Source organism: Phascolarctos cinereus, unplaced genomic scaffold (assembly GCF_003287225.1).
Source record: "Phascolarctos cinereus isolate Bilbo 61053 unplaced genomic scaffold, phaCin_HiC Scaffold_726;HRSCAF=1367, whole genome shotgun sequence".
Taxonomy (NCBI): domain Eukaryota; kingdom Metazoa; phylum Chordata; class Mammalia; order Diprotodontia; family Phascolarctidae; genus Phascolarctos; species Phascolarctos cinereus.
Window position 1 is genome coordinate 422,554,991 of NW_027556098.1, and position 70,595 is coordinate 422,625,585.

Below are 70,595 nucleotides of genomic sequence, written 5' to 3' on the forward strand. Positions count from 1 at the left end.
TCTGAGTCATGTGGATTTGTTAATGGAGACAATTCAGGACCTGGTTATCACAGAAGAGTTACCCTGAAGGAGCCAGGACTTAATGATCAATGAAGGTTATGCAAAGGGACAGGAGGCATTGTGTAACACAGCGCCGCAGGCTGCAAACATTATTCAGTCATGTTTGACTCTTCCTGACCCCATATCCTGGAGTAGTTTGCCATTTCCTTCTCCAGATGAGGAACTGAGGTAAACAGGGTTAAGTGACTTGCCCGGGGTCACACAGCTAGTAAGTGCCTGAGGCCAGGTTCGAACTCAGGTCCTTCTGACTCCAGGCCTGGTGCTCTACCCACATTTAGCACCTGTAAAACACCCTGTGGCCCGAATGAATCAGTCAATATTTATTAAGTGTCTACTACATGCCAGACACTGTGTGAGGTTTTGAGGATGCAGGTACAAAGAACGAAAAATGCCTCCTCACAAGGTACTCACATGCTAATGAGGAGACAAGGATGTGTATGTATAGAATGTGCATGTAAAAATATGTATTCCACATAACTACACACACACACACACAACATAAATGCAAAGTAACAAAACCCACGTACGTGCAAAGTTAAACACAAGGCAGAGGGAAAAGCTGCCTCAGCAGAAGGAGCTTGCTCATGTAGGGGTTGCCGATGTCAGTGGCCAGAGGCCCAGGGACTCTCCTTAGAGCTTTTGCTTGTAGGTAGCTGCAAGTGATGGGGTTGTCTCTCTCCCAGCAGGATGGAAGGACTCCCAGCGCTTCCACTTCCGCAGTGCCTCGTATACAGGAGGCACTTAATAAATGCTTGCTGAATCCTACTGCCTGTGGGACTTCTCCCACTGTCCTGTTCATCCTCCCCGACACCTAATTTCTTTAGCTCTACTGAGGACCCCAATCCCTTCATCTCTCACCACCCCCTCATTCCTCTCCCATCCTCTCATCTCCCTCCATCCCTTCTGCTTAATCAGCTTCCTCTGTCTCTGCTGCTCTCTTCTGAAATTTCCCTCTGTCCCCTCATCTCCCTCCAGCCTCTCTCTTGGCACCTCCCTCTGTCTTCCCCACTAGTAATCCTGCTTACCCCCTGCTTACAAACTTTCAGGGGATGAGCACGGTGCCTGGCCGTAAGAGGCACTTAATACATCTTCATGGTGCCCCCTCTGTTTGCTATGTAAGGCTCTCCGGATCTGTTTAAGCTGATTTCCCATTTGTTGTTGTTTTTAGGTATATCTGACTCTTCACGACCCCATTTGGAGTTTTCTTGGCAGAGATCCTGGAGTAGTTTGCCATTTCCTTCTCCAGCTCATTTTGTGGATAAGGAAACCGAGGGAAACAGGGCGAGGTGACTTGTCCAGGGTCATACAGCTAGTATGTGTCTGAGGCCGGATTTGAACTCAGGAAGTGAGGTCTTACTGACTCCAGGCCTGGTGCTGTCTCCACTGTGCCACCTAGCTGTTCTATTGATTTCTCATTACTCAGTATCTTTATCCACTTTCCATTCCAACCAAGCAGACTCACTGCTCCCATCCACAAAATTTACCTCCCACCTGAATGGCTTTGCAAAGGTGGTCCGCCATGCCTAGAATGGACTCCCTTCTCCCCATTATTGTTTGGAATCTCTGCTCTGCAAAATGTCCTTTGTTAGTGGGCAGCTAGGTGGCACCAGAGTGCACAGAGTGCCAGGGCCTGGAGTCTGGAAGACTTCTCTTCCTGAGTTCAAATGTCTCCTCTGATCCTTTCTAGCTGTGTGACCCAAGGCAGGTCACTTCACCCCGTTTGCCTCAGTTTCTCCATCTATAAAATAAGCTGGAGAAGGAAATGACATACCACTCCAGCACCTCTACAAAGAAAACCGCATGAAGAGTTGGGCACAACTGAACGGACAGCTAGTTGTTAGGGTTCTCATCTCCCAAAATTGCTTTGCGCATTCTGCCTATTTTAAAAAAGAATTCTTTCTGTGTGTTCATCAGCTTTTGCCCAGCAGGATGAGGGCAAGGACCGATTCGTCCCTATCCCTGTATCTTCACTCCTAGACCAGCCTGCCCCATGGTGAGCACTTTGTAAAAACTTCTTGGGTTTGAGGGAATTAAAAGTTTTCTTCATTCAAGTTTCTTCTGCCTCTTGCCGTCCCTGCAGACCAGGGCTCCTCTCCCCAGCTGAGGTCTGCTTTGCCAGCTGGGCCTTGGGACCTGGGACTGTGGGGAGCAGCTCCTGTGGCCTGGGGGTGGTTCCCAGAAGACCAATTAAAATGGCTTCCTCTACTGAGCAACACTGTGGGAAGCCCAGCTGGGGCTTGGTCATCCTTGGGCCACCAGGCAGCTGTGGACGAGGCCGCTTTGGACTGGGCTGATCCTTCCCAATCTGCGAGCTGCTCTCTCTCTCCTGCCCTCCAGCCTCCCTCCCCACCTCCCCTGGACACTCCACAGAACACAGCTCCTCAGAGGACACACTTGGAAGAGGAAGGGGTTACAGGGTGACCTTGAAGGTCCCATCTAGCTCCAAAGTCGAGATTCTAAATAGGTCACGGGCCCAAACCCGCACAGCCACAAAAGCATCCCCAGAGACAGAAGAGCTCAGAACGATGGGTAGAAGTCCCAGGGTGGCCAATGCCAATCAGAGCCACCCCAAGGCAGGCGTATGGGCTGACCAGGAAACAGTGGCCTCCCCCCCACAGGCCAGGAGAGAGGGACCACTTTTTTGTCGTGCTGTGTTGTAGAAGGGACCCTTTGGGGGAACGGACAGCACTGGATGGCTGCTGAGGTCTCTTTCAACTCGGAAATTGGAATTCTCTGGTTCAGAGACCAACCCATAGTCACAAATGACCATCAATAACATCTGAGCATACCATGCTCCAGACGCTGTGCTAGGCACTCGTAGTACGTAGCCCTGTCCTCAAGGAGCCTACCTTCTCTTGAGGAAAACAATACACACACATATTTATGTACAAAATATATGTAGAATTTTCCTAAAGCTCAGGCCTGACCATGTCACTCCCCTACTCATTAAACTTCTGTGGTTCCCTATTGCCCTGGGATCAAATGTAAGCTCCCCTGTCTGGCACTGAAAGCCCTTCACAGCCTGGTTCCTTCCTATCTGTCTAGGCTTCATTACACGTTACTGCCCTTTACTTGTTCTGTTCAGGGGATGTTGGTAAATGATGAACAACCAATTCTCTGGAAAAACAAAACATACCAGGACACAATTTTAAGTTTCATCTGCACCATTAATATTTTCTCCATCACTTTTTAAAGCATAGACAACCCAGGAAACAATAGGTCCAGCCCTGATTTCTGAGGTAGCAATCAGCTCTTTGGAGCTGGTCTGAGCTGCACATCTCTGCTGGTGGTAGAATCAAGCCAGTTTTCTGACCATATAGTCAACATTCCATTACCCATTTCCATGCTCTTGCATTGGCTGTGCCTTATCCCTGGAATGCCCTCCCTCCTCATTTTTACTTCTTAGAATCTCCAGTTTCATTCAAGACACACGCAGTTCAAGCCCCAGCTTCTCCACCAAGTTTCTCCTGAGCCCCAGAGCAGCTAGTGGGGTTTCCCTCTCAAGTGACCTTCTATCTTGTTTTTCTATTTAATATACCTGCATATGTACATCTTGTTGCCTCCAATAGAACATAAGCTCCTTGTGGATGGGAGGGTTCATTTTTGTCTTTGTATCACCAGGCCACATAATGCTTGCTCCATATTAGCTTCTCCATCACCACCACCACCACCACCACCACCATCATCATCATCATCACCATCACCATCATCATCACCATCACCATCACCATCACCATCACCATAACCATCACCATCATCATCATCATCATCATCACCATCATCATTACCATCATCATCAATGGGCCTCCCTTCCCTGCTCTGAATGTCTTCCTCGTGTGATGACTAAGTAGACCTCCTCTTGTTAAATGTTGACTATACGGGCCTCATTTCATTCCAGTTGTGAATCTGAGGTACTCAAATGGCCTGCTTCGCCCTGGACTGTGACAGATGGTGACAGTAGATGGAGGGAGGGGAAGGATGCAAGAGATATCAGGGAGATGAAATTGATAGAGCCTGATAGCTCCCTTATGCAAAACTGATTGGATCAGAGGCAAGGTTATGGAGCTGGGAGACTGGATGAGTGATGGTACCTCAGACAGAACTGTCCAGTCAAAGCAAGGGCAGGTTAAGGAAAAGCTGGAGAGGGCCTATAAAAAGCATGGCACGTGGGATCAGAAGTCCAGGGCTTGAGCCACTAGAATGTCATATGTCCCAGCTCTTATTGGAGCAGGATTCACCTTCTCCAAAATTGCCAGGGAGGGCTCATCCACCTTCTACCCTGAAGCCCCCAAGGAAGGGGAATTCATTGTCTCCTGAGATGAAGTGTTTTAATTCTGGGATCACAGACTTGTAGGAGGCCTCATAAGTCATCTGTCTAACAAGTATCTGAAACAGGAATCAAGTGAACAAGGCTTTATTGAACGCCAGGCACCATGGTAAGCATAGCATCTACATATCCCTGATAAGTGGTTTTCTGTCTTCTACACAAAGACCTATATGGACAGGGAACTCATTACCTTTCAAGGTAGCTTTCTTGTAATGAAGTTTTTAGGAATTGGAGCCCTCAGTATCCAAAACTATCTGAACAGTCTAGGTTAAGGGGCAAAACATTGAGAGTTGGAAGGGACCTCAAATTGGATCATTAGTTTGATAGAGATTTGAACCCAGGAACTATCACTCCATCACTAATGGGGATAAATGTAAAGGCCTAAACTTAGGTTCAAACAATCAACTGTACAAGTAGAGACAGGTGAAAATGTGGCTGGAAAAGAATGTCAGGGATTTGCAGTTTAAGTGGACTGCAAACTCAGTGCAAGTCAACAGTGTGATGTGAAGCCAAAAACTGCTAATGGACCTTTCAGCGTTCCATAGGGCACTGTGGCACCCAGGAGGGGAAGGGTCACACTCCTTCCATTCCCGTGCTCCTATCTGAGCTTTGTGCTCAAGTCTAGGAGCCGCAGTTTAGGAAGGATATGGATAAACTGGTGGATGTCCTGGGAAGGGTCTCAAGGATGGCAGGTGGGCTGGAGAGCAGGTCCTGTGAGGCTGAGATAAGTAGGGGCCTTTGGTCTAGAGGAGACTTAGAGAAGACTTAGGAGAGACATGGTGGCTATCTCCAAGTATTTGAGTCTGCCATGCTGAAGAGGGATTGGGCTTGCTCTGCTGGGCCCCAGAGAGCAGATGGGGTGTGAAATGAAGGAGAAGGGCCTAAGGGAAAGGCTGACCCCATTCCAAAGGCAGGAGAAATGGAGGGAAGCTCCAGGCCACCCAGAGGTTTGCAGACTCCCCCCACCACTGACATTCTGTGCCATCCCGCAGTCTCTTCAGACTCTGACTTCCTAAGTCACTTCTTAACAGATCTTCCCACCTTCTGTCTTTCACTCTCTGGTCCATCCAGCTTAGACCACTCTACTGGTCTCAGCCACACTCAGTTTGGACCCCACCTCTCCCTGCTCCTTAGGAATCTTTGCTCATTTTCTACCCTCTACCAAGAAAAGTCCCAATCGTCTCCCTGGCACTCAAGAGTTCTGCAATCTAGCAGTTCCCCCACCTACACCTTTTCTCCCCCCACAAGATGGACAATTCTTGGCAAAATATTGGAAATTGAGGAATTGGAAATATCGTCAATTGGGGAATGGCTGAACAAGTTGTGGTATCTGAACGTAATGGAATACTATTGTTCCATAAGAAATGATGAGCAGGCAGATTTCAGAAAAACCTGGAAAGTCTTGTATAAACTGATACAAAGTGAAATGAACCAGGAGAACATCGTACACAGTAGCAGCAACATTGTGTGATGATCAGCTATGAATGACTTAGCTCTTCTCAGCAACACAATGATCCAGGACAAGTACAAGGGACTCATGAAAGAAATTGCTATCCACATCCAGATAAGGAACTGGTGGACTCAATGAAGATTGAAGCATGCTTTTTTCACTTTTTTTTGTGTGTGTGATGTTTTCCCCCTTTTGATTTATTTCTTCTTTCACAACTGTGGCTAATATGGAAATGTGTTTTACATGATTGCACATATATAACCCATGTCAAACTGCCTACCATTTTAGGAAGAGGGAAAAGGAGGGGAGGGAAAGGAGAGAGAAAATTTGAACTCAAAATCTTGTAAAAATGAATGCTAAAAATTGTCATGACATGTAATTGCAAAAAAAAAAATACTATTTAAAAATAAAATTTAAAAAAAGGAAGACAAGCCTATCAAATCAACACACCCTGTGTCTGCCCCAGTGACCTTCCTTGTCCCTGAGTCTCTATCTGTTGATATCATGCCCTGCTTTCAGGTCACAGCTCAATGACACCTCCTCCAAGAAGCCTCTCTGATCACCAGTCACCACCTAAACCCCAGGTTGAAATGATTCCTCCTTCTCAAGCCTATATCTAGCATGAGTTTGCTCCTATTTTATGCACTTCTGTAAGATGACTTATGGTAGATATCTATTGCTATCAGAGCCCCTCAGTAGGTAGACTAGGAGCTCCATGGAGAGAAGGACTGTGTCTTTTTTATCTTTCCCAGGACCAAGGAGAGGGCCTGGCATATACTTGGTGTTTAATGTTTGTTGAAAAGTAGGTGCCTGTTGGTTTTGAAAGGGTATAAGTCTTGGTACACAAATTTAACAAACATTATTGTGCTATAAAAATGGATTTGAAGAAACAGAGGAAGATTTAGATTTGCTGATGCACAGTGACCTTAATAGAAATGGAATAATAACCACCACCAAATCAAAAAGGAATGTCTGAGCTTGTCTTGGAAGAGATCTGGGAATACTCCTCTCCCTTCTGTGCACAGGTGAGGTCCTAGAAGGAGAACATTGCAAATCCTGTTGGACTTAACCTATGGGTTGGATAATTTTCCTGCTTTCCTCCCCCCTCTTCTTTCTTTTTAATTCTTTGTTATAAGGGCTGGCTCTTTAGGTGAGTGGGGGAGGGAAATATTAGGAAATAAAGGTACTGTAAAAAAGGTTGATGAAATTTTAAAAAAGAAAAATGTATTAAATTCAGAATCCCAGAATTTGTGAATTGGAAGGAAACTTGGTGGAAGGATTTGGAGTCAGTGGACCTGGTCCAAATCTCACCCCTTCCATTTACTAGTTGTATGACCTTAGACAAGTCACTTAACTTGTAAGGGTCTATTTTGTGTAAGGGACTTGGATTCTATGGCTTCTAAGATCTCTCCCAGCTCTAAATCGATGGTCCATCTGGCCAAATCTGTGCATCAAAGGAATTCCCACCATAACCTTCCTGAGGAGCTGTTGTCTGGCATGTTTGAAGACCACCAAGAAAGGAGAGCCCAGCAGCCCCTGAGGCAGCCCCTTCACCTTTGGGCAGCTCTCATTGGGAGCAAACTTTTCCCGATGTCAAGCCTGAATTGATATATGAATCAGTTTTGAGAAAAAGACAGTGTGCTGATTATCCACAGATATCTATCTATATGGCAATAGGCAGAGTGCAGTGTGGGCAACTGGAGTCTCAAGAGCTGTGGGTTTGAATTCTGCCTCTTCTTCCTAGATGTGTGACCTTAGGCAGGTCACTTCCTTTCCCTAAGCCTCATTCTCCTCATTTGTAAAATGGGGAGGCATTTGCATACTTGATGCAGTCTAGTGAGACTCTCCCTTTTCTCCAAGAATGGGGATGAGTGCATGGGTGATGACATATAGACTGAGTGATGAATCGGGAGGACTCGCCTGGAATGGACCCCCTATCAGTCAACCTTCAAGGCCCTGCTCAAATCCCCCCTTCTTCAGATGGCCTCCCCCGTCCCCCCAACTTCTATTGCCATCACCTTTCAGATCGCCATCCCCCTACTCTGTATACATCTCATCTGTGCCTAGTTATTTACATGTAATCTCCCACATTAGAATAGGAGCACCCTGAGGGCAGGGACTCTTCTAGCTAGCTACTTTGTATCTCCAGTGTCTAGCTAGCTCAGTGTCTGGCACATAGCAGGCTTAATACATGCTGGTTGACTGACTTGTCCCAGCCTGCCGGGGCATCCTCATCTACTTTCTTTGCTACAGGCATAGTTACAGCAGGGGCTGGCTCCTTTACTTGCTTCAGAGTATAAAACCCTCTGTGAGAGGGAGGGGAGACCCTAACCTCCTAACCTGTGCTGTGAAGCATCCCAAATCAGAACATGGACAGAGACCCAGGGGACCCCTGGCCTTGCTGTATCCTGGAGAAGGTTACATTCAGTGTGATTTGAGCTGGGTCTCTTTCTTAAGGCAGACATGGGCTATTAACCATGATCTACCCCATAGGGTGGCAGTCAGGGAAACATTTTGTAAATCATTAAGCAACAGCTAAATGTGAGTGTAACTGGAAGCAGCAAAGTTAGGCCTCCCTTCTCTCACTTGCACAATGTCTTTACGATCCCGTGGCAGCTCAGATAGTCATTCTCTTCTCTTCCTCTGCTCTTCACCTTTCTCAGGTCACAGCCCTCTTTGGAAACTGCTCTGGTGAAGCCTCAGAACCGTTTTTCTAAATCTGTTTTGAAATGCACAAAATAAAATACATGGGATTGCAATTACATTAGAGGAAAGCAATTACATTAAAATAAGGATGTATTATTTTTCCTGCACAAATTCACAGACTCCCTGAAATCTATCTACAGACCTCACATTAAGAACTCCTGGTCTAAAATCTAAAATATGAATTTCTTGGGGAAAAGTGAATTCACCATTCAGGTTTGTTTGTTTGTTTGTTTGTTTGTTTGTTTGTTTGTTTGTTTCTTTCTTTCTTTTAGAGGAGAACAGATGTTTATTTCTCAGTCATATAAAAAACAGCATCATGGGCTGCCATGGTCAGTAGGTTCTCCGTCCTTAGAGGAGATGACTGGGGGTCATTCGAGCAGACTGGCCAAGTGTACTCTGCTGGCCCAGCAGCAGAGAAGCCAACGCCACTTCTAGATCTCTGGAGTGGGTCCATCCCCAAAGCAGCCATAACTACTGATCCCCAAGCCTACTGACATGTGAGCGCAGGGCACGGTTGACGAAAATACCAGGGTCTTCCTAGAGCAGGCCATGTCTTCAGTCAGAATGGAGAGGAAGACGTAGAAAGCAGGAGTGCACATGGCCTGTTGATAACGTAACAGCACCGGCTCCCAGAGCACCATGGCCTGCAAGGCTCTCTTCTGCTGAGGAGTTTCTCATGCATACTTCAAAATCACACAAGGTATCAAATACAGAGGTGTATACTCAGCTGTTTACCACCACCATGGGGAGGCCCTGGGTGGAATCCCAGGGCTTCAGGGGCTAACTGGATGCTGCTGGATAGTATAATTAACTGGGATGACACTGGGCTCATCAAATTAAACCCCAGAATATCATGGGGCCTCCTCAGTGAAACCCCCAGTGACTGCCACAGTGACAGGCCTAACAATTTCCACAGGAAAACCCAAATGGAACCCCAAATGCCTACAGTTTGGACTGTGCCAGGCAGTTCAATGGGTGGTCCACTGGGCTGGTCCATCAGTACACATATGTGGTACAGATGCTGCAGACAGACAACGAGCTGAGCCCAGGACTGAACAGAAGGAAGAGGGTTGGCTGGATGGCATTTGGGAAGTTATGGTGCGCTCTCAATGAGCTTGGCTGCGACCCTGCCTTGGAGACCCATCTCTTAAACACCATTGTTTTCCTGGTGATGAAGAATCAAAATCGCAGGCATCCCAAAGGATGGAGACACATACGATAGGAGGGACGACTGATGGACGAGAAGCGGCAGAAGTCAGAGGAGGGGCCGGTTCAGTGGGCGATGGCTGCTTTGGGAATCAGAGGACCTGGGTTTGAATCCAGGATCTGCTACTTCCTGCTGGAGTGACCACAGGGCAGTCCTGGCTAGGCCTGTGCTTATAACCCTCCCCCGTTGGTGGGAAGGAGCTGCTGGTGTAGACTTTAAGGACTTAAGGTCCCCTGTGAAGGAGTGTCAGGGGTTTCTATCACAGACAGGCAGGATGGGGGGCTTGGAGGGACCTCAGCGGCCATCTCATCGAAGGAGCCTCCCAAAGTGAGAGGCCTGTCTCTAACACATGCCAATATTAGGGGGTCAGTGGTTCATTGCCACAGATGGGAACCCCTCCGCATCCTAGCAGCTAGGGCTTCATGCCTCGTAGAGGCCGGCCCTCTGACGCTAGGCCTATCTTTGTTGGCCAGCAAGGCAGGGCTCTGACAGCAAGCCATCGGCTAACGGCAGGATTGGGCAGACAGCCCAGCCACCTGCAAGTCACGGTGTGGGCCGCTGCGTGGCCTTCTCTTCCAAAGACCCAGGCCAGGGGCTCACCTGGCTGGAGAGCCTTTGGGGATCTAAGGCCACTCCTACCAGGGCTCCTTGGCACCTGGGAGCTGTGTGGCTTCTGTCTACAAAAAGTCCTCTTTTATCAAATTTAGCCAGGCAAACCCTTAAGGACCCACTGCATGCCCGGCCTTAGGGCTAAACCCCTCCCTCAAAGAGCTTTTAGTCCAATGGGGGTGGAGCTTAGGGGCCACACCCAGAGAACGATCCCACTCCAGTCAGAGCCTGGCAGAATGTGAGCCCCCGCAGGGCAAGGCCACTTCACTTTTGTCTCTATCCCCGGTACCCCGGGCAGTGGTTGGCATACAACTGCACAATAACGCCTGCTGCTGCTTCCTTGGGTTAAGCTTTGCAGAATCCTTTCATCACACTGGCCCTGTGATAGATAAAGGCAGGTCTTCCGGTCGCCAGTACCACTTGGCGGGATCTCTGGGGGCACACGAGACTGCTGCACGTCACCGATGATGACGCCCTCATTGAGCACGTGGTGGAATGTAGGGGGCGCAAAGCCCAGCACCAATGTGTGACTGACCCTCGGCAAGGCTCTGCACCTGACTCAGTCTCAGTTTACCCATCTGCCACATGGGGAGAACAAGCCAGCCCCTGATGAGCGCACAGGGCTATGTGCACTGATAGCAGACTCATCTTCTGGATCTGCAGTAGCCAGCAGGCTGTGGCTCCACATTCACAAGGGCCCATCTCCACTGCCCAAAATGTGGATTTTTTGCCTCGAATGATACGCAGATCGCACCTCTCTCCTGAGGGGAAAGAAAAGGCAGGTCAGTGACTGCGGGCGTGCTGCTCCCTCCCCTCCGGGGGTCCTCTCTGCCTCCCAGGCCACGTGGAGGGCTAGGAGGTGAACCCCAGAGGGGAGGGGTCCAGATCTATCTCGGGTGTGGGCTGCTCTCTCTACTGTCTCCCCCAGGGCTCACAAGTGTCAGAGGCAGGCTTTGAACGGAGCCTTCCTGCGGCCAGGGTCTCTGCGCTGCCCTACCCTACCTCTCTCATGTGGGGCTCAGGAAAGTTTTGGGAAGCCAGCAGGGAGGCGAGGAGGTCCACTGGGCTGGACTGGAGCCCAGCACCGTGCAGGCGACGCCCATAAACATCTGCTCATGACAAAGGCTCATCTTTTAGCAAGTGGGGCTGCTGGTCCTCCACGGACCAGGAGAGGCTGAATCCCAGCTCCCTTTAGCTTCCACACCTTCTGACACCCTCAGAGGCCCCCAGTCCACACAGCCCTCCCTGAAGCAGATGCCCTCTCTACTACGGTCACCATGCATGGAATCTGGGCCTCTGCTTGGATAGCTCCAGTGACAGGGAGCTCACTACTTAGGCAACTGTTTTCACTGTTAGACTGTTCTAATTGTCAGGAAGCTCTCGTTAAATTGGGCCAAACTTGGCCTTCCTGTCACTTTCCAATGGTTCTATTCTTTGGGACCAAAGAGGGAAAATCTAATCTTTATTCCACACTACATCTCTGTAGACACTAGAAAGTAGCAATCAGCCCGCCCGCTGCAGGTCTTCTTCAGGCTGAAACCTCCCTGCCCCATGAGAGGAAGGACAGGGAGGTCCTTTGCCCACGTGCTAATCAAGGACTTTCTTAAAAATGGGGCATCTAGCAGTAAACAAGGCATTCCAGAGGGGCCTGGCTGGGGCAGAGGACTGTGGGGCTATCACCTCCCTGAGAGTGGCCAGACGGCTTCCCTTAGCATAGCGTCAGATTGCATTGGCACTCTAGGTAGTCATATCACACACTGTAGATTTATATTGAGCTGGTGGTCCACTAACACCTCCAGATCTCTGTCATGTGACCTGCCTTCCTGTTTCTCCTCCCCATGCCCCACTCGGAGCCTGGGCAGTCAATTAGAACAACCCCATTTGTCACTCTTCCCTTTTCAATGCCATCTTTTTGGCTCAATGTTCTAGCCCGTGGAGAGCTTCTTGGATCCCAGCTCCACCACCCAACACAAATGCTCCTCCTTCTCACTTCATCAAGAAAACAGGAAGCATTTGAAAAAGAATTCAATCTAGGTGACTGGTAAGCTGGTTACTCCCAACCAAACTCTGGGGGTTTTTTCTTCTGGTCTTTTACCATTGGAGGCCGGGTGGCAGCACCATCACTCACCTGGTCCTGCAGAGGGATTCTTCCCCCAGCCCCACCCTGAACCAGAGGGCCTCCAGTGCTCCCCTTTTTTACACCTGGGTCAATGACACAAGGCAGCATGGACCAGTAGGAAGCCAGGCCCACTTCACTTACCAGCTCAGTAACCTTGGGCACGTGACCTTCCCTTGCTGGGCCTCAGTTTCCCCATCTGTAAAATGAAGGTTCTGACTCGGTTTTTTCTAAGATGCCCTTCAGGCTCCACAGTCTACTTCTCCTTATAGACAGGCCTGCTTTGGCTCATGAAGCCCTAATTCATCGGCAACCACAGCATGAATCTTTGGACCACAACCCAGGAAACTGCTCCTGCTCTTGAACAATCTTGAACAATTACATCTCTGCCCATTGCTCACATACTACCTTACCTCTGGCTTTCTAGGGGGAAAACACAGTGGGCTGGCCAGGACTCTGGGGCTCTACTTCTGGCCATGGGCTCAGTATGGCTTCTCAAGGGCCCGAATTTCCCTACGATAAACTGGGAGATTTCATAGTCTCTACAGAACCTTCAGGACTTTCTGCTTTCTTGGACTGAAGTCTCCACTTGTTAACTTCACTTTGGAGATTTGGTGTTGTGGAAAAAGTGCTGGAGCTATGGGGAAGAGGGAGGGAAGAAGGAAGGGAGGGAGGGAGGAAGGGAAGGAGGGAAGAAGAAAAAAGGAAGGGAGGGAGGGAGGAAGGGAGGGAGAAAGGGAAGGAGGGAGGAGAGGAAGGGGGGAGGAGGGAAGAAAGAGAGGGAGGGAGAGAAGAAGCATTTATTAAATACCTACTGTTTTCCAGGCACTTGCTAAGTGCTTTACAAATATTTTCTCTCTGTCTCTCTCTCTCTCTCTTTTTTTCTTTTTGGTGAAGCAATTGGGTTTAAGTGACTTAAGTGCCCGAGGGTCACAAGCATCAAGTGTCTGAGGCTGGATTTGAACTCAGATCCTCCTGATTAAGTGACTTGCCCACAGTCATACAGCTAGCAAGTGTCTGAGGCTGCCTTTGAACTCAGGACTTCATGACTTGGGGCCCAACTCTATGCCTTTGACACCTAGCTGCCTTTCTGTGGGGGTTGTGAAGTGTGGGGCAAATTCAGGATCTGACACTTTCTTCTTTTGTGACTTGGAGCAAGTCCTGACTTCTCTGTGCATCAATTTCCTCATCTGTAAAATGGGGATGAAAATGTTTCCTCTGTCCCTCCCGGAGTTGTAACCCTTCAAGCACTATGGAAATGAGTTCTTATTCCTGGTACACTTCAGTGGTACTTCATAAGCATGGTAATAAGATGAGACCACCTGTGTAACTGCCATCTGTGTCCAGTTTTAAGGGACACAGTGTGTTTTACAGACCTTCTGTCCTTTGAACTTTACAAGCACCCTGTGAGTTAGGTGTTAGAGGCATTATCACCCCATTTTGTAGATGAGGAGGCTGAGGTCCCAGTTCCGGGTTACACAGTCCTTTGTCTTTCTTTGTATTTCCTAATCCCTGTGTCAGAATGGAAGCTCCTCCGGGGCAGGGATTGTTTCATTTTGGTCCTTGTGACTACAACAGCCTAGCTCAGTGCCTCTCACATGGCAGGTGTTTAACAAATGTTTGTTGAATTGAATTGAATAGTACATGTTGGAAGTAGGATTTGAATCCAGGTCTTGATTAGAACTCCAAGTCTCTATTCACTAAGTCATGGGTTTCTCCTGGTTGAAGCCCCTAGCCCAATGCACTATAGACCTTCGACAAATGGAAATGAATGAATGGACAATATCCCTGCATTGTAGTTATCACAGAATTAACGAGGGAGCAGAAAGGGATCTTGGCCATCACCTCATCTTAATTTTACAACTGAAGAAAGCAAGGTACCAAGAAGGGGAGGGACTAACCTGAGATCCCAAAGGCTTGCTTGGTATTCATCTAGTTTGTCTCCCATTTTGCAGACAAAGGGATTGAGGTGTGAGGCAGCTGACTGATTGGACAGCAGATGGGGACCAGAAGACTCTTGGCTCCTGCTCAGCTCACAGCTCTTCTGGCTCTATGACAGTGCTAGGCTTTCTCTCCAGAATGGGTCCGCTGGTGCCGAATGAGGGTAGAGAACTGACTGAAGGCCTTCCCACATTCGTTGCATTCATACGGCTTCTCTCCAGTGTGGATGATCTGATGTTGAGTAAGGGTTGAGCGTAGACGGAAGGCTTTCCCACACTCTCGACATTCATAGGGCTTCTCTCCAGTGTGGATTCTCTGGTGCTGAGTAAGATAAGTGCTACGGCTGAAAGCCTTCCCACATTCATTACACTTATAAGGCTTCTCTCCAGTGTGAATGAACTGGTGTTCAATGAGGGTGGAGCTATGACTGAAGGCCTTCCCACACGCAGTGCATTCATAGGGTTTCTCTCTGGTGTGAGTCCTTTGGTGGCGAGTGAGGTGGGAGCTGCGGCTGAAGGCTTCTCCGCACACATTACACTCATAGGGCTTCTCCCCAGTGTGGATTATCTGATGTTGAATGAGGGTGGAGCTATGACTGAAGGCCTTCCCACACTCGGTGCACTCATAGGGCCTTTCTCTGGTGTGAGTCCTTTGGTGGCGAGTGAGGTGGGCGCTTCGGCTGAAGGCTTCCCCACAAATGCCACACTCATATGGTTTCTCTCCCGTATGAATGATCTGGTGTTGGGCAATGGCTGATCGGTGGCTGAAGGTTTTCCCACATTGCCCACATTCGTAGGGCTTCTCCCCGATGTGGATTTTCTGATGTTGACTAAGGTATGCACTCCGGCTGAAGGCTTTCCCACACTCAGCACACTCATAAGGTTTCTCTCCCGTGTGAATGATCTGATGTTGGGTGATGGCAGATGGGTGGCTAAAGGTTTTCCCACACTGCCCACATTCGTAGGGCTTCTCCCTGATGTGAACTCTCTGATGCTGGGCGAGGTATGTGCTCCGGCCAAAGGCTTTCCCACAGGCACCACATTCATAGGGCTTCTCTCCAATATGAATTCGCTGGTGTTCGGTCAGGTAGGCGCTCCGGCTGAAGGCTTTGCCACAATCTTCACACTTGTAAGGTTTCTCTCCAGTGTGGGTTGTCTGGTGCTGGAGAAGGGATGAGCTGTGACTGAAAAGTTTCCCACATTCACTACACTCATAGGGTCTGTTTCCCGTATGGATTCTCTGGTGTCGAATAAGGTTGGAGCGGTGACCGAAGGCCTTCCCACACTCGGTGCATTCGTGGGGTTTCTCTGCAGCATGGATTACTTGATGTTTGATGAAGTCTGAAATCTGCCTGAAGCTTTTTGCACATGTCTCACATTGATGGGGTCTCTCTCCTGAGGAGTCTGTGTTGAGAGGCGAACCAAGGTCTGAGCTCAGATTTAAGCTCCTTCCAAATTCATTGTATTGTGGACCTTTCTCCCCCTTAGGGGCTTTTTTTGGATTGACTGTTAATTGTCTGAAACCTTTTCTCTCCCAGGAAACAGATCCCTCCTGAGTTTGACCTAACAGGTCTCCCTTCTGACTTTGTAATGTGGTATAGATGTCCTCACACTTGGTGTCCCAGAGGACATGGCTTGCTGGACTTCCCAAGATGACTTCCTGGGATTCGTATTCAGAAAAGTTGGGCTTTGGAGAAGATGCATTTGCCTCCATGTTAGTCTTCTGAGCTGAATGAGAATGAAAAGAGAAATATCACAAAAATATCTCTTAGAGGAACGGGGTTATCGAGCTAGCTCTGTCACTAACAATCTGTGGATGGTCCTCTCTGAATGACCTCTGAAACCCCTGCCAGCCTAATCTTCTCTGGGTCTTGGCACAATGATTAGAAAGACAGTGCCTGTGGGAAGGGATGAGGTTTGAGAGCTGCATTCAAACAGGGTCTCAGGAAGGTGGGGGTGGGGGGTGAATGAGAAGCCCATGGAAGAGACACACCGGAGGAAATGGCTGGAAGGGCCCTTCAGGGGTCATTCGGTCCAGCCCCGATTTTACCCAGAGGGACGCCAAGGAGTGCAATGGGGAGACAGTCGCCAAGCAGACTGATGATACCCTAGCGACTCTTTCACTTGTCTTTGGACTGCTGGTTCTTAGCACAGGGCTTTATGGATTGGGCCAATGAATGCCTGTCAGTTGTGATGGACTTGTCCCGACTCACGTGCTAGCCTATTCTTAATTTTCAAGGTGATAGTTCTTTGCAAAGTGGCTCCTGGCCCTCAGGGAAATGTCTACCCAAATTCTGCCTTTTAACAGCTTCCTACACACTTTGCACAGCTCCTAATGTTCAGTCTTATCTCAGGCTACTACTCCTCTAAATGTAATACGGGCTCCAGTCAAACAGGGTGACTTGTCATCACCAGTATATACCCTGTGTACACCTCCATGACTTTATTTTACATGCTCGCTCTGCCTGGAATCCCCTCCTTTGGTGTAATGGAAGGATGCCCTATTCAGTGGCAGGAAGGACCTGGATTCAAGTCCTGCCTTTGACACTTACTAGCTATGTGACCTTGGCCAAGTCACTTCTTTCTAGCTCCTCACCAGAAGATTGGTTCACACCCATTAGCTGTATGACTAAAGAAGGTGCTTCCCTTCTCTATGAATCAAGGAAGAAGGGTGTTGGAAGCAAGTCAGAAATTAAGGAATCACTGAGCACCTGAGCACCTGGACTAAAACTTGCCCCTCCAGAGCCCTTCAGCACTTCTTAAACGGTGGGTTGTGACCCCAGGGGCTTTCGCTGCAAACACGTCAGAGCTGGGAGGGGCTCTAGGTATGGAATGGCAAAGCTGGGAAGGGCCCTAGCCTATGGAACATAAACCATCAGTGCTTCAGGGGACCTGAGAACAGAGCACAGAACAGCAGGGCAGAGACGCCCTCAGACGCAGGACACGATGTCGGGCAGGGAAGGACCTCGAAACAAAGAAGGTCCCAGATAAAGGGCTCCTTGGACCACAGAGACCCACCAACAGAAGTCACATGTCCAAGCTGGATGTGTCCTTGGGGAAGGAGAGGGAACATGCATTAATAGAGCACCTACTGTGTGCCCAGCCCCGGGCTAAGCACTCTGCAAATGTGATCACATTTGATCCTCACAACCCTGGGAGGGAGGTGCTACGTTTAACCCCATTTTACAGATGAGGAAACTGAGGCAGACAGTGGTGATAACCCGGCAGTGTCTGAGGCCAGATTTGGTTCTAGGTCTTCCAGACTCCAGGCCCTGCGCTCGGGAGCCAAGCAGAAGGAGCTGGGTGCTCTCCCACAGGCGGGCACTGCAAAGCTGAAGGCAGCCGTCTTCTCCCTTAATTTCCTAGCTCCTCAATCACATGAGCCAGAAGCCCTCTGCCATCTTGGTGGCCTCTGTCTGGGCACTGACCTCTCACCCACGTCCCTCCTAGAACAGGGAGCCTAGATCTGAGCTCCCTCATCCTCCCATAGTCTGGATGGGGTACAGAACAACGCCCTCTTCATGTGGCCTAATGACCCTTCTCACCACTGTATCTTCTGGCTCAAGCCAAATTTCTGGGTCATTCAAACCCCAGATATTTTTCACATGAAGGGCCGCTGCTGGCCAAGCCTCTCTGATTTTATACACACAAAGCTGATTTTTTGAACCCAATATGAGATTTACCAGCATATCTCTGAAATGTCAGGGGAACAGGTTTGGCCCCCTGCTGAGGTCATCATTGCACAGGTAGTTCCCTGCCCAGCTCTGTGTCACTGGCAAATCCGCAAAGCCCTTCAGTGGGGCCTCCTAGACCCTTAGGACCCTCCACCAGTCTCCTCTGTGGGCTGGGCCTGAGTCTGGGGAACTGTACATGTCCATGGTAGATGGAATGAGACCATGGAGGGGGCACTCTGCCCAGCCTTGCCCTGACCTCCAGTAGGTCTGTGCCCTAGGAAGGAAGGAGGGGAAGTCAATCTGGTGTGAAAGGCTCTGAGGAAGCCACACCTATTCTTCCTGATCATGGCACTTCCTTTTCTCAAGGGTCAGGGTCACCAAGGATCCCTCTAATAATACACTGCAGAAATTCCCCAGGAATCAAAGTCAAGCTCGCTGGCCTAGAGATGACAAACGGCATCTCCCCTTCCCTTTTAGGGGGGTGTCTGTGGTCACTTTCCAAACCTTTCAGCTCTTTCTGCCAGAGGCTCAGCTCCCATCCAAGAGAACCAGGACTGCAAGGGCCTAGTGAACCCAACTCTCTGGGGGTGGCCACAGGCCGCCTGAGAGCCTTTGAGGCCTGGATCCTCTTTGGCAATGCTGGGGGGGGGGCTCTGTCATGGAGAGGAAGGGAGGTGAGGTGCTTGTTGGAGTCCTCAGCACTCCTGGCCAATGACTCTGACCCAATCGAGTAGATTAACCAGTGTTCATTGCCCCTGGTTCCATGGAGGGATGGAAGGGGATATAGCCCCATGAGGAGGCGGGATTACAGGAGGCACAATATCCATGTGCTACAGAATGACCAGGCTGGGATGGCCCATAGCGGGCATCTCATGTCCTGCTTCACGCAGCGCAGGCAGCCCCCTTGGCAGGGTCATGGAAGCCGCTACCTTCTGAGGCATGTGCTCTGTGGTGGGATGGCTTTGGTGGAAGTGTGTGCCTTGGGATGGCCCCCCACCCACTGCTCTGGGCTGGGCCCTCTGGGGCTTCATCCAATGAAAGACTCCCCCAGACAGTGAACAGATCCCTCCCTGCATCCTCCCTCCTCAGGGCTCACTGACCCTAGGACCCTCAGGTGGCAGGCAGACCTCCTGGTTCCTGGTCCCTGGCCATGGTGGGGGCCATCCTCTGCTGCTTCAGCTGGGGAAAGTCCCTCCTCAAGGCGGCCCCTGATTCTCTCTGTGCCAGAGGCAACAGCTGTAAAATGAAGGGAGAGGAAAGGCTAGGGAGGGGAGGGAGGAGGGTGGGGCCGAGCCCTCCCCTGGAGACCCTGTCCTGGAAAAATGGGAGGTGGGATAGGTGAGGTGCATTCTGGGATCTCCCAGCTCTCCCTCCATGCAGGGATCTCTAAGCACCTCCCAGCTCTCTGTCCATCCAGGGATCTCTAAGCACCTCCCAGCTTTCTCTCCATCCACGGATCTCTAAGCACCTCCCAGCTTTCTCTCCATCCACGGATCTCTAAGCACCTCCCAGCTCTCTCTCCATCCAGGGATCTCTAAGCACCTCCCATCCTCCCTCGGGGCTCAGGGTGAAGCGCTCAGGGCTCTCCGAGCTTGGCCCCCCTGGGCGACCCTCGGAAGATCGACCCTCAGAAGATCGCTCACCTGCTCTGTGCCCGGGTCCGAAGGCGGTCAGTCAGGCCGCTGGCCTCACCAGGTGACCCTGGGCATGTCTCTAACACTCTCTGGGACTCAGTTTCCCAACCTGTCAAAAGGGCCGGGGTAGTGGCTGCGGGAGGGAGTGTGGGGGGGTGGATCACAGGGATCTCTAAGCGCCCTCCCTGCAGGGGGCTGAAGTTCTAACGGGGAGGGGGCTGAGTGGGGCTGGCCGAGGGAGGTGGATCAGTGGGTGACGTCACAGACCACGCCTTCACCCTTTAGGAGGGTCATGTCATCTTCTGATTGGTTGATTTCGGGGGCGCGGGGACAAGAGGGCAGCGCGAGGGGAGGGCCTAAAGCAGATCCTCACCTGTGATTGGTTCTTCTCCGGCCGACTCAGAGCGTGAGGAGCACGCAGAATTGCCACTGCGCTTGCGCCTCCGGCCCACTCCTCCTCCCCTTCTCGGGAAAGCGTTTGCCAACCGGGGAGTTAAGCACTTAGCGTCTCCTTCTCCAGGACAACCGTGGGAAGGCCTGGAGAAGTCCGTCTCCATGGCAACAACGGGAGCCCCAGCCTTCCCTCATTCACCGCGCGTGTCTGTGGATTGGTCCAGGTCTGATCGTGGGCCCTTAAGGAGCTGTCTCCATGGCAACCACTGAGGACGCGCTGGCTGCAGCCAATGAGGAGCTGCGGCAACCAGCGGCGCCCCGTCTCCCCGACCCACGTGGAGGCGCCTCTCCAAAGCCCACTCCCCTTTCCGGGCCTTAGTTTCCCTGTGTGTCAAACGAAGGCGTGGCCTTGGCGACCCCGGAGCTATATCCCTGGGCCTTGTGTGCCTTCCCTCGGAAGGTCGGGCATTGGGCAGTGCGTGAGTCCGGGGCCTGCGCCTGGAACTTCGTGTGCGCTGCGGGGTCTTACTGAATAGGACCAGAGAGTCTGGCTTGGAGCGTCAGCCTTGACCGCCCAGTGTCTCCCCTGGGGCTCGGGACAGCCCTGGGGGCCCCACCCTGTGGCAACACCAAGCCCTTTCCTGTCATTGTGCTCATCCCAGGGCACCTAGTGCCACACACAGTAGGCGCTTAATAAATGTCTGCTCTGCTGGGTGTCTGGTAGAGTCTGCACTGGGGGAGGGGTGAAACCCCAGGCCAGGGGAAGGAGTACAGCTGGCCAGGAGGACAGCGAGCTAAGGAAGGTGGGGAGGAGGAGAAAGAGGAGGAGGGAGGGCAGGGTGGCTTCTGGGAAGGCCCAAGGCTCTTGGCAAAGGCCCCTGTCCAACACCAGCATTTCTCTGGGGCTGCTGGATGGCAGTGACCCTCTCCTTGGAGGAGAGATGACCATTGCCCAGGGCAGAGGGGAGGCTGAGGTATCACCCAAGGAACTGCGTGGATGGGCAGCCATGGATGGGGTGTTTGGACCTCCCAAATCAAAGTCACAGAGGTATTTGATTATTTGGACAGGGGCAGGAGATGTGTGCAATAATATGACTTCATTGGGTCCTCACAACGACCCTGGGAGGGAGGTGCTCCTGTCAACCCCATTCTGCAGATGAGGAAACTGAGACAGGTGAGGTGAGTTGTCTAAGGTCATACAACTGGGAAGTGCCTGAAGCTAGATTTGAACTCAAGCCCTGCGCTCTTTCCAGGCTGCTAGCTTCCTTTTAAGGCATTTTACAGGAATTGGAGAACGATTTTAGTGCAAGGTGTTCCAAAAGTTTTTAAGCTATTAAGGCTTAAAACTGCATCAGAATTTTTGGAACACTATTTTAGATGATTACTACTGAGATCTGTAACAAGGTGTTGCTGGTCATCCTCGGTTTTCAAAGAGAACCAAAGACACCATGCCAGAGGATTTCAGGCAGCCTTCGAAAACATCCTCGACGTTCCGGAGGGCCGCCCAAAATCCTTGGCTGTGCAGGTCTGGGCTGAGGGTCCTCATGCTCTTGAGGGGGCGAACTCTTGACTGGCTGCAGGTCATTCTCCTTTTACCTTGGATAGTATGCGGTCCTGATAAACTCCCCGGACCCAGGCTCCACCTAACTTTGTGTTCACCTGACTCTTACATCCTGTGTTCTACGTATCCTACCTCTGCTATGTGCCCTTCTGGGCTCCATTTTATATATGAGGAAACTGAGGCAAACAGGATGAAGTGACTTGCTTGCCCAGAGTCACGCAGCTAGAAAGTGTCTGAGGCCAGATTTGAACTCATGAAGAGAGTCTTCCTGACTCCAGGCCTGGCACAACACCATTCTTACTACTCGAGGTGTTAATGAGACTCTAATGAGCTCTAGAGCTGGAAGGAGCCTCAGAAGCCCTCTAGTTCTACCACCTCATTTTTCAAATGAGGAAACTGAGGCACAGAGAACGGAAGTGATTGGCCTGAGGTCACACACCCAGTAAGCTGGGATTCAAATTCAGATGTACAACTGAGTACAACACACTGTATCACAGATACCGTGTTTCCCAGAAGCGAGTGGTTTGGGAGACAAGGACGAAGAATTTCACTACCAGTAGGAGTGGAGAATGGGACGTTCTTCAGAAGAAGGATCTGAAGAGACCAAGGGGAAAACAGCTGTGTCAGAAAGTTGGACAATGGAGAATGCCACAGAAGGAATGGGGGTGGCGATGAGCTACGGTATGAGCTAAAGAACAAATTTGAGACTCTTCTTGAGAGGAGGGAGTGGATGCTCTGAGATCCGTTCCCTTCCAGTCTCCCAAGCCTTGTTAAAATGGATTATGATCCACTTCTGGTAATTTAAGTGGGCACAAACGAAGCCACCAGAAACAAGTTAGAAAGCACCGCCAAATCTTGTTCAAGAAACTGAATGGAGACAGTGGGGCACAGGTAGTGTTTCCGTCACAGCTGCCCTCTGAAGGCAAGAAATAGAGGAAAGTAGGTTAGGAAAGGGAACAGATATGAAGACAGTGACTGAGAAAGGAATTCAGATTTCTGGACCAGGGCTTAAAACGCAGAATGACAGGTTCCCGGCCAAGAGAGTATGTGCCAATGACCTGCTCATTGATTCTAAAAAGAATTGAACTGAAAAGGAAGAGCAAAGGAGAAAACTGTCATCTATGTATAGCCACTAAAATCTATGTATATCTAATAAATGATACAATTGAGAGAAACAATAAATAATCAAGTTGATAGCAGTTGACATACCTAGAGATTCACAGTAAACAAAAATCCAAAAAAATGAACCAATAGTAAAACCCATGGCCACAAATAAGCAATAAGTATGGTTAAGTACGCTGTTGATACCTGACCGCAAAGATCTCAATGGAGCTTGGTGGGATGACACTCATACTTGGAATGTGGCTCTTTATGGGTAAGCCTTATTCAAAGGAAACAATAGATAACTGGGGGAGGGGGGGATTGTGTATTGAAAAGGACCAAATGAAATCCCATGTAAAACATTAAGGGCTGGCTATTATTCATGTGAGGAAACCCAGGAATTAGAGGGGGAAAAGTGATGGAGATTCTGGATGAAAATCAAAAAGGGGCAAACAAGTGATTTAGTCATCAGAATATACTACAGACTCCGGACAGAAGGAGGACATCCCTGAGAACTTTGGGAAACATCACAAACCTGGCAGAGAAGAATAACATAGTAGAGACAGGGGACTACAATTATTGGGATATCTGCCAGAGTTCTTTCTCTGCCCAATGCAGAGTAGCTAATGACTCACCCCAACAATTTCACTCTTCAGAAGATGGAGGAACCTACAAGGGGAAATTCTATTCTGGATCCGAATTCTCATAAAGCGGAACCATACTGGACTGCCTGGGGGTGGAAATGTCAGGAACCTTCAGAAGAAGTGATTGTGTCTTCCATAAATTTGTGATAGAGATGAAGGTGGGGCATACCATGAGTCACACTCCCAAGACTTGTAGAGATTAGATTTAAAGGGCTCAAAGGAGAGAGAGAGAGAGAGAGAGAGAGAGAGAGAGAGAGAGAGAGAGAGAGAGAGAGAGAGAGAGAGAGAGAGAGAGAGATTGGATCTGGTGCATTAAAATTCCATTGGGGAAGTCGGCCCAGGAGGGATGGGAAACTCAAAAATGAAATTATGAAGATAGAAAGAAACGGTTGTGAAGATGAATAAAAGCTGTTTTCTGAAGACGGCCACTTGGGTTTTAAATTTATGAGCTTGCGTGTATAGAAGAAAGAAGGGCAACATCAAGGAAAAGGCGGCAAAGTCCAGGAAGAATCGTGCCAGCAACGCTAAAGCTCAGAATGAGCAGAGGCTGGTAAGAGAAGCTGAGGACAGCCAAAAGAGGATACTGAAGGGTGCGGGGACAGAGGAATATCGAACAAGGGATAGAACTGCTGCTTGATGAAGACGGGAAGATAACTGACGACAGAGAGAAGGCTGACACTTTTTTATGCGTTTTTTCTGCTAGAAACAACAGTCTTTGGCCTGGAATGGACAGAACAACAGTGGCTAATGGGGTTGACACCAGGATGAGGAAAGAGATAATGAGAGGGCACCTACCTGCCCTTCATGAATTCAAGTCACTTGATCCAGGTGCCTGGAGGACTGGAATTCCTGGGTTCAAATCCCAGCTCTGTCAATTACCAGCTGTGTGACTTGGAGTAATTCAGGTTTTTTTTCCTTACCTGTAAAATAATTGGACTAGATGGCCACTAAAATCCCATCCAGATCTAAAGCTATGATTCCATGTGGTTGCCAAGTCACTGTAACTGATAGCTGAAAGATTATGGAGAATGGAAGAGGTACAAGCTACATGGGTCAAGTGAGTAGAGCACTAGATCTGGAATCAGGAAGACCTGAGTTCAAATCCAACCTCAGTACTACCTGTGTGATTCTGGGCAAGTCACTTAACCTCTCTCTGTCTCATCTGTAAAAACGAGGGCAGTAATAGTGTTGCATTTTCATGGTGTGTTGTGGGTTTGTTGTGGTTTGTTGTCTTCTAAGTTTGTGTTTTGCTCTTCCCTGTCACCATAGCAACCTTCTATGGGCAGGTTCCTTTTTTGTTCTTTGTTCATTTTCCAGCACATTTCTTGCCTTTCAACTTTTTAATGTTATAGTTGAGCTCTGTTCCTGGGCAGAGGAGGCGCTGTTCCAAGCTTCAGGTTTTTTTGTGCAGCTGTTTTCAGAGCTAGTTTGGGGCAGTGGGGGGAATGTCTTTAAGTTTCCAGTTCTTCCAAGGTGATAGGACTTAAGGAGATGTGTGTTTACTACTCTCCTGGCATGTGCTCTGGTCTGGGAATGACCACAAGCACTCTTTTCCTCCCGGAACTATGACCAGGGTCTGCTGCTCCAGAAGTCATTCCGCAGTGTTATTTAAAGTTGTTTGGAGGGGAATTTGGGAGAGCACAGACAAGCTAGAATTGAAAGGGAACTCAGCTGGTCCAGCCCTTCACTAGTGATGATGACAGGCAAGGCCCTGTCCCTTTCCAAGTCTCAGTTTCCTCCTTCATGAAATGATGAGGGTTTGGACTAGAGCACCTATGTGGAACTATCAGAACTTGGGCAAATTGCCACCTTTTTCTGGGTCTCAGTTTTTTCACCTGTAAAATGGAATGAATTGGATTCAATGACCTCTAAGGTTCCTTCCATTTCTAACATCTACAGCTAAGAGACCTTAAAGCCTGTATCACAAAAGGTCCCTGGGGGGAAAAGGAGCTGCTTTTATAACTCTCTGTAGTTGGCTAGGCCCTGAGAAGGGAAAGATTGGAAGCCAGCTAGCACAAGATCAAGGTTAGCCCTTGCACTGGGTCCTGTCCCCTTCTGCAGGGTGGGAGTTGATAGGAAAGGACAGCTCTGATCTAGCCTTAGACACATCTACCAGGACCCAACTACATCACCCAATACTCTGACCCCTTAGCAGCCCTAAATGAGGCACTTTCCCTCTCTGGGTCTGTTTCCTTCTCTGAAAAATGAGGAAGAACATTAAAAAATATACACAGAAGAGCAAGTTCAGGAGGTGAGACGAACAGGGCAGCGTTGTTGCTACCACGTTAAGCTGAATATACTTTAAAAATCCCATATTATAAGTAACAGAAGTTCATGCTTTAATTACAATCCTCTTTTTGTCCTTTATATTTTGAAATGTTCATTTTTTTATATTTAGAATATTTTGTTGCTATCATTCAGTCATTTTCAGTCATGACTGATTCTTTGTGACCCATTTGGGGTTTTCTTGGCAAAGATACTAGAGCAGTTTACCATTTCCTTCTTCAGGTCAGTTTTACAGATGAGGAAACTGAGGCCAACAGAGTGAAGTGATTTGCCCAGGGTCACATAGCTAGTAAGTGTCTGAGCCTGGATTTGAACTCAGGGAGATGAGTCTTCCTAACCCTAACCGTACATTTGTGCCCAGCACTCTATGCTGCCACCTTGTGGTCCATTATATTCACACATACACACACATATATTTTATATACACACATATATTCCTACACATGTATATGTATATGTATATATATATATATATATATTTAATAGATATTTAAATATATAAATACATACATATACACACATATACATACGTGTGTGTGTGTGTGTGTGTGTGTGTGTGTGTGTGTGTGTGTAGATTGAAAATGGGGTTGGGAGCTGTACACTACACAGGTCCCATCTGGCTTTGGCATTCCATGTTCTACTGCCCCTGCTCCGACATATTATGGCTTTTGGTCCTGGTCACGTGTGGTGATGGTCAGTCTGGGAGTCAGTCCCAACACGTCTTTGTGTCTGACTCCAGAAGGTAGGGATGGTGAGTTTATTTGGGTTACCGGGAGATGAAGGGCGCTCTTGTCTCTTCTGTTCCTTTAGGGCTCCACTGTTCCCCCCAGCTCCTTCTCCTGACAGAAAGGAGAGGCTTGGGGGCTTCTTGTTTTACCTCACACTGAGCACTAAGCACTGCCATCTTCACGACCCAGGGACACGGAACACGAACCCTCAGAACCTTGAACACCTTAGAACACAGCATGAGTGTTAGAAGAGACTACAGCAGACAACGTGCAGTGTTTGAACTTCATGAGACCTTGGAGTACAGAACAAAGAATGTCAGAGCTGGAAGAGGCCAGCGACCAAAACTGTTAACGGGTATCTCTGCAGCACTTGGAAGCATGCCAAGAGTTTTACAGACATTATCATTTCAGGTAGGTGTTACAGCACTGGACTTCTTTTATCGATGAGGAAACTGAAGCTCATGGTAGCTGGAAGGGATCACGCAGTATGAGCCTCTCATTTTACAGGAGGTGAATTGACTTTCCCAAGGTTACATATGTAGAAATCATTGGAGCTGAGACTCGAACCCAGGCCCTCTGATTCATCATGTTCTTTACGCTGTGCCCAGTCTAGCTCCTCACACAGTTAATGTCAGAGGAGGGATGTGAACGCAGGTTTTCCTGATCCCAGACCGGTGTTCTGGCCATCATGCCCTGCTCTCTCCCAACATGGACGACAGAGTCTCAGGGCCAGAGGTGGCCTCAGCAAAGAGAACGCAGACTGTCAGACTCTTGTAGGTCAGAGCTCAAAAGAATCTGAGCGTGTAGAATGTTAGCAGCCATCTAGATCCAGCACTGTCGCTTGACAAGTCAAGAAACAGGGCCACAAGCTTGCCTGAGATCACCCGGCCACGGTGCCAGAGCCCAGAGGACAGTCAAGGAGGACGCCTCCTTGAGTTATGCTGTCATCCTAACTTCGGCCAAGTCATGTAAAGGTGAGAGATAGGAGCACCTGGGATCCCTGAGTGATGATCTTGAGCTGTTGCCGAACACAAAAAACCATAGACAGCATTCTCCTGGGGAGGCCAGTGAGCTGTGAATCATCAAACCCCACAATCTCTGAAGGGTCCAAGGAGCAGAGTAAGGGATGTCATCCAGGTTGGAAACAGAGGTGGGCAAGTCACCACTTGAGAGTGAGGCTGAAGACAGATAGACCATCTCTGCTGGTACCCGAGCGTTTGGGCGAGAGTGAGGCTGACGATAGATAGACCACCTCTGCTGGTCCCCAAGAGTGTTTGGGAGGACTATAGAGTGAGGCTGACCACAGATAGACCACCTCTGCTGGTCCCCAAGAGTGTTTGGGCAAGAGTGAGGCTGACGATAGATAGACCACCTCTGCTGGTCCCCAAGAGTGTTTGGAAAGACTATAGAGTGAGGCTGACGACAAATAGACCACCTGTACTGGTCCCCAAGAGTGTTTGGAAAGACTATAGAGTGAGGCTGACGACAAATAGACCACCTCTACTGGTCCCCAAGAGTGTTTGGAAAGACTATAGAGTGAGGCTGACGACAAATAGACCACCTCTACTGGTCCCCAAGAGTGTTTGGGAGGACCTGAGAGTGAGGCTGACGATAGATAGAACACCTCTACTGGTCCCCAAGAGTGTTTGGGAGGACCCGAGAGTGAGGCTGACGATAGATAGACCACCTCTGCTGGTCCCCAAGAGTGTTTGGGCAAGAGTGAGGCTGACGATAGATAGACCACCTCTGCTGGTCCCCAAGAGTGTTTGGAAAGACTATAGAGTGAGGCTGACGACAAATAGACCACCTCTACTGGTCCCCAAGAGTGTTTGGAAAGACTATAGAGTGAGGCTGACGACAAATAGACCACCTCTACTGGTCCCCAAGAGTGTTTGGGAGGACCCGAGAGTGAGGCTGACGATAGATAGAACACCTCTACTGGTCCCCAAGAGTGTTTGGGAGGACCTGAGAGTGAGGCTGACGATAGATAGACACCTCTGCTGGTCCCCAAGAGCGTTTGGGCAAGAGTGAGGCTGACGATAGATAGACCACCTCTGCTGGTCCCCAAGAGTGTTTGGGTGAGAGTGAGGCTGACGACAAATAGACCACCTCTACTGGTACCCAAGAGTGTTTGGGAGGACCCGAGAGTGAGGCTGACGATAGATAGACCACCTCTGCTGGTCCCCAAGAGTATTTGGGAAGACAGACAGGAGAAAGACAGGATATGAAGAGGTCGGTATGCTGTAACCTGCACTAACAGAGGGAATGGACCCACATGGGAGAGAACATGGATCGATTGAAAGAAGATGCAAACAGAAAGACTGATGCAAGGTTGCAATAACTTCTTAGATTCTGCAGTATTCCAAAATGTCTGATGCTCAAAAGAAGGCTACAAGAACACTTACACTTACATAGTTCTTTATGGTTATAAAGCACTTTACACACATTGTCTTGCTTAAGCCTTGTAATAACCTTGTGAGGTAGGTAGTATAAGCATTATCATTATCCTTATTTGACAAATGAGGAAACTGAGGCTCACCGTGGGAGTAAGGGAATTGTTCAAAGTCATAAAGCTAGCAAAAATATTAATAGCTAACATTTATATAGCGCCTATGTGCCAGACACGGCTAAAAGCTTTATTATTTATTATTATAATATTTATTATTTCATTTTATCCTCATAATTTCTCTGGGAGCTAGGTGCTTATTATTATCCATCTTTTTTAACAGATGAGGAAACTGAGGTAAATAAGGTTAGGTGACTTGCTGAGGGCCCCACAGCTAATATCTGAGGCCAGATCTGAACCCAGATCTTCCTGATTCCAGACCTGGCACTCTATTCACTGTGCCATCTAGCTGCCCCTGATAAGTGGAGGAGCCAGAATCCAACCTTAGGCTGTCTGAGAAGCAACATGGCAGTGCATAAAGAGCACTGGGGTGAGACTGAAGACCCAGGTTCTAGTTCTAGCTTTGCCACCCACTAGCTGTGTGACCCTAAGCAAATTTCTTTCCGTCTCTGAGCCTCAGTTTCTCCCTCTCTCTAAGGTCTTTCCCAGCTCTGACCTCCTATGTCACGCCTTTGTCTTTTCCACTGGATGCACAATTTGGTTGGTGTGGGTGGAACTTCCCCTGGTACAGATTCTGAGCCCTCTAGGCCTCAGCAAACAATAATACATAATTTGCTAGAGCTGAAAAAACCCTCATCACTCCAGCCAGCTTAGTGACAATGCTCTTTGAGTGTTTTGAGACTTCAGTCCCCCAGTGACAGACATGCAGTTCACTGCTAGATGACTCATGTTCCAAACCTGCCAGAGCTCCTGGGCCAAAGTCTGAGGACCAAGGGTCACCTCCATGTCTCAGTGAGGCATCAAGGCATCTGTGACCTCATGACATAAGACTGGGCAAAGACACAAACAAGGCTTGTACAACAACAAAAAGAACAATGCATGAAACCATTTGTAGAAGATGCAACCGTAAGGCTGCCAAAGATACAAATTCCACTGGTAGTGGCTCCACTACCCACCACTCCAATGTGAATCTCTAAATACAAATGGCTTCCCAAGTGCAGGAGACAACATAGCCAAAGAGGAAGCTTGCTTCTTACATGGTGTGTGGTTGTGAAGGAATAACCTGGAAAATACGGCCAGAGGGAACATGGCTCAGAGGCTGAGTGCTGGGTTTGGAGTCTGGAGGCCTGGGTTAGAATCTCAGCTCTGCCGCTTACTACTTGTAAGACCTTGGGCAAATCACTTGGCCTCTGTAAGATGAGGGGTAGGGACCAGATGACCTCTTAGGGCCCTTCTGGCTCTAAATTTTATAAACCTATGAAAGAAAAGGAGAAAAGTCACTGGAATGTAGGAGTCAATCCAGGACCTTAAGTGGCCAACATGGATTCCAGAATCCCAAAGCTGAAGGGCCTTCATAGGTCATCTTGTCTAACCTATACCTATCAGGAATCTCCCCTTGGGGCAGCTAGATGACACAGTAGATAGAGCACCAGCCCTGGAGTCAGGAAGACCTGAGTTCAAATCTAGCCTCAGATACTTACTAGCTGTGTGATCCTGGGCAAATCACTTAACCCCAACTGCCTTTAAAAAAAAAAGGAATCCCCCTGGAAACAAACTAAAGGGTCTTCCCGCTTTTTGCTTGAGGACTTTCAGTGGGGAAGGGGATTATGATTCCTAGAGGCAGTCTATTCCATTTTTGTCTAGCCCTAACCTCTAGGGTGGTGGTGGGAGGATATCTGGAGATTTGGACAGGGATGGAAACATCTTTGTGTGGGGAGGTGGATTCTGGCATTCAAGTGAGTCACAAGAGTGCAAATGTGAATGAGTTAAGTGTTGTAGTCAAAAACAACTTTGGGGTGGCATTTCAGATGCAGAGAAGGCCCGCTGGCTGCCAAGGGCATGACAAATGATGTATTTTAATGGCCAAGGAGCCATCATCCACCATGGTCGGTAAGGCAAGCATGGGAACAGTCCACCAAGAGGAGGAACAATAACAGCACCGAAAAAATGGCAGTGAGGAATGTCTAAGCTCAACAATTTATGAAAAGAAAACTCCCCTCCCCTGACATGACACAAACCAGGAAAACACTGGGAAAGGATTTTTTTAAAGAAAGGAAGACACAAGAAGAGAAGGGTGCACAAGACAGCAAAGAGGAATTCAAGTACTGGAGATGCAAATGAAGAAGAGGAGTGCAGGCTGGACTCCCCCTGTCACAGACATCTGGGCGGGCGTGCCATTGAGAGCCTCGTGGGCAATCTGCTTCACTAGAATTTCACTTTCTGGTAGAGATAAAACCAAACACTAGGTGCTGGAAAGCTCATTCACTGCTGGTTCTAATGTAGATAGAGCATATTCATTAGTTCTAAAAGGTTCATTTTCCACAATGCTCTCAATGGGCTCAATAAATCATTTTCTACTTTGGGTCTGAAAAAGCTTAGGAGCATGAGCTACTCAGATCACAGATGAGCAGCCTCTCCCCTCAGTCCAAAGAAAGCGATTTTTTGCCTCTATGTGGCAGCAAATGGACTGACATGGAGGCAGTGAAGCTGGATGGAGGGTTGGGGCAGGAACCTTTTTCTCTTATGATATCCCTGGTAACAAACTGGTGCAGAGACAGAGGAGATTTGGAGGGGAGGGGATTTATCAAAGGGAATGGTCAGAAATGAATTTTCCCTAAATTCATTCCATGGGTTACTCTCCAGGATGGGATCTCTGATGTCTGGAGAGATTTTCTTTCTAGTTCACTGTGCAATAGAGGTTAATTATATGGAGAGGTTTTTTCAAACACTCCTAAGGTCCTTATCTAATGTTTAGTCTGGTGTGCATTCTAGCTGAAGACCTTCCCACACTCATTACATTCATAGGAGGTCTCCGGCATGAATTTTCTGATGTTGAAGGAGATGGGAAATCTGGGTATAGGCCTTTCCACATTCATTACATTCATAGGGTTTCTCCCCAGTATGAATTCTCTGATGCTGAATAAGGTGTATACTCTGGCTGAAGGTTTTCCCACAGTCATCACATTCATAAGGTTTCTCTCCAGTATGAATCCTCTGATGTTGATTAAGAGATGAGCTGTGGCTAAAAGATTTTCCACATTCATTACATTTATAGGGTTTTTCTCCAGTATGAATCTTCTGATGTTCATTAAGGTGTGTGCTCCGGCTGAAGGCCTTCCCACATTCACCACACCGGTAAGGTTTCTCTCCAGTGTGAATTCTCTTGTGCTGAATTAGATGTGAAACCTGAGTGTAACGCTTCCCACAGTCCTTGCATACGTAGGGCTTCTCTCCAGTGTGAATTCTCAAATGTCGTGTAAGGGATGAGTTCTGGCTAAAAGTCTTCCCACATTCATTACACTTATAGGGTTTCTCTCCAGTGTGAACTGTCAGATGTTGAGTGAAGGACGAAGTGTGGCTGAAGGCCTTCCCACACTCATTACAGATATAGGGCTTTTCTCCCATGTGAACGGTTTGATGGCGCATAAGATGTGAAATCTGGGTGTAGGCCTTCCCACACTCATTGCACCCGTAGGGTTTCTCACCGGTGTGAATCCGCTGGTGTTGAGTGAGCGAGGAGCTGTGGCTGAAGGCCTTGCCACAGTCACCGCATTCATAGGGCTTCTCTCCAGTGTGAACTCGCTGGTGCTGAGTGAGGGACGAGCTATGGCTGAAGGTTTTCCCACATTCGTTACATTTATATGGTTTTTCTCCAGTATGAATTGCCTGATGTTGAGTAAGGGACGCAGTATGAAAAAAGGCTTTCCCACATTCATTACATTTATAGGGTCTCTCTCCAGTATGAATTTTTCTATGTCGTGCAACGTGTGAAACCTGGGTATAGGCTTTCCCACACTCTTTACATTTAAAGGGCTTTTCTCCAGTATGACATCGCTGGTGCTTAATAAGGGATGAGCTCTGGGTGAAGGCCTTCCCACACTCTTTGCATGAATAGGGTTTCTCTCCAGTGTGAATTCGCTGATGCTCAGTAAGGGATGAGCTCTGGCTGAAGGTTTTCCCACATATATTACATGCGTAAGGTTTCTCTCCAGTATGAATTATATGATGCTGAATAAAGTAGGAACTATTACTGAAGGCTTTACCGCAGTCATTGCATTTGTAGGGTTTCTCTCCAGTGTGAATTCTCTGGTGTATAATAAGGTCCGATTGATAAAGAAAGGTCCTTTCACACTCAGTACACTTAAAAGGTCTTTTCTCTCCACTGGTTCTCTGAAGCTTAACTGTGCCTGAATTTTGCTGGAAGCTCCCCCTGTTGTCATGATTGAGGGATGTCTCCTCTGATGGGGCTTCTCTCTGTGTTGTGGCAAGGCTTCTCAGGCCCAGATGTCTAATGAATGTGTTACATGTGTAGCCTCTCTCCCCAGAGGGCATTTCTTTGTGGATGGCGGGCGCTGGTGTCACAGGTGGGTCCTGGTTATCCTGCCGTGGGGCTCCTTGGCCCTTGTGCTCTGATGCGTCTCTCAGGCTGAAGTACAACGAGTCATCTCTCCCGAGACCTTCAAGTCTTTCTTCCCGAGAGGATGGTTTTTCAGAGACACCCTGGTAAGGCACTGAATTCAGAGTCTCAGGCTTGGGGCACCCACCTGAAAAAACATTGAAAAAAGAAACGATTCCTATTCCTTGTGCAAGGGGAAGATTTGATTCAGCCAATGGGCATTAGGTGCCAGGGATGTGCAGGGCCTTGTGTTCAGGGTTGGGCATCTGGATGTGACACAGCCCACAGAGCCTGCTCTCAGTTGGTTCAGAGTCAGAGAGAAGACAAATAACCATTAAACCAGCGTGCCGAATAAGGGTGAGGGGAGTGAGGGGAGCCAGTCACTGAGCTGAGGAGGAGGGGCTCAGGTGAACAGCCTCTGGTAAAGGAGACACTTGAATTGGGCTTCGACAGGAAGAGGTGTTGGGGCACACGCATCACAGGCGATGGAGCAGATAGGAAACTCTCTTTCACTTCTTTTCTGTCTCTCCCATCTACCTGCCCATCCCTTCTGCCTACAAACACGCCCATGGTTCTGCTATCCTGAAGAAACCCTCCCTTGATCCTTCCATCCCTGCTAACCCTTCTGCCCTTTGGTGCTAACTCCCCCAGAAGGCCGCCTACAGTCAGGGCCTCCACTTTCTCTCCTCTCACTCTCTCCTTCACCCCTTACGGCCTGTGTCCAACCTCATCATTCCACCCAAACTGTTCCATCCAAAGTTACCGATGGTCTCTTTGCTGCCCCGTCAGTCCTCATTCTCCTCGGCCTCTCTGCAGCCTTGGACACCGTTGGTCACTCTCCGCCCTCAAGGAGCTCACAACTGATACCTCCCTTCTGCTCTGCTCACCTGGACAGAGGCCATGCGGATCTTCTTCCAACAGCCACGACTCTCTGCTTTGCTCCAACTGGGAGATTAGCTTTGGTTTGGCACTTTGGCACTCGGCTCCTAGAGAGGGACAGTGGATGTGGCCGAGTATTTTGGTGGGGGGGGGGAGGCGGGGTGTCTACTAATGGAATCCTGAGCTCCTTAGTCTTGGGGAAAGGGAGATGCAGCCCGTGGTGTGAAGAGCCCTGAAGGGAGGAGATCATGCGGGGCTGGGAAGGGGAGCGGACACTGCCAGGATCTGGGTCCAAGGAAGAGGCTCTGATTTGGGATCCCCACCACTCTGAGGCCCCAGATGAAGGCTTCCTCACCCAGGGAGACCAGGTTCCTGTAGTTCTCCAGCATCACCTCCCTGTAGAGCTCCCTCTAGCAGGGCCGAGGTGTCCCCACTCCTCGAGGGTGAAGTCCACAGACACATCCTTGAATGTCACTGTCTCCTGAAACACCAAGCAGGCAGTGGGCACATCTCATCACCTCCACCAGCTCTCGGAGGCAGGGGGAGGAAGAGGGGGAAGAAGTGTGAGACCATGTCCTCCCTCCCCCCCAGCATGGGCTGTGGTGCCTCATACCAAGCAGGGCCTCCAGAAGCATTTACTTGAGGGATGAATTCCCTGATCCCCCAAGGGGCCCTAGCCACAGGCCAGATCAGAGCTGGAGCTGGAGGAGACCTCAGAGGCCATCAAGGCCAGATGGGCAGACGGAGGCCATGGGGCACTAAGTGACCCGCCCCAGGCCACACATGAAGCTGACCTCAGAGCCAGCTCTGGGAGCGGCCCAACCCAGGCTTCGCCCTGCCCTCCTTGCCTGACCAAGCCCCACTCAGATCCCTCAGTCCTCCGTGCTCTCCTCTGCACAAAAGCCACAGCATCCCCTGCAACGCCTGCCTCTGCCCACAGGCTCTGCTGCTGGCACTGCCATGCTTCCAGGCCTTCGGGCTCCAGACCTTGGAAGCCCTGAGCCCCTCCCGCCCCGCCCCTGCCAATTGGTCACTAGGTCCCCTAATTCTGCCTTCCTGATCTCCACTCCATCGCCATAGCAATCAGCCAATCAGCAAGCAATGACTAGGCATTGCTAAGCCTCAAAAGTGACTCCGTCCCTGCTGCTGGGGGAGAGGACCAGGGGCGAGAGGAGATGGAAGGCATGGGTGGGTGGAGAATAGGAAGGAGGCCAGTTTGGATGGACCGCAGTGTCCCAAGAGGAGCCGACCTTCAGCCCTGTCTGCCAATCTAGGGGACTGTAGCAGTCCCTAAGGGGTGCTGGGGGCCCTGCGTGCACAGAGCCCTGGGCCTGGAGGCGGGAAGACTCATCCTCCTAAATCAAATCCAGCCTCAGACAGGTACTAACTGTGTGACCCTGGGCAAGTCACTTAGCCCTGTTTGCCTCAGTTTCCTCATCTGTAAAATGAGCTGCAGAAGGAAATGGTAAACCACTCCAGTATCTCTGCCAAGAAAGCCCCAGATGGGGTCACGGAGAGTTAGACGTGACTGAAAATGCCTGAGCAACAGCAGACAACCTCGTAACCAACTCCCCCAGACCCTCTCCTGATCTCCTCTGGATACGCCGCCCAAATCATCTTTCTAACATTCTGCTCTGACCACATCCCTCCCTCCCTCAGAGAGCTTCAGGGGCTTCCCTGAGTGCACAGGGGAACACTCCTGATCCTGGCCATCTGGCCCCTTCTGCCTCACCAACCTTATCTCCCAGCACTCCCCTATCCACACACAGACACACAAAGACACAAACACATACACAAACACACAGACACAGAAAGACACAAACACACACATAAACACACAGACACACACATACAGACACATGCACAGACACAGACCACACACACAGACACAGAAATATACACACACACACACACACACACACACACACACACACACACACACACCATCTGTCTAGTTACAGGCCTTCCTGCCCTCACTGTCAGGCTCAGGTTCCGCCTCTTCCAGGAAGCCCTCCCTGAAGAAGCATTATTCCCATCTTACAGATTAGGTCACCAGGGCCCAGGCTCATGAGGTAACTTGCCCACTGGTTGCCAAATCACCTTGTTAGGTGCAGTGGGACAAAGTCATGTCTTTTTCAGACAAATGCCGATCCCATCTTGTACTTGGCGAGTTGGGCTTTTTGGTATCCAGAGGTAAGACTGTGCATTTATCCCTCTATGATCCCAGTCAGTGCTTTGGCCTGTCAAGATCTCAGGGGATCCCAGCTCTGTCCTGCCACGTCTGGGCTCCTCTTCCCAGCCCTGGCCACCCGTAGATGTGTACATGTGCTTCGGTCATGGCCACTGACACAAGTGTTCAGTGGTCCAAGCCCAAGGAAAGCTCTGTCCGCAGTAGCCGTGGGCCCCGAGTGACCACTGTCACAGCCTGGCCATTGCATCGGTTCTGAGTAACAGCACTCCTCTCACACTTCCTCCTCCAGTCCACAATTCAACTGGTCCAGGGCCTGCTCTGTGCCCAGCCCTTGAGACACACAGGAATGTGTCTAGCGGCACAGGTCCGGCCTTTGGGGAGACCAGGAGAGACTCTAAGCGTCCAATGCCGTGCTCCAATCTAGAATCTCCCTCCCGCGTTCCCTGAGACCTGCCTTGTCAGCGTGCCCCAAAGGCCATTGCTGCATCTCACACTGTCTGTGGTGCCTCTCTGCGATCACTGACCTTTTCTTTAAGAGTCTGTTGGAGAACTTTGCCAGGAATCAGAAGCTGAGCTAGCCTTTGCAGGGTCCACTCTCCTGTTTCAGGGATGTGCCCTTCTCTGGTCCTGCAGCACCTCTCTTATCCTCACAGGTTTCCAGTATTCCAGGAAGCCATCCCAGCTGCCAGTTCCTTGCACATCCACCTGGGCCAGGTGACCGGAGCCCATCCAGGACAATGATCTTACTGCATCCCCACTTGTCTTCAGCAGTCAGCATTTCTCTCCTGACCTTCCTAACCCAAAAACGATTCTCCTTGGAAGAAAACAAGAGGTCTGCCTTTCATCCATTCTCGGTCTTCCCATCCTAACCCTAATCTGTTCCTCAAGGTTGCTCAAAACAAAACCAGACCAACCCCCTTCTTCTCATTCTCATCACTACCCATCCTCCGCCCACTCTGACTCAATGCTAGTGTGTCCTTGTTCTCCGGGGCTGCTCCGTGTGCAGGCGTGCTGACCATCCTGTGGGGTGATGCGTTTACACCCGTCTTCTTGGTCATTACTGACACCTCGCTCCCTCCATCCTCGGGCCCTGAACGTGCTCTCCTCCCTTTCCAACCTTGACTTGGCAAACCAATTCAGCTCTACGATTCTCTGCCCTTGAATCCATCGCTGCCCCATCCAAAGGGGTTGGGGCTGCGGCCAGTTCCTAAGAGCTGAGTGTTAAATGCTCAGTGTCAGCATTCACACCAGGGCTCAATTTATTGTTTTGTGGACTGTCTGTCCCAGAGAGGTGGTTGTTAAATATTTACCGACGTACTCCCAAGCTTATCCTAACATGACAAATCCCAACCCCAAACTGCTCCTGCTCCTCTCCTGAAGTGCTCCTGAATGCAGCAGGAGGGGGGCACGGTACTGCTGACCGTCTATCTCACCAGCTGGGTCCTCACAGCTGCCCTTTGGTCTCACTGCATCGATTTCTCTCCCATCTGTCTCCGTGGCGGCTCCAAACCTCTCAAGTCTCTCATGCCACCTCTCAGCCCTTCCTTGAGAATCCCCTTTTCTTTTCTCATCTCATGTGCCCTGACACGATTCCCCATGACCCCCTCCTTTACTCATCTCTGATGAAGAGGTAGCCAAGGCCAGCTCCTCAGCAGGCTGGCTCCCTTGGTCCCATTCCTCCCGCCTTCTCCAGCAGACTGTCCCCGTCACTGGCCCCTGGCCCTCCTCGGGCTCCTTGTCTGCTGCCTCCAAGAACACCTGCGTCGCCATGATCCCTAAGCACCCTCACCGCAGCCTTCGCCCACTGGTGACTGACCCAGCTCCCTGAGAAGGCTGTTGACGGTCGGTGCCTCTGCTTCCTCTTTCAAGCACTTCTCCACGCTTGATGATCTGGCTCGGACCTCTCCAAAGTTACCATTGCTTCCTCATCCTTCCGACCCTCCCTGTGGCCTCTGATGCCACTGATGGCCTCCTCCTCCTGAATGCTCTCTCCTCTCTGGGCTTTTAATACTGCCTTCTCCTGGTTCTCCTCCTGCCTGCTGGACCACTCCTGGTCTCCTTTGCTGAATCTTCATCCTTGCCACACACACTCACTGCAAGCATTCTTTCTTTTTTTCCCCTACTAAAACCTCCTTTATTTAGTGTAAGAAAATTCACAGACATCAAGGCAGATGTAGCTCAGGGATTACCTTCTCCCCCTCTTCTGTTGCCCTTTACGACTCATAACCAGTAAGAGGAGGAAGCCACGACAGAGCGCCCCAGCCCCTCTTGATTCCAGTGCCTTCTCTCTGTTCATTATCTCCTACTTCCCCACAAATAGCTTGGTTTGTATGTATTTATTCTGCATTGCGTGTCTTCTCCATCCCTCCCCATTAGATTGTGAGCTCCTTGAGGGTAGGGACTGTCTTTGGCCCCCTTTTGGGTCCCCAGCACTCAGCACAGTGCCTGGCACGTGGTATGTGCTTAAAATTTTTTACTGAATTGAAATGAAATTGGATCTCATCAGCTCCCATGGATTCAATTATGATCCCTGTGCAGATGACCCGCAGAGCCATGTATCAGCTCTAGTGCCTCTCCTGAGCAACAATCGTGCACCTACAGCTGCCTATCGGGATCTTCAAATTTGGTGTCCCACAGGTATCTCAAACTCAACATGCCCCAAACAGAATTCTTTACCCTTATTGCCAAATTCCTCCTCTTCTTCCCTATCACTGTAGAGGGCACTGCCATCCTCCCAGTCCCTCAGGCTCCCACCCCAGGGGTCATCCTGGACTCCTCACTCACTCTGAACCCCCACTCCCATTTCCAATATGGTGCCCAGGCCTGTCAATTTCCCCTTTGCATGATCTCTTGTCAATTTCACCTCTGCACCATCTCTGTAATTTGCCCCCTCCTCCCCTCTGACTCTGCCCCTGCCCTGGTGCAGGCCCTCATTGCACCTAGACTATTGCAATAGCTTGCGGGGGGGAGAGGAAGGGGGGGAAGCTGTTTGCCTCCAGTCTCTCTCCACTCCAATCCAGTCTGCACTCAGGGGACCAAACGATCTTCCTGAAGCTTAGGTCCAGCCACAATAGGTCCTCTTTGAGACCAACCAACCAGCCAGCCTGTTCAGGTTTCCTGTTTCCTCAGCTGTCCAACCTGAAGCCCTCTGTTTGGCCTTCAGATCTCTTCACAGTCTGGCCCCCTCCTCTCTTTCCAGTTTTCTTACATTCTGCTATTGATCTACTTTCTACTCTTCATCCACGATGCTTCAGCTCCATCTCTGTGCCCTTGCACTGCCTGTCCCCCATGTCGAGACCCCTCTTCACTTCCACCTCTCGAGAGTGCCTGGGACACTTCAATGTGCAGCTCAAGGGCACCTTCTGTAGAGGCCTTCCCAGCACCGCTGGCCGCCAGAGCCTCCCCCTGAAGGCTACCTTATGTCTACTTTGTATCTGTTCTTTCTATATATAATCACATATTTATTTATAACCAAATTATCTACCTAATATATATTATATATAGCATATACATTATATGTGTGTATATGTATATATGTATGTGTGTGTGTGTGTGTGTGTGTGTGTGTGTGCAAAGGGAGAGAGAGAGAAGAGAGAAAGAGAGAGAGAGAAGAGAGAGCAGGGAGAGGGAGAGAGAGAGATAACTCGATCAGAAGCTCCTGGAGGGACTGGGTTTTTTTCCTTTTCTATACTCCCCAGAGCTTAGCACCATACCTGTACACATTAAGTGCTTAATATATGCTTGCTGATTAATTAATAACTTTCCTTTTCCTCCTCCTAGGAATCAGGCTTCTTCCCCTTTCTTCAAGGTCAATGGAGAGTCCCTGATATTCTTTAGCAAGGGAGTAGCATAGCATGCTTTTTAAAAGTGTCAATTTTGTGGCAGAACGGAGGATGAATTCCCATGGAGCATCTCAGGCCACGGGATCTTAGATATTCTTTCTGTGGACCCCTTGAAATCTTTTCTCCCCAGATCTGTAAGATTGTGTGTGTGTGTACACATGTGTGTATGTGCTAAAAACAACAAAAAGAGGCTTTGTTTAGCTCTAGTGGAAGAACAGGTTGAGGAGAAGTAAGGTAGAGGGAGAGATGGGAAGAGGAATTTCTGAGCTAGGAATCCCTGAGAAGCTTGAGGACAACGAGATCGAAGGCCTGACATCCCTACAGTTTCACTAGGGTGAACTGAATCGAAGGCACAGAAACATGCAGACTCACACAGCCATCTCAAAAAACAACTGCCGCCCCCATCCCTACCATGCAGCTCTGGCCTCCCAAGAACGTGGGGAGGGGGTCAGTGTATGAGGAGGTAACACGGGCCCCAGGGGTCCTGGTGACTGGCCCAGGGCCAGAGCCAAGTTTCCCACCCAGAACCCCCAGCTATCGGCACAGAGAACTGGGGCCAAGTCACCCAACATTGGTAGTCCTGGTAAAGTGTGAGCTGCCCAAGGGCAGGGACTGGCTCACTTGTCTTTTTCCCTCCGCAGTACCTAGAACAGCGCATGGCACAGAGGAGGTATTATGCCTGCTGACTGAGACACAGATATAGTCAGAACGACAGAAAGAGTGAGGCGATGGCTTCATCAGGGACCCTCAGGGGCATCTCGCCTCTTTTCCAGTCTCTATCTGCATACCTAGCAGTGACGGGGAGCTTACTACCTATCAAAGGAACCCATTTCATTTCTGGACTGTTCTGAGTATGAGGAGGTTCTGAGAATACTAGACTCTCGGAGCCGAAGTGACCTCCAAAGACATTTCTGCCTGAGCTGTGCCATCCCTGCCAAAGGGCCATCTAGTTCCTGCCCAGGCACCTGTAGTGACAGCAAGGCCCCCCACTCCTGCTCCAAAGGCTTTCCCAGGCTAGCCCACGGCTGCCTCAGAGCTGTGAGGGCCCAGGCTGTCTCAGCCAGCCCCATACAGACACAGGCATGGAAGGAACTCCTGAGAGAGGGTGCAGGGACACACAGAGAGAGTCACACAAAGGGAGAGGGGGCTGGTCACTGCGACAGATCTGTCACTGAATGGTCACTGACAAGAGGCTGCGGTCCCAAAGACAGGAGAGAGGCCAGGAGAGCCACAGGGAGGTCACCCTGCTGCTTCCTCGGAGGGCCGAGCCTCCACAGAGCCCGGGCTCGCCTCCCTGGATGGGATGCTGGCAGAAGGTGTCCGGGAGAGAGAGGCTGAGGGGTGGTCTGCAAAAAGATGTGAGAACCCAACTTACCTGGGCCCTGGCTGGAAGGAGTCTGGCAGCCATTCCATGCTCCTCTGGGGGCAGAGGGCAGTCTGGAGATGGAGGAGCTGGGGAAAGACACGGCCAGCCATTAGGAAGGCTGGCCTGGCCTTCTGGCCACCAGCTCCCTTTCACAGAGCTGGACATGATGGGCAGCCTGCCCCTGGGCACCCGGGCTTTGGGCCAGCTCCCTCCATGGAATTAATGGCACATGGGCAGCCACCCAACAGAAGGTATCACTGGTTAAAACAGATGGCCCTGGAGAGCCAGTGAGTCACAGAGGGAGGGACAGGCTAGGCGAGATGACCAAAGAGATGGCTTCTCCGATCCCCTATGGGCAGAGGGCAGCCAGAACTCTGCCCAGCCTGTCTGTCTCCTAAGCACCAGTGCCCAGCTGCCATCTTTACCTGGTGATCTCAGAGATCTCTCAAACTCAACGTATTAACCTCCCCCCATTAGTTTTCTCCAGGAAAGTCAGTGAATGCAGTGACCAGAGGGAAACCAGCTTCAAGCCCCTCCTGACACCCACTGGCTCTGGGACCTCAGGAGAATATTCAACCTCGTGGCCAGCAGACCTTTTGTTGCACTGCTGGAGGGAGTTTCATCACCTGGGAGTTCCCTGAACTACAAAAATTCTGGGTCCAGTCCCATCCTTAGCCCCATCTTCTCCCACAAGTCCAGCCCTCTTTCTAACTCTGGGGTGGAGAACCTGCAGCTTCAAGGCCACATGTGGCCCTCTAGGTCCTCACGTGCGGCCCTCTGAGTTAAACTTCACAGAACAAATCCTTTCATTGCACTTCTCTGGGAGAATGGAGGCTCCCTGAGGGCAGGGACCGCCTCCCTTTTGTCTGTCCCCAGCAGGGCCTGGAACAGTGCTGGCACAGAGGAGGTGCGAGGGAAGGCTTGCTGGCGTAGACACGGGGCTGGTCAGAGCAACAGAAAGAGTGCGGGGCAGCCCTGTACTGAGCCGGGCCTTGGAGGAGGCTGGCCCTGAGCCGGGCTGTCAGCAGGGCTTCCTGATTGACGGACTGAGGGGCCTCAGATGCCAGCTGGTCAACGTGCCTCAACTTCCTGAGGAGGAAGCGATGCCCAGAGAGGCTACATGACCTGCCCACGCCAGGCCAGACCGGCAGGGAGAGCTGAGGCTGGGCTTGGATCATCTGAGATCTGATGTGGGACTTCTCATCTGCCCTGCCCAGGCAGAGATGTGGTACAGAGACCACTAAGAGGCAGAGACAGAGCCACGAAGACAGAGAGAGAATAACAGGCACACAGACCCCCGCAGACACCGCTGCCTCCCAGCCCTGGAAAGAGAAAAAGCCCAGGCAGATGGTCTCTGAGACAGAGGGAATCAGCCATGTGAAGAGACACATACAGAGATGGAAAGAGGGAATCAGGGAAAGCTCATCGGAGAGGAGAGGAGAGACAGAGAGAGAAGCAAAGAGAGAGAGATGCAGAGAGAGAGAAAGGGAAAGAGAGGGAGGGAGGGAGAAGAGAGAGAGACAGAGACAGAGAGAGACAAGGAGGAGAGGAAAGAGGGAGAAGGGAGGGGGAGAGAAAGGGCTAGCAAGCAAACAGAGCTGGTCTCTCAGAGGATGAGTCAGAGACAGAGAGAATGAAGAGAAACACAGAGATGGTCACTAAAGAGAGCTGGCCTCAGAGACAGAGACAGGGAGGGCCATTAGATCATCCAGTCCATTTCTCATCCTTTGTACTTTTTTACAGAAGAGGAAACGTGAGGCCCAGAGGAGAGGGAACCTACCCAAGGTTGCGCAATGAAGCAAGGGTAGAGCCCGGCTCTCTTTCCTCAACATCCAGGGGGCCTCTGATGCAGACGTGATGGTTGGAGAACCATCCTCAGATCCTGTAGAGAAAGGAGCCAGATGGAAGACATGGCAGGTTATGGCAGGGTGTGTGTGCGTGTGCGTGTGTGAGCCCCTAAGCCCTCCACCCCTGGGTCCAGGAGTCCTCCCTTCCCCTACACCGCACCTCCAGCTGCCGGCCACTCATACTTACCCTTGTCCCCTAGAACCTGGACTCCACATTCCTCTGGGGTCACACTCCCTCCCTTGATGCTCTCCAGTTCTCCTGCAGTGTGGCCACTTTTAAGGCAGGGACGCTGGGGTCCACAGAGGGCAAGTGACTTCCCCAAGGTCACATGGTGAGTCAGGGGGAGAGCCCAGGTCCCCCACCTGCTGGCCCAGGGCTCTCTCCTCTCCATCTGGGGATCCAGAGTCATCGGCAGAGAGCTGATGCAGAACAGAGCTGGAGAGGGAAGACGAGAAGATGGAAGAGGGTGGGTGGGTCCACCTCTTGGCTTCCTCAGCCAGCCATACGTTGGCACCATGGAGCATACCTGAGTGTATCCCGGACTTGGGACTGGACAAGAGGCTGCCCAGCCTGGGCATGAGGGCCTCTGGTGAGGAGAATCAATCAAACAGCCACTATCTGTCGAGCCCCCATGTGGGCCTGTGCCAACAGGCCGGCAAAGGAAGCCCTGAGCTCCTGAGGCTCGGGATGGAGGCCAGCTGCACCCCAAACCTAGAACCTCAGAGCTTCAGGGGGCCCCCAAGTCCGGCCCTTCCAGCCTCCAGGGGAGAGGAGGAGGCTCGCTTCCTAGGCAGCCACCTTCAAATGGGATGCGAGGAACGGCCATGAGGAATGACCATGAGGAACGGCCATGAGGAACAACCACAAGGAATGGCCACAAGGAATGGCTGAATGACCATCAGGAATGGCCACGCTTGCTAACAGGCCGAGCGCTCAGGGAGAGCCCAGAGGGCGGCAAAGTGCTTTTCAAACATGACTTCATTGATCCTGGTCCATAGGTGCTATTATTATCCCCATTTTATAGATGAGGAAACTAAGGCAAACAGCGGGAAAGAGATTCGCCCAGGGCCATACAACCAACAAGTGTCCAAGGTCTTCTTATTTCCCTGTCTAGTCCTCCAGCTGCTGGGCCACCAGCTGCCTTTGCCTTAATATCTGAGTAGCTCAACTGATCTTCACAATGGCCCCAGAAGGGAGATGCAATTATTAGCCTCCTTGGACAGATACAGAAACTGAGGCTCAGGGAGATGAGGGACTTTCCAAGGGTCACACAGCTTGGAAGCGTCTGAGGCTGGATTGCACTACAAGTCCCAAGTCCTTTCCCACAATAGCACACTACCTTGAAAAGAGGTCATCCCATTCGTGTGAGAGCAGGGCGGTGTGGTGGACAGACCATTGAGCTTGGAGTCGGGAACAGTGGGGTTCAAATCCCCATGGGTCTCAAAAGCTCTGTGACACTGGACAAGTCACCTCACTGCTGTTTGCCTCAGTTTCCTCATCTGTAAAATGGGGGGGTGGACTTGCCGGCTCCTACGTTTCAAACCCAGACTTCTAATGATCAGGGAACCCCTAGCCCTCCTCACGTGCCCACTCCATCTGAGGACATATCCCCCTTACAGCCAAATCCTCAGTTAGACATTTGGAGAGAAAAGGACCAGCCGGGGCCCCTCCCTTCAGGTGACCTGACTGAAAATTCGCCTTCTCTGGGCCCCGGCCTCGGCCAGCCCTGCCTCCGCCCCACAAAAGCAGTGTTGGGAGCGGGCCCTCCCTGCTTGAGGCTACTGTCTGCCGCATCTCCCGAGGCCCAGCAGACCAGGCTGTCAACAGCAGAGGGCTGGCAGTCTGGCCAGACCTGTTCTGGAGGCTGCTGCTGTGTGGGCTCCCGAGGCTTCCACCCTGATCTTCCAGGGCAGGAAGCCGCCCCCCTGCCTGGCCAGGCAGCCACTCGCACTTGAGTCCGGCTGTCTTCCATGGTTACTCCTCTCAGTTGTCCTGTCTTGACCTCCCCAGGTGGGCCTGGTGGCTCTGGTACAGGCTCTGGGGCCCTAGGGAGGAGGTATAGCTTGGGTCACAGAAGAAGCCTGGCTCTGGAGATTCCAAACTCCACTGTCCAAAGTGTGGGCTGGCCCACGCGATGTTCTAAGGGCCCTCCCGGCTCTTGGGCCTATGATGGACCCAGGGAGGGCCCCAGCTGCTCCTCAGGGCTGACCTCTGGAGACCCAGAGCCAGCTCCTGCACCCTCCTCAAGGCTGCCTTGGGAAGAGGCAGGAAGGACAGTGGGAGGCCAAGAAACAGAAAATGTCTTCTCCGTACGACAGAGTAGGGAGAGTGGAAGGGGCCAGGGTGGGCAGGCCCTGGAGAGGGGCCCTCCTTTTGACCTTCTCAGCAGGGCTCCAGCCAGGCAGGGACAGGCCCTGATTATCCAGCATGGCTTTCCTTGTGTCTCAGCCTCGGTATCCCTCCCATTTCTACAGATGTCAAGCACCTTCCTCACCACAACCATGTGAGGTTGGTGGCTTAGAGATTACACACCCATTCTACAGATGAGGAAGGTCGCTGTCAGCTGCTGACTGAACTGCTGTTTGCATTTCCATGTACTTGGGAAACACATCTACGGAATCATAGGTCCTGAGAACTGGATGGAGCCTCAGAGACCACCGAGTCCACATTCCTGATTTGGAAGATGGGGAAACTGAGGCACGGAGCCCAGAAATGCCTTGCTCAAGTTCTCACGTGAGGCCAGGCTCTCCTCCCTGTCACTAACCTCGGACACAGATAGACCCAAACCTTCTTACCCACATGTTCACACACACCCTAGACCACGGACTGAGAACTGCAAAGAGCTAGTCCAAACCCCTCAAGGCACAGAGAAGCAAATTGAGTCCCAGAGAGGGGTCCCCAGGGGTTGATCAGTGGCAGGGTCGGAATTCGCACCCGAGTCCTCCGGTTCCAGGGCGAGCGCTGTGTGCCCCGCCCCACCTGCCTGGCGCTGGAGCCCCTGAGAAAGTTCTTTCAAGGAATGGCTTAAACTGACTAGGAGGTAACTGACAGGATGGTCAGTTTCACAGACAGCACCAGGATGGGGGTGGGGGAGAAAGGGGGCGCGTCTCACTTCGCCCCGCCCCCGCAAAGGGGGCGGGCCCTGCCCGGCTCCTGTCTCCCTCCCTAGCCCAGAGGCCCCTTGGCCCCTTGGCCCCGCCCCTCCCCACCTCCGCCCAATCCCCGCCCCCTGGGCCCGGCCTCCTTTGCTCCCATCCCCCGCCCCCTGAAGTCCCCCTCCCCCCGGCTCTCCTCGGCCTCTCTCTCTCCCCTACATCCCCTCCCCCTGAGATCCCCCGGGGACGACTCACCCCCCCGGCCGCGCTCGCGGCGTCCGGAACGGGACAAAGGCCGCTTCCTTCCTTCGCTCCCTCCCTCCCTCTGGGCCCGGGCCGGGTTCCCACTACGCCTGCGCTCGCCGAGCACTCGGACTCCGCTACCCAGAAGCCTTCGCGGCGCCTCCACGGTTCTCCAAGGGATGATGAGGTCGTTATGGATTGTGGGAAATGGAGTCCAGCGGGCTCCAACTGGGCCAAGGGGCGGGAAGGGGGAGAGAAGGAGGGAGGAACGTGGGCAGGGGGGAGGAGCTGGAGATGCGCAGGCGCTTTGACAGTCCCATCAGGACTTGGGGAAAGGTGAAGCCCGGAGTGCGTGTGACGTCATAGGCTGGCTCCTAGACCTGGAGAGGAATGAGGAGGGAAAGGAAGGGTCAACACACACTAATTAAGCCCCCACTGTATACCGGGCACTGTGCTGAGGGGAGGGGAGCCCTAGTCCTTGAGCTAGCACGCGGCTGCCTTTTTGAGGAGTGCAATTGAATGTCTGTGTGTGTGTAAGTGGCTCTGAGCCTTTTCTGCGTGTTTGCGCGTTGCGTGTGTCTGCCGCTGCCTCCCGTTATCTCGTCACGTTTGTGCGTCTTGCTTGTGCGTCCTTGCCTTTCTGTGTCTGTAATTCATTGTCTCTTACGGCGTTCCGTGAGAGGCCTGAGACCCCTTGGGAGGGGCTGCGCACTCCGGCGGGTCGCTGAGCTCTCCGAGTGCTCAGGCTCCCTCGGGTGAGCCTTGCTCCTGGTAACTTTTCAGCGCTCAGCCAATCGGCAGCCTCTGTGGCAAGCAAGAGGGGGGCGAGGTGGAGGAAGAGGGGCTGGCCGGGGCCCCCGGGGGGGATCTGCCCTCAGCCGCAGGGCAGGGGGCACAGCCCGCGGCTTTGTTCGCTGTCCGAGGGCCGGGTCCGTCCCTGCCGTGTCAGGGAACTTTGGGGCTCTTCCAGTGCTGGGTGACAGCTTTGTAACTGGCTTTGGAGCGGGAGGATTGATGACAGCTGCCACTGAGTTCGGACCTGGAGGACTGACTGATACGGCTTAGCCTGGGCTGCATTTCCACCTTCGCGGGGGGTTGTTCTTTCCTGATTGGGGGGGGCACGAGGACCCCTAGATTGGAGGGCCTTTGCAACTGGTGAGACCAGGAAAGCCCTCCAAGGTTCCACCAGCAAGCAGAGCCCAGTCCAGTCCTTGTGATGACCGGAGCTGAGTAAGATGCGGGGCCAGCACACTCCGAGAGCAGCCCGCTGGATGAGCCCAGGGGTGGGTTAAACTGGAAGGAGCCAGGAGCCACTCACCTCTCGGCTACACGACACCCAGAAGTGAGCTAGGTGGGCACTCTGAGAAAGGAGAGCAGGATTCCTAAGGTCGGGAAATGTGCCCTTCCTCCCTGTGGGCTTAGATGGGGAGTGTTCTGAGCCCACTATCCTCAGAGGGGAGAATGTGCTGCTGGACTTCTTAGTAATTAGTCTTTCCTAAAAGCTGTTGATTTCGACTGGCTAATTGCTATCGAGTGAGATTCGTGAGTGAGAACTGGAGACTCTGGGGGTCACTCTGTTGTTATTCACTCCTGTCCCACTCTTTGTGACCCGTTTGGGGTTTCCTCGGCAGAGAGATACTGGAATGGTTTGCCATTTCCTCTTCCAGTTCATTTTACAGATGAGGAAACTAAGGCAAGCTGGACTCAGTGACTTGCCCAGGACCACGCAGCTAGGAAGTGTCAAGTGTTTGGTCTGGGTCCGGATTTGAACTCAAGTCCTCGTGACTTCAGGGCCGGTGCTCTATCCACTGGGCCACCTAGCTGCCCCCACTTCTCTATTTTGTAATAAATTATAATCTATACTTTTCCCCCCTCCCCATTTGAAAAAAAAGAAAAGAAAAACAAATTTCTTGTAATGAATATGCCATAGTCAAGCAAAACAAATCCCCTCAATGGCTCTAAATGCTAAAATATATGTCTCATTCTGCCCCCAAAGTCCATCAACTCTATCGTTCGTGGATGGTGTGCTTCATCGTCAGTCCTCTGGAATCATTGATAGTCTTCGTATTGTTCCTAACAGGTTTCAAAGCTGTTTTACAATGTTGTTTTTGTATAAATTGTCTTCCTAGATCATTTCATTCATCAGTTTATAAAAGTCTTCCAAACTTTTCATTTTTAAACTGAGGTTATAAATTGTTCTTCTGGATCCGCTCACTTCACGCTGTATCAGTTCATGCAGATTTTTCCATGTCTTTTTGAAATAATCTTTTTCCTCATTTTTTTAATAGCCCATATTTTTTTAATTATGCATCACATTCATAGACAACTTCTCCAGCCTTTCCTCAGTTGATGGATGTCCCTTTAGTCTCTGGTATTTTTGTCACCACAAAAATAGCTGACAGACAACTTTTTATACGCGTGGGTCCTTCTTTCTTTCATCTCTTTTGGGTTTACGAATCAGTAGCATAGTTGGGTCAAAGGGCATGTACCGTTTAATGACTCTTTGCATACAATTCCTAATTGCTCTCTAGAATGACTGTACCCACTCTTAGGTCCACTAATGATATACCAATGTGCCTGTTTTCCCACAGCCTGTCCAATAATTATCATTTTCCATTTTTTTCCATTTTCCATTTAGCACAGTATCTGGCACCATATCTAAAACTAGCAGGTCAACATTTACTTAATCAATGTTTATTGAATTGAGTTGCCACTCACAGTGGAATCTCAAAATTGCTTTAATTTGCAATTCTCTCACTAGTAGTGATTTGGAACATCTTTTCATATAACTATAAATAGCTTCTAGGATTTCTTCCCTTGAGAAATGTCTGTTCATACCTTTAGATGACTTGTCAGGTGGGGAATGGCTCTTTTTCTTATAGATTTGGATCAGTTCTTTATATATCTTGGAGATAGGACCTTTATCAGTGAAACTCGCTGCAAAGATTTTTGCCCAGTTCATTGTTTCCCTTTTAATATTAGCTTTATTTGATTTTTTTGTGAAAAAACTTTTGAATTTTATGTAAATAAAATTATCCATTTTGTCTCCTACGAACCTTTCTATTCCTTGTTTTGGTGATCAACTTGTCTCCTATCTATAGATCTGGTTGGTAATTTTTTCTGTGTTCCTCTCATTTTTATGATGTATATCATTTTATATTTAAAGGACATACCCATCAAGTGTGTGTGTACATACATACATATGTACATAAACAGATATATGTGTATATATGTACACACATACTTATAAGTTAAGTATATGTATATATATAAAGTATATGTATATATATATGTACACACATACTCATATAGAAAATAAGCATAAAGTATGAGTAGAGATCTAACTTATTCCATACTGCTGTCCAGTTTTCCCAAGGATTATTTTTTTTATTAAATAGTGAATCCTTATCCCAATTTCTGGGGTCTTTGTGTTTATTAAATACTAGGGAAAATGTATATGAACTTATGGAGAATGGAGTAAACAGAACCAAGAGGACAGTCTATACAATAAAAACATTTTAAAAAATCTTTGAAAGACTTAAGGACTCAGCTGGATGTAATGAGCAGCCACAATTTCAGAGGACTAGTGATGCATCATGCCGCCTACTTCTGGACAGAGAGAAGATGGATTCACACTACAGAATAAAACTTATATTTTTTGGCATGGCTAGTGTGGGATTTTTTTTTTTGCTTGACTGCATATTTGTTACAAAGATTTTATTTTGTTTAATTTTCCTTTTTTTCCAGTTGTGGGGGGGGGAGGATGAGAGATAGTAGAAGATTGGTGGGGAGGGGGTTCCTTCCTCCTGTCTCCTTCCCCACCAAATGAGAAGGAAGGTTTGAAGGAATTAAAAAAAAAAACAAAACAGGACAGCTTTGAAACTGACATGTTGAATTTGTCATGTATGTAGATATTTTAAAACAATTACTTAGTATTTTATTTTTCCACATTTACATGTAAAAACAATTTTTAACATTTGTTTTTAAAACTTTCAGTTCTAAATTCTCTCCCTTCCTCCCTCTCCACCCCCTCCCATTGAGAAGGCAAGTAATTTGATATAGGTTATACATGTGTAGTCATGCAAAACATACCCATAACAGCCATGTTGTGAAAGAAAACATAGACCAAAAAACTCAAGAAAAATAAAGTTTAAAAAGTCTGTTTCAATCTGTATTCAGACTCCATCAGTTCTTTCTCTGGGGGTGGATGGCATTTTTCATTATAAGTCCTTCAGAGTTGTCTTGGATCACTGTGTTGCTGAGAAGAGCTAAGTCATTAACAGCTGATCATCTTGAATTTGTCACATATTTAAAGGAAAATAGGCTTTACATAGAGATTCACAGTTTCACTAAGGTCCTGTTTTATAACATGGATGGAAATATTTATTTCATTTGACATTTGTTGTAAGAATAAAGAAAAATGGAAGGAATTCAAGTCACTGACCCAGATGAACTTTCCAATGTGATTACTGAGCCATTGGCAGTGATAACTAACGTCATTGAAAACCAGAGAGATGCCACGAGGTCGGAGAAGGGCAAATGTCCTGGTTTCAAAGAGGCTAAGGACTCTGGGCCAGTGAGCTTGGCTTTGATTCCTGGGCAAACGTATCTTCACTCCACCTTAGCTGCTCCAGGACCATTTATTCTTGAGGTCTCACCACCCACCATGATGACTCTTGCCTCACTGCTCATGGCTGATCAGAGCCTTTCCTACTCCCCTGTCTGTCTCAGTGGATTCTTCCCCCTCACCATAGCCTTCCCCAACCCCTTCCTCTTCTCCAATTCCATTACCTTTGCTCTGCCTCACTTTTCTCTGGTAACAAAGCCATCTATCATCAGCCATGTCTGCATTCTGCTCAATCCCTGAATCCCTTATCCACTGGTCCTTGGTGCCATCCGTACCTCACCAGGCCCCAACCCTGGGTTCCTGAACTGTGAGTCTTCTCTGCTCCTTCTGTTCCTGAAGGACATTGGATGAAGCGCCATGACCGTGTTGACTCTGTACTCAATACTGGTGCTGCCTAATTTCATCTTGGTCCTCAATGTGTTTGGTTTTCACAGTCCTTTGGTTCTTCTAAGCCAATTCAACCCAAAGCAAAAAGTGCTTTTTGGGGGAATGTGTTCAGAAATCAACAAACATGAAATAGAACCAGTATTTCCACATAGTAAGTAGAACCAAAAAAAAAAAAAGAGGATTATACATGAAACTGAATCTCTATTACATGCTGCCTCTTTTTCTTTTTAAGTATTTACTATATTCAACATACTTTAACAGCCTTACTGCTATTCTTTTCAATAACCCTCATTTCCTTCTTTTCTCTTTCTTTCTTTGGTTAACTCTATGCCTAGGCTCTCCTCTCTTTTTCTCCCTGAAATTAAAAAAACAAAAACAATAACAAAAACCCACCACCTCAAAACTCATAATGAATGTGAATAGTCAAACAAAGCAAACTCCCACTATGGCTTGCCCCCAAATGTATGTCTCCTGAGTTCCTCAGCACTTGGTCCAGAGCGGGCAGCATGCTTCATCATTGGTACTCTGGACGTGTGTGTTGGTCACTACTTTCATCGTAGTTCAGTCTTTCAAAATTGTTTTTATTTAAAATGTTGTTATTGATTAAATTGTTGACTTCTGGTTCCATTTATTTCCCTTGGTATCAGTTCATAAAAGACTTCCCAGACTTCCCTGAAACCACGTCTTTCATGATGTTTTATGGCACAATCCTATTTTGTTATATTCACACAGCACACTTGGTTCAGTCATTTCCTAACTGATGGGCACCCCCTCACTTTCTAGCTCTTTGCCACTGCAAAAGGAGCCTCCATCAACATTTTTGTGCGTATGGTCCTTCTCCTTTCTGTGGTCCTTTCCTTTCTTCAGTGAGACAGGTCAGTTTGGTAATGTTTTGGGCATCGCCCCACCAATATGCCTTCATGTGTTCATTTTCCCATGGCCCCTCCAATATTGGTCATTGCTGTCTTTTGTCATCTTTGCCAATCTGATGAATGTGAGGCAGGACCTTAAAGCTGCTTTAATTTGTAGTTCCCTGATTTTTAATGATTTGGAGCATTTTTTCATATGGTTCTAATGAGCATTCATTAAACATCTACCCTGCAGAAGGCACTGTGCCAGATGGTAGGGATACAAAGAGAAGACAAAAAGTCTCTGACACCAAGGAGCTTTTATCATACTGAGTGGATTCAATGCGCAAACAGACAAGAATATGAATGCCGTTTTGAGCAGAGAGAACGCGAACAACAAAGACATCTGGGAAGGCTTCCTGTAGGAGGTGGCATGTGAACTGAGGCTTGAGGGGGATTGGGTGGAGATTTGCAAGAATATGTTCCAGGCATGGGGGAGGGGACGGGCCGAGAGCCCATTCAAAGGTTCATAGACAGGGAATGGAATCTTGAGGTCAGGGAACAGCAGGTGGGCCGTCTGGGCTGGGGAATAAGCTCTCTGCTCCCCTACAGGCAGGAAACAAAGTCTCTCTTAGACAGGGGTGGGTGAGATGGCTCTCTGCCACATGAGCAGTCCACACCAGGCCGACCCACCACTGGGCTAATGGATCCTAGAATACTCGGAGGGGTGAAATATTTCCAGTTCTGAATCTGTGATCCCACCAAGGTCTGAGGCAGGATCCAAGCTCAGGTCTTCCTAACTTCCTAACTCCAAGTCAAGGGCTCCGGCCGTCCACTTCTCCAACCCCCCTCCTATATCCCGTCTTTATTTTTCACACTCTTTGCCCCTGCTTTCTCACAGACCATTCATTTCTTGGCCCCTGGATATCTGATTTCTCACCCCACCACTCAACGGAAGCCGCTGTCTCCAAGGTTACCAGTGATAGGCCAGGAAAGCTGGCTTTCTAGAGAAGTACTGGCTTAAAACTGAACACCCACGGACTTGTTTGCTCTCTGTCTGCCCCTCCCTCTCCCCAGCACAGGACAAAAAACCCCATTTGGGGTTTTCTTGGCAAAGGTACTGGAGTGGTTTGCTATTTCCTTTGCCAGTTCACTTTACAGATGAGGAAACTGAGGCAAACAGGGTTAAGTGACTTGCCCAGAGTCTAACTGCTAGTAAGTGTTATGCGTCTGAGGCCAGATTTGAACTCAGGTCCTCCTGGCTCCAGGGCCGATGCTCTATCCACTGCACCACCTAGCTGCCCCTCGGTCACTTCTCTTTTAAACCATTTAGGAACAGTGTGAGATGGTGCAGTGCTCTCTTCTGAATCCACAGGGTCCCCTGCCTCATCAGGTGTTGATTCATTTGCCTTTGTCTTGAAATGCTTATTCACAGATGCCGGAATCCTTTCATTTGGTCTGGAGGCCATTTTCCCTTCTGCTCCACATTGGTTTCACGGCGGTCTTTGAGTTTTCTTCCTCCTGAGATCTTTGGTAATTTCAGTCTCCCCACCTGCCTTGTTCACCCTGTTGCTCACTTTCTGACTCTCTCCCTTCTGATGGCAGTTTCCCTGGGGCTGGATCTCAAAGCGTCTCAGCCCTCTCCCATGCTGGGAGCATGACAGTGTTGTTCCTAGGTCCTGCCCCAAGTCATTTCTAGGGAGAGACTGAACTGGCCCCAGCTGGAAGATGGGCTCCTTTTCTCAGGTTTAGTGGGGTTCCACACAGCCCCATGGATCCTTTCCTCTCTTTCTCAATTCTGTGTCTCACCAGCTCAGAACACTGCCACCTTGAAGGCTGTCCAAGGCTGAGCAAATTTCTGCCACTGGGAGCGTGGATCTCTGAGGCACTGGGAGGAGGTGGAGAGTTGAGCTCTATTGCAAGCCTAGACACAGGTCCTGCTCCATTCCCTGCATTACTGTACTCTCTGCTGTGGTCCAGAACACTTGGCTATTGTAGCCTGAACAAGTGTTTACCCCTTTGAAGTTAGGATCTCTGCCACACTTGGAGGAAGGGGGGAGGGTTCCACTGTGGAGTGGAGCTGTTGCAAGTCTGTGCGTTGGCTAGTGTGGGGAGGAGGTGCTGAGTGAGGTTAGGGGTTAGGGAAAATTGGCCTTCTCTGCTGTTAGTTTTGAGTTTGTTTTTTTAAACTGAGTTCTCAGAGTCCTAGACTAAGGAACAGCTGACATTTTTTTGTCTGGTGTCTAATTTCTATTTCAGGGTCAAACTACTCCAAACCTCCAAGCTATAGAAGGTTGTCTTCTGGTCCAGGAGGGTGGTAAGAGACCAGGTGATCTCCCCACTCTCCCCCAAGTAATTCCTTCTCAGGGATGGAGGGTTTCGTTTAAGGAATAGCCAGGGGGGCCTGTGTCATGCCAGATTGACGTCTACGGAGGGGCGTAAGGCATAGGAAGACTGGAAAAGCAAGAAGGAACCAGGTTATTGAGGGCTCTGAATCAGAAAGGATTTGACATAGGATCCTGGAGGTGATAGGGAACCACTGGAGTATATTGGGTAGGGGTGAGACAGGGTCAGACCCAAGCTTTGACAGTGCAGGGACCTAGGGCAGGAAGACCAGCTCTGTCCATGCCCCGGGCTCCTGCTGGCTCTCCGGCAGGCGCCCTTTCCTCAGCTCTGCGCTCTTGGGGCAGACTTTCACGTGTACATGGCTGGATGAAGGCGCTCCCTGGAGCTTCTCTTTGCGCTCCTTGGTCAGCATTGGGCCTGGTGTTCTTCTGTCCTGGCTGAAGTCTGTGTGGATGGGAGCCTCCTCTAACCATTCTCACAGCAATCTCAACCAGCAGTCTGATTGCTGTTTCAAAAACCACACCTAAAGCTCCTTAGCATCCTCTCCTCTCACCTGTCAATCACAAGAGCAGGCAGCATTTGCCAAGTGCAGATTTGTGCAAGCAGCTGTTGTTTTCACAGGTCTATCGGCCCAGGCCTGCATGGAGGTGGGTGGGGAGGGGCCACTGCTAAACCCTCGCTTTTCAGGACCTTCATCACCTGGTCCCTTCCAGTCCTCTTCCATCTCACTCCTTCTCCTCCTTAAACCATCCCCCCCCAACAAGACGCCCCATACTCTGCACGCAGGTAGCAGTGGCCTGCAGGCTGTTCCTCAGACAAGACACTCCATGCATTCAAACTGCTTCAGAGAGCGCAGCTCGGATGGACTGGCCACGTTGCTTGAATGCAAAACGTCTGCTTGCCAAAGATGATGTTACGGAGAACTCATGAAGAGCAAGCACTCACAGGGTGGTCAGAAGCAATACAAGGTCCCTCTCAAAATCTTTCTTAAGAACTCTGGAATTGACTGTGTGATGTGGGAGTCACTAGCATGGGACTGCCCAGCATGGTGTGCCCACATCAGAGAAGGCGCTGCGCTCTATGGGCAAAGCAGAATTGAAGTAGCTCAAAAGAAATGTGAGGTGAGCAAATGTAGAGAATCCCCCCAGAGGTTCCCATGGACTATTTATGCCTGACCCATGGTGGAGCATTCTGAGCTCATACTGGTCTGCTCAGCCACAGTCAGACGTGCTGTAACTTGATGCCATTTTGGTCTTCTGAGGAAGGACAACCACCACCACCCATCTTTCAAGTCTGGCCATTTCCCCTGGCTGTCCCCCACATCTGGAATCCTCTCTCCCCAGCTCCTCCAGGCCTCTTTGTAGTCCAGCCAAAACCCCACCTTCTGCAAGAAGCCTTTCCTGAGCCCCCTTAATGCTGGGGCCTTCCCTCTAGACTGTCTCCGATTTACCCTGTTTATGTCTCATACACAGTTGTTTGCAGCTACCTGAGGAACCCTGGGCAAGTCACTTAATCTGTCTGCCTCAATTTCCTTGACTGTAAAATGGGGATCATAACACCTTCCATCTCCCGCGGCGGGCACGACCAAATGAGCCAATATTTGTAAAGTGCCTGGAACATAGTAGGCATTTAATAAATGCTTATTCCATTCCATGCACCCCAAGTGTCATTTGAGCCTCCAAGGAGAATCGATGTGCAATCCTTCCATTATGCTGGAACACCTTTCTTCTACTTTGTTTTTAAAAGGGAACGTCAAGACTGATAGGATTCAGTTTCTCCCACTGTGTGTTTACTCACTGGCTATGGGACAAGGAGATCACATCTGGAGCACAAAAAGGTCAGACTGGAATTTGTGAAGTCTAAAACCCGTGACTATTAGCAGTCTCTTCCTCCTTTCTTCCCTGCAGACAGGGAAGGACAGGAAGAATCACTCTATAGCAAGACCATGTGTTGTGGTCACGTCTGACAAAATGTAAATGCCTCGAGCACAGGGCATGTTTTACTTCTCTTTGCATTCGAACACTGTTGTGTTTCTTTGCTTGGACCACACTGAACATGGCGAGTGACGTACAGTAGGTCAAGTCAAGCAGCAATTATTAAGCACCTACTACTTTGGCTTTTAAAGACAAGCAGGTAGTACAGTGGGTAGAGGATTGGACTTGGAATCAGAAAGATCTGAATTCAAACTAGGCCTTAGACACTTAATGGCTGTGCAACCCTCTGAAAAATCACCTAATCTCTGTCTGTCTCAGGTTCCTACCTGTAAAATAGAAATGAGGGCAGATAGGTGGTACAGTGGATAGAGTGCTGGGCCTGGAGTCAGGAGGAGCTGAGTTCAAATCCAGTCTCAGACACCTATTAGCTAGCTATGTGATCCTGGGCAAGTCACTTAACCAGTATTTGCCTCAGTTCTTTATCTGTAAAATTGGGACATACTGGAGAAGGAAATGGCAGATCACCTCAGTATCTTTACCAAGAAAACCCATGGACAAGTCCAGGAAGCCACATAGAGTTGGACACAACTGAACAATAGTAAAAAGCTGGGATGATATCAGCAACTACTTCCCAGGGTTGCTGTGACAATCAAATGCGATAATCCATGTAAAGTGTCTGGTACGCTTACGTAAATGGTAGTTATTGTACTGTTGTTGTTATTATTTGTCAGGCACTGTGCTAAGCCTGGGGACACACACACACAGAGCAAAAGAGTCCGGGCCCTCGAGAAGCACGCAACGTGCAAACAACCACACATAAACAAGATGCAGACATGATAAATCGGAGATTAACTACCAAGGGAGGGAACTAGCTAGCATCATGGTGGATCAGGACCTTACGGAGAGTAGAATTTTAGGATATCTGAAGGAAGCTAGAGAAGCCTCGAGGTGATGAGAGCGGGAGCATTCTCCTTACCGGAGCAGTCAGAGAAGATGCACAGCAGGGGGACAGAGGGTCTTGCTGGAGGAAGCCAGCGGATCAGAGAGTATGCGGGAGGGGAGGCCTTGAGAAGACTGGAAAGGTGGGAGGGAGCCCGTTAGGAATGGCTTTGACAGCCAAGCAGAGGGTTTTACATTTGATCCTGTAGTGGACAGGGTGCCATTCAAAAGAATGCTGGTTTAACAACTGGCTTTCTGGGGGTGGGGGGGAAGCCACACCCACATGTGTGTACACATACATATATTTGTGTGTGTGTGTATATATATGTGTATATATAATAGACACATATGTGTGTATACATATGCACATATATTTGTGCGTATATTATACATGAACACATATGTATGTTTATGTATGTCGTTATTTAGTTGTTTTCAGTCATGTCTGACTCTGTGATGCCTTTTGGGATTTTCTTGGTAAAGATACCACAGTGGTTTGCCATTTCCTTTTCCAGCTCTTTTTACAAATGAGGGAACTGAGGTAACCAGGGTGAAGTATATACATGTAAGTTTATTATAAATTTTACCCAACATAAAGGAAGCATAGCACACACTTCATAATGAAATATACATTACTCTTTATTGTAAATTCCACAGAGCCAATGGATTCTTACAGAATGTTCTCGTTGACTTTTGCCGAACTCTTGTATCTGTAGCTAGCCTATGGTTGCAATTTAACCATGATTTGACAAATGGAGTTGCATCCCAATCTGCTAATTCTTTTCCCAATAAATTTATTGTCATTAAATCAGATACATGATTTACCGTTAAACTGTTTCTCACCCTCGTACAAATTATATTCATTAAACGGAAACCTCTCTCAGCTTCAGCTGTACTGATGGCAATAGCGCTAATAATCTTTTTAGCTTTCTGAATAGTTGCAGGTATCGGAACGTTGTTTGCTTCTACATTATTATCCACAAAATCACGAAAATCACTCAGGTCAATTTCATGTTTTAAAATTTCACTTAAGTGATGTAATGTTTTTTCACCAGCTCTCCATGGTGAAGTAAGTTCTTCAAAAGGCCAAGTAGATGGTTCTAATAAATCAAAATAATGAAAAATGTTTTCATCATTTCTCTCCGATAGGAGACGTAAGTTCATGTGTTGAATTATATTTTCCAGTAGCACATTCCTAGGAAGAGCATTAAATGTATTATGTTTACCAAATGGAATGCCTTTAAAGTCGTCTGACTTCATTAAATCTTCCACTTGAGATTCATGCTTTCCAGTACCAACCTTTAATCTTTCCAAAGCTCTTATGGTGCATTTGATTAATTTTTGTGCTTTCTGAATGTTGGTTGACTTTGACTGCAAATGCAATGCAGCTGAAAGTAATGAAAGTTCTTCAAGAATGTCAATCATTAAAGCAAGGTCTTGCAAGAAATTACTATTAGCTAATCTCTTTGCCAAACCAGAATAAGAAGACGAATGAGAAAAATGCGTATATAATGTAGGATATGCGCGCCATATAGCAGTAGCAGCTTGTAAACTGCATGCTGCCCATCTCGGGCTTAGGACTTGACCAATTTTAATAATTTCAGTTTTAAGTTCTTTAGCTACAGTTTCCAGCTCGGTTTGATTTTTATTAGATTGGTGATAAACAGAATACATTTTATCCAGAAATATTTTTAAATGATTAACTTGTTTTATTTCAGATATTGAATCATCCAGTGATAGTTGCAATCGATGACTTAAACAGGGCCAAAAGATGATTTTAGGAAAATTTTCTAACAGCTTTGTAGGTACTTCAGACTTTCTTCCCAGAATTTTATTAGCACCATCAGAACAAAATGCAATTAAGTTCGCTTTCAAATATTCATTATTAAAGCCACAATCATCTAAAGTGGACAACAACGTATCGAAGACACACTCTGCTGTGGTCGACACCAATTCTTTTAAAGCGACAAATAACATCATGGGCGCAGGTGCGGACTGCAGTGCGCACTGGAGATAAATCACCAGGGTGCTCTTCTTCGAAATCGCCGACACCTCATCGATGATGACGCAGATCTTGGCGTTCTCCTCTGTGATACTCTTAAACTTCGTCATCTTAATTTCTTTTGCAATGTGTTCTGCTATTCTTGTTGCACTGTATCGTGTACGTAAACAATTGCCTATATCTATCCCATTCTTCTCCTGTAATTCTATTGCTCCCTCAATATCAGATAAAGGCCTATTACGTTTGACTAAACTGTAAACAGTTTTGAAAACTCTTACAGTAGCATCGATATTTTTATTATTTAATTTATGGACTATATTTGAAATTGAGTCATCAGCTGACTCTTTTAACAAGTTCTGAATTTTAGTATGGGCTTTGGAAACATCATGTTCCCTAATTTTTTTTCTCAGAGAAGCCTGTCTCGTAATTTTGTTACTGCCATTTGGGGTGATTAAATAGGCGCTCCATTCCTTGGACACGTGGATGTGCTTTTCCGCTGTCATTCCCAAGTGCCGAACGGTGGAACAGTCCTTACATCCTAATTTACCTCCTTTTATTTCAAGCCACTTGTACTGTTCTGAAAACAGAAATGCTTGTTTTTTGTTCCAACAATCTGGAAGCGTAAGATTATCTATTTTTTCCTTGGAGGAGCATGAAGGTTCTTCTTCAATGACTAGTCGCCCCACAGATTTGAAGTCGGGTTCTGTTGGCTTTGGCCCTTCACAGTGATTTTCATACCTATCATCATTTTCCATGTCTGTCTTCGCCTTCTTCACATTTAAAAAACTCAACAGATCACTTTGTCGTTTTGGTATTTTAGGGAGCAAAATCTGAAAAATAATTTTATGTTAATAAAATTCATGATACCATTGGAGTGTTATCTTAAAAATCCTGTTCATGATTTCTCAATTTTTGAAATAGCATAAATTTTAAGCTAAAATACTTGTATGAGTGTGTATTTCAGTTTTCACTTATAACTTCAGTAGGACTTGCCATTCCTTGCAAAATTCACTGTCAGTTTTTAGAATGTTATCATCGACAACAGTGCCACACTCAGACCATGAAGTGCTTGATAACTCTCTGATCCAGCAAAGAAGTCACTCACGTCTCCAACAAACGTGTGGAAGAATATAGTTCCAACACAAATACTGATTGATGTTTTCATCTAAGTTATTAACGAGTAAGATAAAAGTGAAATAACTTGCCACTCGCCTGCCCCTAAGGCAGTCGGCTTCTTTGCTGAATTGGGTAGTAGTTTTCAAGGACTTGAAGGATACTCTCACAATTTTTTGTGCTATTCATAATGTAACAGCCACAGACACGACCCCTTTTGAAGTGTAACCTGCACTGTTCACGTTTTCTCCATCAATTGGAACGCGGATGGAGACTGTCCCAGACTGAAATGTCTCACAAGTGCCTCACCTTCAGGGACACTCACCTCACTCAAAGTGCTCTGGACAGGGCCTGCTGCCTCCTGGGCCTGCGCTTGCTGGCCGCCCCACTCTGTTTCTGCCTCAACCTCACAGTCGCCACATTCTCCTGCCACAGGACAGCAGGGACCTTCCTTTGGCTCCCTTTCCCGGGCTGATGTGCCCAGGCAGATGCTCTGTGTCACAGCTGGGTCTTTTGCTTCATCCCCAGGCTCCCGACTGAGGTGATCTGAAGGAATGTGTAAAAATGTGTCATCAACCACTCTCCTAGTCACCACCTAGTTCTAAGTTCCGTAGTCGCCATCAAAGAGGAAGAAGCTCAGTTTGGACCAGAGACAATGAAGACAGTCGAGGGGAAACGGGCACATATGACAGGTGACAAAGCAGTGACAGACGCCCACCTGCCCACAACAAAACCATTTATACCCAGGCTCCGGCAAGGATTTACAAACTGCACTGAAAACAATACGCTCAACAGCAAACGTACAACTCCCTGTGGACACAAAGGTGGAAACACAGGAAGAGGCTCAGAAAATCACTCAGATGAAAACGATTTGAAATCTGGAGCACGCCCAGCCGAATAACGTGTGTTAAAACGAAGCGAACGAAAGCCCGCTGTCAATGAGCTGGGAATGAGAACGATGGTGGGCCATAACAACAACACAAAGGAGTCACCCGCGCTCGGGGAGACTTAGAGAGCGAGGCAGGGCTCAGGGCCCAGACCGCCACTGCGCTGCAGCGAGGAAGGGAGAGGCAGAAACGGACAGCTGCCAGCGGAGGCCACACAGAGGGAAGGCAAGGCACCTCGACTCAGCGAGGGCGACGAGGCGGGCATTACCATGTTTCCGGCAAGGTTAACAATCAGCAGACATGGACGTTTACGGACACGTGTGCAATCAGTGACAACCTCGGGGGCTTTTCATGTTACATGCTCGTTTTTCTTGTCCATATCCTACTGTGCACACGTGAATACCTGCAGTTGTTCAAACAAAGCTGGTTATTCAGAACAGTTTACATTCAAAGGCAGAGTCAGAGCCTGACAGGACCTCAGAGGGCCTCATGTCCAATGTCCTCAGGGCCACAGGCAGGACTAGAGCCCCCGATTCCTGACCCCAAGCGCCCCCCCCGGTTACCGTTCTCTCTCCTTGGCATGCAGCATCTCTGTTCTCTACCCCCGCTGTTACTGACCCCAGCCTAGCAATGAAGCCAAACCCTCCGACAGACCCTGTCCGAAAGTGCACACCATATTTGTTGTGGAAGGGTGTTTTAGTCGTGTCCAACTCTTCATGACCCCATTTGGGGTTGGTATGGTTTGCCGTTTCCTTCCCTAGCTCATTTTACAGATGAGGAAACTGAAGCAAACAGGGAGAAGTGACTGGCCCAGGGTCACCCAGCTAGTAAGTGTCTGAGGCTGGATCTGAACTTGGGAAGATGATTCCAGTCTTCCTGACCCCAGGCACAGTGCTGTATCCACTGCGCCACCTAGCCACCCCTACTCCACACTCTATGCCACACCCTTACTCCTCTACCTTTCTATTGAGAATGAGATGATGGGGGGAGAGGGAGCGGAGGAAGGGCGCAGAGAAGGAACGTTCTCTTACCAGTTACCTACCGCTGAGCTTGTTCAGTACAGCTCACCAGAGCTGTTGTTGTTTATGAGAATGAAGTTTTGTATATACCGGGGGCTGACAAAGTATAGCCCACAGGCCGATCTGGCCTGCCATCTTTTCCTGAATGGCCTCATGAGCAAAGAATGGTTGTTAAATTTTATAATCCTTTATGTTATAGTATACTTTATTTAATAGAGTAAAAACCATTCTCAGATCATGAGCATACAAAGTGAAGCCCAAAGGCCATAGTTTGCTCCCCCTCCCCACTTCAGCCCCGCATTGCTTGAATCGGGCTGTTCTGTTTCTCTAAATTTTTCATATCTGCCATCCCTTAAGACAAAAGAACATTCAATTGCATTCAGGGACCACAATTTGTTCAGACATTCCCTAATTAATGGACACCCATTTATTTTCAGTATTTTGTCAGAAGCCTGTAGTCATGCCTCTTCACATCCTGGCTTTTCTGTATGCAGAGAAGCAGGGAAGGCACCTCAAGGGCCCGGCCCTTATTTCTCTCATCCAATTCAGTTTCAAGGCCAATTTCAAGGCCCTTTAAGCAAACACTGGTGTGGCCTATGTGCAGTAGGGCCTTAGGAAAGGCTTGCCCAGCCCACACAGCAGGGCTCTGTGAAATGGTGTTCTGATCACCCTGCGGGATTGACTCCTGGGGTGGTAGGTTTTGCTTAACTCCCTCCTTCCTTTGTCTTCTTTCTTTTAAGTAATGGCTCCCTGACTGGGGAAGGGAGGAGTGACATGTTGGGAAATGAAAGTGATGGATAAATAAAATACAGCAATACAAGTAAAGAGAAAAAAACAGAGTTGAACTGTTTTGGCAACGTGTCCCAGAAACAACTGAACACAGTCATCCAGGGTTCCGTAAAGCAAATGACACAAACTATGGAGGGAAGAACACTTTCTTCAATGAGAGCTGCTGGGAAACAGACAGAAATTAGGTCGGGGCATTGCTTCACATCACTGACTTTCAGGACTTTCAAGCAAACATAATGAATATGCATTTTATGTAAAAAATAAAACAGAGTTGACTCAGAAGGCTACTTAGAAAGGCTATTCAGAAGCTATAATGAACTGACACATATTCATCAGAGACAGATGTTTCTAAATCTGATCAAGTAAGCAAGGCAAGTAGATGATGCAGTGGAGAGTATCTGGCCTGGAGTCAGGAAGACCTGAGTTCAAATCCAGCCTTGGCCACTTACTAGCTATGTGACCCTGGGCAAGCCACTTAACCCAGTTTGCTTCAGTATCCTCATCTGTAAAATGAGCTGGGGAAGAAAATGTAAAACCACTCCAGTACCCTTGCCCAGAAATCTCCAATGGGGCCACAAGGAGTCAAACACAACTGAAATGAGCAAACAGTAACAAGTGAGAAGATGGCATTGCCAGTGGAAAATCAGAAAGGACCACTGACCTCCTGAAAACCTCTTCAAACTCTCCAACAATTACAAAACTTAAACTAAAAGCTATAAGACTACCACTTTACACTCATTAAACTGGCAAAAAAAAAACCAAAAAACAAATCTTAGTTAAACTAATTCAGTGTTGATGGGACAAAGAATAAAGATACATCCTCATACTACTGGGACAGTCAGGAATTGCTACGAACTTATTGGAACAGAAAACAGCAATCTCCAATAAGAACTAGCAAGTGTTCATGCTGCCGGATCCAAGGAGCCCACTGGCAAAACCATGTCCTAGGGACGCTCCCCAAAGGGGGGAAAAAGAGACCTTTATGCCAAAGTATTCACTATACATTATTCACAGCAGCAAAAACGAGGGAAACCCCAATGCCCAGCAACAGTGAAGTGAACTTGGTGAAATGTTGTCAGGTCATACGAGATTACAATCAAAGAAAGATGGGCTGACTCCACCTTTGCTCCACAGAACCGCCAAGACCGAATGTCATTGTTTTTAATGGCCTTTGCACTGTCGGCTCAAGGCTGGACCATGCTGCTTTAATTGGCATCTCTTTGAAGACTGGTGAGGTAGAACATTATTTCAATAGACCATTCATTGTTTGTGTTTCTTTCTCCAAACATTTTCTGTTCATTTCCAGCTTCCCCCTCTCAAATAGCGAAAAGAGAACCCTCTTCTATTTCTATGAGGACATAAACATGTGGTACCAGAGAACAATGAAAGGACAGAACCGCAGAGGGAAGTTTAACCTCCCCAAGATCCTCCCCCCAATGCCTCAGGGCTTTCAGGAGAATACCGCTGACTTGTCTGTCACGCGCTCACTCACTCACCTGGATAACACTGTCAGCCTGTCTGTCATGCGCTCACTCACCTGGATAACATTGTCGGCCTGTCTGTCACATGCTCACTCACTCACCTGGATAACACTGTCGGCCTGTCTGTCACACGCTCACTCACTCACCTGGACAACACCGTCGGCCTGTCTGTCACACGCTCACTCACTCACTCACCTGGATAACACTGTCAGCCTGTCTGTTACGCGCTCACTCACCTGGATAACACCGTCAGCCTGTCTGTCACACGCGCACTCACTCACTCATCTGGATAACACCATTGGCCTGTCTGTCATGTGCTTACTCACCTGGACAACACCATCGGCCTGTCACACGCTCACTCACCTGGATAACACCATCGGCCTGTCTGTCACACACTTGCTCACTCACTCACCTGGATAACACCGTTGGCCTGTCTGTCACATGCTCGCTCACTCACCTGGATAAATGGCTCTGAGGACACCTGCCTTGAGCATCTGTGGTGTTTCTCCTTTCTCCAACTGGGAGATAACATCAGGTTTCGATGGTGGAAGCCCTGCCCCTGGGGACAGAAATCAGGAAAGTGGGCACAGAGGGCCCGAGAGGGTCAGCCCGAGCTGTTTCCTCTTCAGGGGAAAAAAAAAGAGATGCTCTGAAAGCAAAGCGGACAGTACAAAAGGCCTCCAAGTGACAGTCTGGGATGGAGTCTGTCCAAATTCAGGCTGGTCACAGGTCAGATCTGGGCCCTAGACCCACAGCCTGCTAAGAGGGGAGGGTCCTTCTTCATTTGCCTTGTGTCTGCCAAGAACAGAAAGGATGAAGGGGAGTCACAAGCTCAAGGCCAGCCAGCCCCAGGAAGCTGGGAATGCCCTGGCACCCATGGGCAGGACACATTCATCAAAGAACACACATTCTTGACCAGTCCTGCACATTAAGCAGACTCAGGCGACCCTTCAGACCCTCAGGCAGGCAGAGGGGAGAATACAGAGATGCCCAGAGTCACAGGGGCGGCCGCGCTTACCCACGGACACCAGGTTCTCATAGTTCTCCAGCATCACGTCCCTGTACAACGCCCTCTGGGCTGGGCTCAGGAGTCTCCACTCCTCTGATGAGAAGTCCACAGCCACATCGCTGAATGTCACTGGAAGCTGAAACATCAAACCCATTGCTGTGGACCAGGGTCCACTCCTTCCATGTCCACAGGTGACCCAGCGAGTTGGTATGGGGTGCGGGGACGGGGTCCTAAAGTCCTAAGAGTTTTGGATACTCCTTTTTTTGGTAAGACAGATGGGCGGCAATCTCATTTGTGAGGGGAGAAAGGGTAGAGCTAAGGCCGATGTGGACTCCTTGCCTCTTTGCCATCTTGGTGTGAGCCAAGATACCTAAAAGCACTTTTCTGGATGTTGCCTAGAGGCTTAAGCTATTTCCATTTTTCTTCCTCTATGGACTGGCCCATTCCTCCTGGATCCTACCCCATTCTCCTGTGCATCCCCTGACTTGTGTGTCAAGCTCTAGAACTCCCTGGCCCACCCCACTGAGACCCTAGGGAGACAGAGGCCCCACTGTATCCAGAGCTGTACCCAAGATGGCTGCTCCATGGCAGAGCTGTCCTTCTCTAGCCCCTACCTCCCTCAACCCAGGCTGGGCACTGAGAGTTAGGACTCAGGGGCACTTGGTGCCTGGGACTCTGGGGTCTACTCACCAAGGTCTGGGGCTCCCAGGCTATATCACTGCCAGGCATGGGGGCAGGCCAGGGTCTTGGAGAGATGCTGGGAGACCTTGGTCAACCTCTACCTCTTTGGTCCCGAGTGTTCTCATCTGTAAGATGTGGGGTGGCACCAGTGGCCTCTGAGATCCCTTCTCCCCATAGCCAGGGTCCTACGATCCATCTCCCAGCCTACCCTTCCCTGGTGCTCCCACCTCTCATGGATGTCGGCCCATCTGTCGCCTTTCTGGCACTCTTATGTAGAAAGAGGCGATGACAGACTCCAGAGGAGGGACTGGAGACCTCTGAAGCTGGGAAGGTCCCACCAGAGGCAGTCATCATGACAGCTGGTAAGGCTGAGGGAAGAACTGGCGGGTGAACGGCAAAGAAGAGAGTGGGAGAAAAGAGAGAGAAAGGGGTGGAGGTGTGTGTCAGCCCTTGGTCTGGAGGGGCATTTTCTCAAGGGATTGCTGGCTGACTGCAGAAAGGAATGAGCCAGGAGCCAGAGAGGAAGGAGGGCCAGAGGAAGGAGAGTGAGGCAGGGCTCAGCCAGAAGGGGATTCCCCGGAGGGTGAGGGAGGGAGGCGAGGGGCTGGTGGTAATGCCGTGAGCTGGGAAGAGGCAGAGCACACTGGCAGGGCTGGGGAGGCCAGGCACCATTCAGACAGCTGTCCTTAGAAATGGTCCGTTCAGCCATGAACAGGTTGGCCAATCCTGGCCGGTGGTGTTTTTCAGAGTCCTGTGGGGGGCAGGGGCACAGACAGGCTCTGCCGTTCTGAGCCCCTTGGCTGCCCCTCCTATTCTTCCTGCTCGGTCCTGATCATCCCCTTAAACTTGCTACATCCATCAATCATGTGGACCTCGGTCCCCCAGCAGTTCTTCGCTCCTGCCTGTCTGCACTGAGCCTTCACTTTGGGAGCACTGGCCAAGCCCGCAGAGCCCATGGTCCTCCTGAGGCTGCCCTGCCCCCACCTTCCAGATCGGAGGTGCTCCCGAAGCTCGCTCTGTCACCAGGATCCTGTGCACTTCTTGAATCAGGCTTCCCAGGCCCATGGTGGCTCCTGGCTTCTACCTCATTAGATTCAGCTCCATTGGGGTGGGGATGTCATCTCGCCCCGCATCAAATGGCCTGAACTTCTTCTCCACTTCCCACATCTCCTCGCTCCAGCTCCGGACACAGGGGATGCCCTGAGGGAGGGACATTAGGCCAGGGCCACCGCAGGCCCTGCCCGGCAGGCTGCTGGGGGGCTCCAAGCGGCACGCTGCTGGACTCCCCACTAACCCCACACGGCTGCCTCTGCCCATACGGACTCCATGCTAACTCTTTTCAGGCTACCACCTCCTCAGAAAAGGCCATGGGGAAGGAGCAGAGGAGAGTACTTGGACTAATAAGACGAAAAGGGAGATGGCAGTGGGTGGCAGGGGGAAAGAGTACGGGTCTGGAGGTGCGAAGTCCCGAGTTCAAATTCAGCCTCAAACACTTCCTAGCTGTGTCAGCCTGAGCAAGTCACTTCATTTCTGTCTCAGTTTTCTCAACTATAAAATGGGGCTAATAATACTATCTGCCCCCAGGGTTGTGGCGAGGCTCAAATTAGATAATAATTGTGAAGCGCTCAGCACACAGTAGGAGCTATGTAAATACTGGCTGCCGCTGCTACTACTGATGGTGTTATTCTAAGGTGATTTGAAGGCAAGGAACTCAGGAGTAGGGCAGCAGCAGAAGGATGAGAAGGTGGGAAAGGGCAGGAGGAGGGAAGGAGGAATCAGTGTTAACAAAGCGTGATTTAACCTGTAGAGCCAAGCAGTGAATCTGGAGGTTAACCTCCAGAGGTAGCAAAGAGGGGCGCAGGGGTGGCTACTGCACTAGTGAGAGGTGTTATCAGTCTGTTAAGTTGGGAAGGTCTCCAGGAGGTGCTTTGGAGGGCAGGTGTAGACACCCACAAGAGGCTCAAAGGGCAAGGCAGGGTCGATTCTGCTGCACGTCTGATCGTCCCCAGTCATAGGCCTGTTTCTTTATCAATGATCCTGAAAGGAGACACTGAGCTTCAATGGGAAAACAGACACCTGGTTGGGAAGGCGGAGCGAGCAGGGCTGGCCCACACAGGAGGAGGGGGAGGAGACAGACATCTCACACCTGCAAATGAGAAGCGCTTGGGAACAGGAGCTGGCTGTCCCTCAAAGGCCACAGTGACTCTCCATGCAGAGATGGTCCAGGGAGCGCCAGAGGAAGGAGAGAAACCTTGTGGTGGGGGAGGGGGCAACTGCCCTGAGCAGAGGGAGATGGGGAACTGATAACTGAACAGGGAAAGCCATCATCTTCCTGAGGCAAGCATCACACACAAATGAGAGAGGGGACAAGACTTGGCAAGAGGGACTACCACCTGGTAGAGGAGACAGCTGCATCCCGGGCAAGGACCTGAAGACAACAGGGGCATGGGTGTGATTCGCCTCACTCCTGCCCGGTGGAGGCCAGGGATGGAGACCATCATCATCCGTCTAGGAAGATGGCGCCTGAGGACGGGACGCCAGCTTAGACTACAGGGATGACAGACACCTGGCCAGAGACGCGGCCACACGGAGGTCACAGAGAAGCCAAGCTCTTCCACAAACGATCCAAGTGTCAGAGAATGGCCCCAAGAATAAGAAAATCTGAAAAGATCCTATTTAAGTCCTCCATCTCGACCAGAAGAGGGTCATATGAGCATTTACGGGGGCGGGGGGGAAGGCCAGCCAAAAGCAGCAGAGTCAGGGAAGGGGGATCCAGGGCAGATTACAGAGAGGTAGCCTGAGCCAGCCAGAATGGGCGCAGGAGGGTCCCAGCCAGCTGACCAGCTCCCACCAGGCAACCGAGGCATGGCTGGGACACCACAGGCAGCAGGCAGAGTGCAAGGAGGGCTGGGACCCCCAGATTTCCCCAAGGGCCCGCAGGGCCACCAGGGGAAGGCACAAAGTGAGGCCTGTGCAAAGAGGAGCCCACCTAGGCCTGAGTCCCCGGAGGATGGAGGCCAGGAGGTGGAAGAAGTCAGACACAGAGACTGGGCAGAGGACCCAATGCCAGCTGCCTCGTCCAGACTGGCCGGGGCCTGTGGCTACTTTGCAACAACCCTGAGACAAGTGCTACTCTAGCGCCCCTACCCCAAGGGGAGCATTGTGTCTAGCCCTCGGGGTCGGAGTTTAGGAAGGTCACTGATAACCCTGAGAGGGTCCCGAGGAGGGCACCAGGATGCTGGAGGGCCTTCAATTCATGTCGTAGAGGGACGCACCGAGTAGTGAAGATGAGTCGCCCGGTGAGGAGAAGACTTCGGGGCATGGCGGCCATGTCCAAGGGTGTGAAAGACAAGGGATCAGACTGTTCTCTTTGGCCCCCAAAGGACAGAACTCAGAGCAAATGTAGGCCTGGGCCTGGCAGAGCTTCCTTAACCATTAGCCTTCTATGAGGAGGTAATAAGATCTGTTTGCCCCCATGGAAGGTCTTCAAGCCAAGGCTGAATCCAAACTGGCCCAGCAGGCTCAGGGGCATTCCTTCTCCTTCCCAGGGGTGGGCTATCCACCTTGCATGCGCTGTTCTGCCTGTGTCAACTCCACAGAACGAGAGGTACCCTTCCTGTCTCCTTCTGTGAGCCATCCACCCCGTCAGACTGTAAGCTCCCTGAAGGCAG

At 49.6% G+C, this 70,595-nt stretch overlaps 3 protein-coding genes across 10 annotated transcripts in view; all 3 read right to left on the minus strand.

Moving 5' to 3' along the window:
- Positions 1-4,458: 4,458 nt before the first annotated feature.
- Positions 4,459-20,277, minus strand: LOC110220097 (uncharacterized). 2 transcript variants are annotated; one of them, XM_021003958.2, is made up of 4 exons: positions 19,733-20,277; positions 19,190-19,325; positions 14,377-16,143; positions 4,459-11,120 (listed from the first exon to the last, which is right to left on the minus strand). In XM_021003958.2, exon 3 carries the CDS (start codon positions 16,127-16,129, stop codon positions 14,537-14,539), a length of 1,593 nt encoding a protein of 530 aa, XP_020859617.1. In that variant the 5' UTR covers positions 16,130-16,143; positions 19,190-19,325; positions 19,733-20,277; the 3' UTR covers positions 4,459-11,120; positions 14,377-14,536. The 2 variants fall into 2 exon arrangements, with proteins under 2 accessions (XP_020859617.1, XP_020859620.1); XM_021003961.2 differs by lacking the exon at positions 19,190-19,325.
- A 10,690-nt stretch (positions 20,278-30,967) lies between these two features.
- On the minus strand, positions 30,968-34,752 carry LOC144454087 (uncharacterized). Its single transcript, XM_078146406.1, is given in 4 exon segments — positions 30,968-31,810; positions 31,812-33,546; positions 34,286-34,384; positions 34,633-34,752. Coding segments are annotated over 4 exon segments (1,908 nt in total). The 5' UTR covers positions 34,667-34,752; the 3' UTR covers positions 30,968-31,770.
- Positions 34,753-58,561: 23,809 nt separating this feature from the next.
- LOC110220086 (E3 SUMO-protein ligase KIAA1586-like) overlaps positions 58,562-70,595 on the minus strand; it is a 19,323-nt gene continuing 7,289 nt past the window's right edge. The window contains exons 1-6 of one of the 7 annotated variants that reach the window (XM_078146389.1): positions 67,152-70,595; positions 66,934-67,049; positions 66,253-66,379; positions 65,692-65,793; positions 61,384-61,604; positions 58,562-60,775 (exon numbers count right to left, since the gene is read on the minus strand). The exon at positions 67,152-70,595 is cut by the window's right edge and continues 651 nt beyond it. In XM_078146389.1, coding sequence (XP_078002515.1) covers positions 58,583-60,775; positions 61,384-61,604; positions 65,692-65,793; positions 66,253-66,379; positions 66,934-66,972 — 2,682 coding nt within the window. In that variant the 5' untranslated portion in view covers positions 66,973-67,049; positions 67,152-70,595 and the 3' untranslated portion in view covers positions 58,562-58,582. Of the gene's footprint in view, positions 60,776-61,383; positions 62,349-65,691; positions 65,794-66,252; positions 66,380-66,933 lie in introns of those variants that run through there. The other 6 variants (XM_021003929.2, XM_078146388.1, XM_078146390.1 and 3 more) reach the window with 6 other exon arrangements.

Excerpts from the sequence above, each read along its gene's own strand:
- LOC110220097 (XM_021003961.2), bottom strand. The coding sequence starts at position 16,129 with ATGGAGGCAAATGCATCTTCTCCAAAGCCCAACTTTTCTGAATACGAA.